This window comes from Passer montanus, unplaced genomic scaffold (assembly GCF_014805655.1).
Source record: "Passer montanus isolate IOZ18808 unplaced genomic scaffold, ASM1480565v1 scaffold100, whole genome shotgun sequence".
Taxonomy (NCBI): domain Eukaryota; kingdom Metazoa; phylum Chordata; class Aves; order Passeriformes; family Passeridae; genus Passer; species Passer montanus.
The window spans coordinates 400,135-467,977 of record NW_024356506.1 but is presented as its reverse complement, the minus strand read 5'-3'; the positions used below and the strand labels follow the sequence as shown (position 1 = coordinate 467,977).

Here is a 67,843-nt window from a genome sequence, read left to right as displayed (position 1 = left end):
TGTGTTCCTCAGCGTGGCTTTGACCTGACCAAGTAGGACCACCACCCCTGAAAATCTCATATCCAAAATCCCAGACCTTCTCCAGAGAGGACCCAGGAACAATACCACAGGAGCTGTAAATTCATTATTTTTCCAAGACTTTTTTCCCATAAACCTTCTGAAATTTCCATCTGGCTGAGACACACAGAGAGCTGGGGCTGTGCTGATCTGGATTAGATCTTCCTCCTACTCACTCCCATTTGTTTTATTCCCTGTGTAATTCCATGAACAACCTGTTCCCAGCCACCAGCCCTGCTATGAGTCAGCTCTCCATAAAAATAGAATAAACAATAAACATCTTGGAATTGTTTTTTGGGTTTTTTAATGGTAGACGTAGAGAGAATGTTTATATGAGACACTGGGAAAAAATTCTTCCCTGTGAGGACGGTGAGGCCCTGGCACGGGTTGTCCACATAAACTGGAATACTTGGAAGTGTCCAAGGCCAAGCTGGATGGGGCTTGGAGCAACCTGGGACAGTGGAAGGTGTCCCCACCCACAGAGGATGGAACAAGATGAGCTTTTCCAACCCAAACCATTCCATGATTCTGAGGAATAGGGATGGGACAAGATGCTTCCAAGGGCACTTCAAGTCTATAGGCCAATTGTTTTTGGGAGCTGTGACAGCAAGAAGGAAGACCAACCTCCAGCTCAGCTCTTAGTATATCCCTCTCTATTGATGTCCTAAATACCCCAGGATGGGGATTCCTGGATTTCCATGGTGCTGCATCCAGCCAGGAGAAACCTCTCTGTGAGGACCAGGACCCCAATTTTGATTGTCCAGTTGGGGTCAATCCTGGAGCCTTGGGAAGGGCTTGTTCCCACTGTGCCCATGTGGATTTCTCTCCTGTGACTCCATAGAATATCCTAAGATGGAAATGCATCTCAAGGATCATCCAAGTCCTGCCTACTCCAGGAAAATAAAGACTAATCCTATACAGAACAACAGGGGGAAATCCTGGATGGAGGCTTTTCCATGAATGTTAACTCCTGTTTTGAAGACAACTCATAGAATCATGGAATGGTTTATGTTGTTGAAGATCATCTCAATCCAGCGCCCTGCCATGGACAAGGTACCTTCCACTGTCCCAGGTTACTCAGATAATCATCCAGCCTGGCCTTGGACACTTCCAGGGATGGGCCAGCCACAGCTTCTCTGGGCAACCTGTGCCAGGGCCTCACCCCATCCAATCATTCCATACCTGCCCTTCTCCCCCATCCTACATTTTCTGTCCTCCAGACCTCCAGAATTTCCCTATTCTGTGTCCTTGAATCAGAGAGATGAAATCCTTCATCCTGCGCTGAATTATGGCTTGGTGCTGCTATTTATACAAATCTACAGCTGCTCCATACAAAGCTAAACAAAAGCAGAGCTAATTAGCCAGAACCACTTGGTCAATTAGGAAAATTGCTCTTCCCACTCAACCAAGATTTAAAAAAAAAAAAAAAAGCTGCAGACAGGTCGAGACAAACTCCATCTGAGCAAATCTAAGAAGCCTCAGTCCAGAGGTTTTACGAACTCAAGACCTGGTAGTAAAATCATGGAAGGGTTTGGGTTGGAAGGGGCTTTAAAGATCATCCAGTTTCACCTCCCTGCCATGGGCAGGGACACCTTCCACTATCCCAGGGTGCTCCAAGCCCTGCCCAGCCTGGACTTCAACACTTCCAGGGATCCAGGGTCAGCCACAGATTCTCTGGGAATTCCATTCCAGGGCCTCACCACCCTCACAAGGAAGAATTTCTTCTCAATATCTGAGCTATCCCTCCCCTCTGGCAGTGGGAAGCCATTCCCTGTGAGCTGTCACTCCATCCCTTTGTCCCAAGTCCCTCTCCAGCTCTCCTGGAGCCCTTCAGGCACTGGAAGGGGCTCCGAGGGCTCCCTGGAGCCTACTCTTCTCCAGGCTGGACATTCCTAGCTCTCCAGCCTGGCTCCAGAGCAGAGGGGCTCCAACCCTTGGAGCATCTCCAGCCTCCCCTGGACTTGTTCCAGCAGCTCCAGATCCTTCTGATCCCAGATCTGGACACAGTGCTCCAGGTGGGTCTCACCTGAGTGGGGCAGAGGAGTATCCACAGAAAATACCAAATTAAAGGGATAATGAGCAACCTTGTCTTGGACTCAAAGAGAAAGACCTGGCTTGAACAATTCTCTGTTCTATTTCTGGTATTTTATCTCCTGCTTTTGTCATTTTTGTGGTGTTATTTTTCCCAGCACACAGGAGGGCCCTGTGAGGATGACCCAGCACAGCCCCTTGGAGGAGCTCTGTCAAATGTGAGAACATAGAGGAAAATCAAACAAATAAAAGAAATAAAAAAATACATATGACTTTTTTTTTAATCACAAAAGGGAGTCAGGGGTTATGCAGCCTCAGTTCAGCCAGGCTTTTTCTGAAAGGGCCACACTCCAAAGCCTGCCCAAGCAGCTGGAGGAAAAATGGAATTTAATTATGGCTGTATCCACCCAGTGGAGGGTCCCACATGCAAAGGAAGAGAAGCCAAATTTTTTAAAAAGGGATTGTGCAGAGTTCCTGGGCTTGGAAGAGCAGCCAGACCTCCTGGGTCCAGTTTATCTCCCCTCACCATCCTAACTCCCAGCCCCAGCAGCAGCAGAATTTGCTTTGAGGACATTTGAGTTCATTCCATGCCTGCTTTTGTCAGAAATCCAGTATTGGACCCAGGGATGCTCAGGAGAGGGGTGGAGGTGGAGATTTAAGCCCTCCAGGTGTTCCCTCCAACTGAAGTGCTGCTTCCTGCACCAGGAATGAAATGTGCCAAAGTTCAGAATCTGTTTCTGCCTGGGGGACAGCCCAGACTGGAACAGGAGCCCCAATTAAGGCTGGTTGAGTTAATTGCCACCCCATTCTCCGCCACTTTGGCAAATCCAGCCTTCAGAAGTAGAAAATCCCAACAAAACCTTGAGAAAGAGGTGGAAGAGATTCCACAGAATGAGCTCACTCAACTCCAAGTGACCCTGGGAAGGGATTGGAGACTTCCTTGTTGTCCCATCCTGCCAGGAAAATCCGTCTGCCCTGTTTCCAAGAGGAGGGGCAGCCTGGAAACTCAGCATTTTTTGGGAACTAATCAGCTGCCTCCTGCAACACAGGGCAATCCCAGGGAACCTCTGGAAGTTCCTACAGTCTGGAGAGACATCACATCACTTGGAAAAGGCACTTTTTACACTAGGATGGGGGGGAATGGCTTCCCACTCCCACAGGGGAGGGTCTGAAGGGATATGGGGAAAGAATTCTTCCCTGTGAAGGTGGTGAGGCCTGGAATGGAATTCCCAGAGAAGCTGTGGCTGCCCCATCCCTGGAAATCCAGTGGGATGGGGCTTGAAGCAAGCCCCTTCATGGCAGGGGGATGGAATTCCATGATCTGGAAGGTCCTTTCCAACACAAACCAATCCATGATTCCATGATCCCTCTTCCTTCCAGGCTCACGGCAGCAGAAGGAATTTAGGAGCCTCCCTTAAGCTGGGAGAGCCTTTATCCCAAATCTTATTCCGGAGCCAAACCAATAAAATGATAATTGCAGCTTAATCCCAGCTTGGATTAAGAATATTAACAAAGTAATTTATTGGGATTTCTCCTGCCCTAGCCTGCAATGGCTCAGGAATAAAGTCTGGAGAAGCCAGTCTCAGGCCTTGGGACAACTCAGCTGAGCTTTTCCTGATTCTTTATTTTGTTTTGAGTAACCGAGGTGTCCACTGGCCAAAAACAGGGATAGGAAGAGCCAGGCTGGATGTTATCCACTCATCCCTAGTGGGAGACTCAGGATGTGCAGCCATCCTCACCCCACAGCCAGGGTCAGCTCTTTCAATGGGTAAAAACCTGAGATCCTGGAGTTTCATCCTTCCCTGGAAGCCTTTCCTCTGCCCTTTATTACCCAGTCCTTCAGTTTACCCCAGGGATCCGATTTCTCCCAGGTTCTTTTCCTTGCAGCCACTTCCCTTGGCATCAGCTCTTCCAAACACGTGGCCTGGGATAATGGCTCTGCAATTTGGGCTGATTTTCCATCCGTCTGAGCCTGACTGAGTGTGAAGGGACAGAAATCCAGGGAGCTCTTTCAGCACATGTTTTATTTATGCCAAACCACAGCCATGCTCTCTTGTCTCCCACTAAAAAAGGTTGGGAAAGGAAACGTCTCCATTCACTGAGCTCAGAGACAGCGTCTGAATCACAGCAGCCGCAGCCTCAAATGTCCTTCCCTTTCCTCTTAAACTGACAAAACAATCCCTTGAAAGTTTCTGTTCTGTATTTCTCTTTTTTTTTTTTCTCCTCATTTTTGCAATGTCAGACCTCATGAGGAGAAGGGCAGGGAGGAAAAACCCTCTGGAAATCCTTCACCTTTTTCTTCTTCAAAACCCCACCAGGGTTTCCCACCTTTTACGAGTCTGCCAGGCTGCAGGTGGGTGGTTTTCCCTTCATCCCATCACTCCAGGGACTGGATGCAAGGGAGAAGCAGCATCAGAGCAGCAACTGCTCCATCACCTCCCCTCCCCTCTCAGCACCAATTAAGATAAATCAGCCGAAATTCCACCTCTCCTCAAGTCTGAAGGCCCCATCATTAAGCAGATGAGAGAGCAGCCAAGCAGAGCTGATGAGTTCCCTTCTCCAAAGTGGCTGAGTCACCATTCCTGGAGGGATGTAAAAAAGGTGGAAATGTGGCACTTGGGGACATTGTCTTGTGGTGAACGCCGCAATTAACGGCTGCACTTGATGAACTTAAAGGGCTTTTCCAACCTAAACGATTCCATGATTTAGATCATCTGATGGGCCGGGGGAGGCGGGGGAGCCCTGCCAACCTGAAGCTGTGGAATGTGGCTCTGGAAAACAGGAGGTTTTTTCATACATGAGGACCAATAATCAGTTGGACACGGAGCAAGACTCTGACTCATCCCTCTGAGACGTGGGAAGATTCGTGATGTGCACAGCTCTGCCCAAAGGATTTATGTCCCTGAATCTCCAGGATGCTGATGCAGAAGCAACGAGCGCGGATGGATCCCACTGGAGCTTCCAGCTGCTCAAACAGCTTCTGTGGGAAGAGGAATTGCTTGTAGAGCCATCCTCAGATTGGGGGCACCAGAGCTGAAGCACTGAATCCAATTTTGGGATCATCAGCACAAGGATGTGGAACTGCTGAGGCAGATTCAGAGGAGGCCACGGAGATGCTCCAAGGGCTGGAGCCCCTCTGCTCTGGAGGGGAGAGCTGGGAATGTCCAGCCTGGAGAAGGGAAGGCTCCAGGGAAACCTCAGAGCCCCTTCCAGTGCCTGAAGGGGCTCCAGGAGAGCTGGAGAGGGACTTGGGATAAGGGATGGAGGGACAGGACACAGGGAATGGCTTCCCACTGCCAGAGGGCAGGGATAGATGGGATATTGAGGATAAATTCTTCCCTGTGAGGGTGATAAGGCCTTGGAATGGAATTCCCAGAGAATCTGTGGCTGCCCCTGGATCCCTGGAAATGTCCAAGGCCAGGTTGGACAGGGCTTGGAGCAACCTGGGATAGTGGAAGGTGTTCCTGCCCATGGTATGGAGTTGAATTCCATGATCTTTAAGGTCTCTTCCAACCCAAACCCTTCCATGATTCTTTAAGTTCCAAGACCCAGAATTTGGGGCTAAGTGATCCCATGGAACAGGACAGCCTGAGGGACATTAATTTGCTGCCTTTAACAGGGACAATTATGGAGCTGATGTCCAAGGATAATCTGGCTCTGGCTCTGCACAAAGGACAAGCAGCTGCTTCCAGGATGCATCAAGGGAAACTCCAACCAGACCCAGGGAAGGAAAAGCTTTGCCAGGGCAGTGATTCATTTCCAAAACAGTGACCCTGAGAGATGGTGGAGGAATCTCCCTGCACAGAAATACTGAAATTAAGTTTGAGAAAACACAGAACAACTCAGCCAGAGTCGACTCTCCTTTGAGGAGAAGGATGAACTCAAGCCCTCCAGAGATCCTCCCAACCCTGGATTTCTGGGAAGAGTCTGAGCAGGGGCAGAAGACACCAAAGCAAAACAAGAGGAACTTCTCACCACCTCTTCCCACTCCTAAATTTAGCTTCTCCAACAGCTCCTCTATCAACACTGCCCAGAGCCATCAGCATAGGACATCCCCAGGCTACTGAAAGGGTACAAACTTCCCAACCCTCACATGTTTTTTGGGGATTTTTTCATTTGTTTGGGGTTTTTTGTTGGGGTTTTTTTGTGTGTTTGTGGGGTTTTGTTGTTTATTAAAGCTGCATTATGTACCTATAACAGCCCTAAGCTCCAGTACCAGCCTGAGCAGTCAGCTTCATCCCTGATAGATTTTGGGCAAGGCCTCCTCCCACCCACACTGAAAAAGAAGGCTTTTATGAAAAGAAAATTAAGCAACCAGAAATCACACAGGAGGGTGTCATTTCTGGTTTTGTCACAAACCACAACTTCCCTTGTTAAATAAAAAGAGGAAGTCATCACAACAGAAAAATGCTAAACTTTTGACTTTGAATTTCAGCAAATGCTGTCACAACCTCAGTTCACCAAACAAACGCAGGTTTTCCTCTGCCTACAACATCATAGAAAGTTGGAAAATACTTTTAGGATTATCAAGTCCAACCACCATGTTCACCACTAAACCATATCCTCAAGTGCCATTTCCAGAGGGTTTTTTGAGCACTTCAAGGGATGGAGACTTCAGAAAAACATTGGAAAAAGAGAGCTGAAACCATGCCTGGAAGGGCCAAAGTGAGGAGGGGTCATCTGAGAACATCAGCATTGCTTGGAGCCACCAAATAACCACAAATTATTGGGGTGGGAGAGGGAATCCTCCTCTCTGGGATAGGAGCACAATCCTTCTCCACAGGGTTCTGAGCAGTAGGAAAAGCTCCTGGGCATTAGGCCATGGGAAAGGTCTATGGAATACTGCCAGAAACACTTGGAGGACTCCAGGAAAAACAGGGTGAGGAGGGACAGGACCATTTGGGACTGCAATAGCTCAGCCTTTCTGGAATTACTCCTTTATTTTATAGACTTCCAGAATGGTTTGGATTGAAAGGAACCTTAAAGCTCATGCCATGGGCAGGGACACCTATCCAAGGTTGCTCCAAGCCTCATCCAACCTGGCTTTGGACACTTCCAGGGATGGAACACCCAGAACCACACAAGGAATGAGTTGGAAAAAGCCTCCAGTCACAGATACTTGAAAAAAAAAAATCACTCTTGGTTTTAATGAAATGCATCATGGAACACCCAGAACCACACATGGAATGAGTTGCAAAAAGCCTCCAGTCACAGATACTTGAAAAAAAAAATCACTCTTGGTTTTAATGAAATGCACTCCAAGACCTCAATTTCCAACCAAAACAGCAACAATTTCAACATGAGAATGAGTGGAAATAAACACATGGGAAGCACCAGGAGCTTTGGAATACAGAGCCCTGGACACCAGCCCTGAGGTGCAAGAAGGTTTTGCTGCCAGTGTAACAGTTTGTTCACACCTGGGATTTGCTGGGATGTGGGAATTCTGCCAGGAATGTGCTGATACTGCCTTTTTTGGGGATGTGGAAAGCAGCCCATTAAGCAGCAAACACAACCAGTTTATGCTGTTGATCCCTGCCTGCTCCATTCCCAGCTGGAGTGGGAAGGATGATGCCAAAGGAGTCATCCCAACACAAGAACAACTCCAGGAATATTGGTCCCACTCCCCACCACTCATCCCCCAGAGCCTGGCCCAGCATTACCCTATTTCCTAGGAAATTTCCCATTTCCTAAACCTCTGTTTGGACAGAGCAATCCTGCTCTGGATACAGGAGCTGAACCAGAGCCAAGTGAAGAAAATAAAGAAATAAACACAGCCTCAAGTGAGATGTGTTCTCCCAGACAAAACTTTAACCACATGGGGGTGCTTAAAATGCACTTTGTCAATGGCCAAGGTGAATTTTAACCCCCTGCAATGTGAAACTGCTTTTAAATCCAACGTCTTCCCTTCTACCTTCTCCTGACATGACATAAATTGCCTCCCATGGTTTTTCCATTTAATATCCCTGCAATTGCACAACTTTCTCCCCTCCTGGAGGTGGAAGAGCACAAAGAGAAATTCTGTGAATTCTGTGAAATGTAAAACCTTGAGATTTTTTGCTTTGCCCCCAGTGCATCCCTAACCCAAATCTGGGTTAAATATTGCAGTTCCTGTTTCCCTGCTGTCATCACCCCATGTTTCCCCATCCATCCCACTCAGTCTGGAAAGGGCAGCACAGCTCCACTACACCAAGGAGACAGCATGAGACCTGATTTTGTTGATCAGCACAATTAAGGCTCTTTTTTAATCTCCTTCCAGGACTCCAGAGGAAGAAAAGATCCCAAGTACTTGGCAACTCTGAAGAGGAATTAAGAGTTCCCGAAGTCGGAAATCCCAATCAGCAACACCTGCTTCAACTGGAAATCCAGGTGCTTGCTTTTCCATACAAAAAAAAAAGGCACCAAACTCAGACAACCCTCAACCGCCAGCAGCAGCGAATTAAAAAAAAAATGCTTCCCAACAGCACCAAATGAGCAGGATTTGGGATTTCACATGGAGGGCACCGGCTCAGAATTCGAAGTCCTCTCCAGTCATGTCGATGGCCCAGGCAAACTTCTCCCTCTGGGTCTTGTTGTAGATCCTCTCGATGGGAATCCCGAATTTCTTGCACCTGTGCAGACCACAAGATCACAATTACCCAGCAGTTTTCCTCTCCACTGGATCCCTGGAAGTCTCCAAGGCCAGGCTGAATGGGGCTTGGAGCAACCTAGAACAGTGGAGGTGTCTGCCCATTGAACATCACAAATGTTAAGGTCCTTTCCAACCCAAAACATTCCATGATTTCACACCCAAGACATACCAAGCCACAGTAATCCTGGGATCCAGGTAATTCAGCTTGGATGTGCCCAGGGCTATTTGCTTGTTCTCCTCCTTGTCCATGGCCTGGATGTTCATCCTGGCCAACTGCTCCTCCAACCTCTTCAACAGCTTCTTCTTCTTCTCCATGTTGCTGAGGGCAGAGAGGGAACAACACAGAATGTCCCAAAGCCCAGAAATTCTCTGGAATGGCAGAGCCAAAGGCGCCATTCAGCACTAACCTACTTCTCAAGAGTTTGGATCTGGTGAGATGCTTTTTTAGTATTAAAAATTAACAATAAAAAAAAGAATTTCACCACCAAAGGTGGGCAAACAAAATCCAGCATCCTGGAATGGGAGGTTTAAATGGGATATTGGAAAAAAAAAAAATTATTGGGCAGGGAGTGAGACCCTGGAATGGATTTCCCAGAGAAGCTGCAGCTGCTCCATCCTTGGAAGTGTCCAAACCAGGTTGGACACAGAGCTTGGAACAACCTGGGAGAGTGGGAGGTGTCCCTGAAGGGAACCATCCACAAGATCTTAACCATCTTCCAAACTTCCATGGGACAAGAAGGACCCAATCCCAAACATGGGCATTTCTGTTCTGATGGGATGTTGGGAGACATCAGCCCCATCCATGGGCCCTCTGGATGCCTCTGCAAGAGAGGATTCCAAGGAAAAGCCACTCACCCTTCTGCTTTGGCATCTTTTGTGTCCTTAAACTCATCTTCAGCTTTTTTCACTTCTTCCTGGGCTTCCTCCACTTGTTTCTTCTTGGCGTCAATCTGTGAAGGTGAAAAAATCAGACAACAATTTCTACCTCCCTGAAGGTTTCAGCTTCCTCCCTCTTTTCCTTCACACACCATTCCTCAATTCCTTACCAACCCTACTTCCCAATTTGTCCCTGCAGCATTTTCTGGGCTCAAGCATCTTCTAAAATATTATCCCAGCCCAGATGTCACAAACACCTGGAGCTCCTAAATCTGTCCATCTTCTGCACCTGCCTTGTGTAGAGGGACTTGTGACAGCACCAGAAGTGCTCAGAGAAGTCCCAGCCTTCAGGGGGTGTGAGCAAAAACTGACGACAATTAGAAGTGGTAACTTAAAGTATTTTCAAGCTGCTCCTCCTGCAAAAAGACAGGAAAAACACTTTTCCTGATCTCAATCCTACTGGGCCAGAGCTACCATCACAAAAGGCCTCCAGCTTCGTTTGAAGAGAGAGTGATGAAAAATGCCCCAAACCCATAAAAACTCACCCAAATTCTGTGCCAAGTTGCTTTCCCCAGCATCTGAGGTCACCACATCCCTCTCCACCCCTGGGTTGCAATCCACTACTCCCAGGACATTCCCTGATGTTCTTGACCAAGCGGATTCCTTCAGGCATCACCCCCGCCCAAAAATAAAATTCAGAGGCCGAATTAGGTCTGGGATCTCTCAGCTGGTCTGTCTCACCTTTTCCTGGAGGACTTGCATGGACCTGGCAAAGGTTTTTGGAATAGACCTCTGATGGTTGCAGAGGATGGCCACGGCCCTGTTGGCTCGGTTGTAGGACAGGAGCTTTCCTGCAACGTTGTCTTCAGCTGGAAAGAAATTAAAAGATCGCTCTGACTCCATTCCAGGAGTTGGGAAAAGCAGGGAATACAGCAGAAGCAAAGGCATACAGGTTGTTGTTGCATTCTCTCTCCAGGGAGAGCAATAATGGTTGTGGGAATTGGGGAAGGACAATTGAGCATCACAAATTGGTGCTGTGACTCATCCCTCACGTATCCAAGGAGGCAGAAATAGTGCAGCCAACCAGCAACACAAGGAAAAGAGGGAAAAACATTCCCATCCTGGCCATCAGTTAGTCAGAGTACCCCTGAGTTCACCACTTTCCACTCATCAACATCCCCGACTTGCTGCTCACCCTCATATGTCTCTCCCACCCCTCTGTGGAGCATCGCCTACCCAGGTGGGACATGGGCATTTTTTTAGGGATCCCAAGGCAATGGATGGACATTCCTGAGCCTTTTGGTCCCACCATAAGCCCTGGCACTCACGGTTGGTGAGGGCCTTGAGCTGCTCTTGCAGGGTGATGGAAGCATTGTAGGTCCTGAAGACTTTGGCTGTCAAACCATCCATGAGGTCCTGGAGGTGTTTGTTCAGGAAGGTCGTCTGGAGGAGGGAAAAACAGGGGAAAATGTAGGGAAATTCACATTAGGAATTCTACTGGTAGGACAAGGAGGAACGGCTTCAAACTGACAAAGGGTTTGATGGGATATTGGGAAGGAATTCTTCCCTGTGAGGCTGGTGAGCTCTGGAATGGAATTCCCACAGAAGCTGTGGCTGCTCCATCCTTGCAATTGTTCAAGGCCAGGTTGGATGGAGCTTGGAGCAACCTGGGATAGTGGAAGGTGTCCCTGCCCATGGCAGGGATTTGGAACTTGACAGTCTTTAGGGTCCCTTCCTACCCAAACCATTCCATGATTCCACAAAGTAATAGGACAAGCAGAAGCTGGGACATATCTCTTTTTCGACCATCTTCTGCTTAAGCAACCAAAATTAGGCATTAACAAAAAGTTAAGTACTGCAGTTTGTAGAGCTACTTGTGGGGCCAGGTCATCAGCAACCCAAAACTGGCCTAAAATTCCACCTAAATCCACAAAAAAAATCTCTATAAGGCAATAATTTCTTCCCACCTATGTCCAAGAGGACACACTGGGGATGTGGTTTAGTGGTGGACCTGGCAGTGCTGGGTTAATGTTTGGATTTGATGATCTCAGAGATCTTTAACAAACAATCATTCCTGACCTCACATCCAATATCATGTCCCTGTTCTACAGAGAACATGGAGCTGCTCATCCATCCCATATCCCATCCCAAGGAAGATGAGGGAGGAAGTATTTCCAGGAGGGAAGGCAGCACATCCCTCCAGCAACCTCTCCCACTTGTGTAGAGCCCTAATGAGGTGCAAAAGCATGAAAAAGCTGAGGTCTGGTACCTCCAGTAATTCCCCAGAATGTGGGCAGACATTCCCAGCCTAAAAAAAGCCCAAATGGGGAGCTGGAGGAGGGAAGGAGCAGGAATTCAGCTCCTCAGCAGGGATACATGGAAGTGGAGATACTCCAGTGCAAAAAGAGGCTGGAAAACCTCACGGGGTGTTCAAACAGTGACACTGGTGTCCCCAGAGAGCAGAGAGGTAAAAAAAGTTGAAGGGATGCCCAGCAAAGGTGGCCAAGGGTGTCACGGTTTGGCTTCTCCTCCTTCAGGGCCACCAGTACTGTTTGAAAAGCTTCCAGGTGACAACTCACATTGAGGTGGTCAAAGAGGTCATCGCTGGGGTCCTTGTTCTTCATGAACAGCTGCAGGTTCTTGAACACCTGAAGAGGGGGAAAGGACAACCCTGGTCAGGGCCAAGGAATGAACTGCTCCCAGACATCTCCCTCATCTCTCCTCCTCCAGAAGGACTCTGATTCACCCTCGTGTTAGCTCATCCCACCAACCTTCTCAACTTCAAGATGCCACTGGGTGTTCCCCCCCATCTTTCCCATCTCCGACATTCCAGTTTCTCCACAAACACCATTAAATTATTTTTCCCATGGACAAAGGAAAATTATTTAATATAAATGGAGACATTCCAAGTCCTGATGCGCATCAGCCAACTGAGGATGCTCCAGCAAGAGGTGGAACTTCTCCCTCATGAAGCAGAACAACCTTGGAAGCCCTACCCCAAAATTTTTCCCGTTCTCCTGGGTTAAAGCACATCTTGGTAACAGGTTTTGGATGGAAATTTGGGACTGATAAACACTGAGGGAACAGACAACCAAGCACTTCCTCTACTCCTGCCCCACTCACTGGCTTCTCCACGGACACTTTGTTGTAGTAACGGATGGAGTCTTTCCCGAGGAAGTCGAATTCCACCACGTGCTCCTGCCCATCCAGCTGGGGGTGCAGCTGGATGTGCTCCACGCGCAGGGAGCAGCAGCCGACCGTGTCCGCAGTCTCCCCTTCCTCCTTCTCATTCCCAGCTCGCAGGGCCAGCTGGAAAGAAAATAAGGAGTCATCCATCCCGTGCCATTCCACCTCAATTCCCCTTTGCCAGGTTGTTAAAGTGGATCGGGACTAGAGGAGATGGATCCTCTCCATCTATAGATTCATAGAATGATTTGGAAGGGATCTTCAGGATCATCAAATTCCAACCCCCTGCTATGGGCGGGGACACCTTCCACTAGGGAAAATTTTCATTTTCCACACCTCTGGAAATATTTAAATCCAGGCTGGATGGGGCTTGGAGCCACCTGGCCAAGTGGAAGGTGTCCCTTTCCAAGGCAGGGTGTTCAAATGAGATGATCTTGAAGGTCCCAGCACACCAAACCATTCCAGGATTCATAATAATCATCCCCAGATTCCTCATGCGGAGCCACCCTGGATGGCAGACCCAGCAAACACCAAAAACTACACGGTGGGGTGGATCAGGGAAGTGAATTCCCAACTTCCACGTGGATGGAGGACCTGGGGTGAGGCTGTGGATACCTTATCAATGAAGTAGAGGGCCACTGCTCTTTGCCGCTTCTTTATCTCCTTGGATTTCCAGTCCTTCCTGTACTGAGCCCGGATTGTGTGGACAACATCCTTTAGGCGCCGAGCTACCTCATATTTCTGCCAATCCTTCTCCCCCTGGAATGGGAAACAAGGATATTTTCCATTCCGTGCCCCATCTTTATACCACCCATACCAGTCAAGTCCTGCTGTAGAAACACCTCCAGCATCTAAATCCTGCTCAAACCCCACTGTTTTCTTGGGAAAAACTCATGAAGGGAATAAACTGGAAAAGAAACAGCTCATCCAAGGTTTCTGTGCCCTCTGCTGGCCGTGCTGGATCTGGATCCTGGCCAAATCAGAGTGTTCTTCACCAGTCAGAGCACGGCAAGGACCAAGTGGTCAAACCACGGCCAAAGGTGGCTCCTTGGGCACCAAAGTCCACCAAAATGTGGACTGACACAGCATTTGCTCAGTTGTGTCCACCTGGGCAGCATTCCCACTTTCCCTGAGCCCTCGGAAACAGCCTTAAATCCCCTTTCTCTTCCCACAGAGTTCAATCCCATCTCTTCCTACCCTCCACTTCCTGGTATAAATTAACCCAACTCTGGTCCCTGTGGATCTTCTTAGCCCCTGTGGATCCTTTCAGCCCCCATGTGGCTCCCAACAGCCTTCCCTGGACACACATGAGCAACGTGGCACCAGGATCACTCTGCCAGGAGCAACCCATTCCTTGGAATAAGTTTGATGCTTCACAATCATCTGCCCCTTCCCTCATTTTATTTATCCACTTTTAAGAGAAGGGCAAGAAAGAAACAAAAATAATTTTTTTGATACTCCACATCCTGGCTTTCCCAGATTTTTTTTTCACCTGACCAACGGCATTATTCCCACCTTCAGCTTGGAGCTGGGATTCAGCATGATGTACTTCAAGGTGTTCTGGATGTTCTCTGTCCACGAGGCCAGCCAGGTGACCGTGTTGTCAAAGCGCACCTCCTTCCACTTGTGACCTTCTGGGGGCTCGGGAATCTTGGAATCCCTGTGGGAAGAGCGGGATTAGAGCCCTCAGACCATGAAGAATGAAGTTTCCAGTGAGCCAAAGATTGAGAAAACACGGAATCCACCTAGAATTACTCCACAACATGGAATCACTGAAGTTGGAAAACTCCTCCAAGACCGAGTCCAATCATGAACCGGTGCTGCCAGGAGTGCCAAACCATGTCCCCAAGTGCCATATCTACACAGTTTTCACACCCCTGCAAGGCTGGTGACTCCACCACTGCCCTCGACAGCCCCTTCCAGTCCTTGACAATCCTTTATGTGGAGAAGTTTTCCCTAATATCCAACCTAAACCTCCTCTCCCACAACTTGAGGACATTTCCTCTTCTTCTATCTTTTTCTCTTTTTTTTTTTTTTTCCTGGAAGAAGAAACCAAGCCCTATGTGGCTCCACCCTCCTGTCAGGGAGTTTTAAAAGGTCCCCCCCAGCCTCCTTTTCTCCAGGCTGAGCCCCTCCAGCTCTCTCAGCTGCTCCTGGTGCTCCAGACCCTTCCAAAAATCAGGTATTTATAACTTGGATGCTGGGAACAACAGGAAAACTTGCTAGACTGGTAGGGAATTACATGAATCAAGGTCTTCAAATGGGGGGCGAAGACCACTCCAGCTCACTTAACTCAGATGGAAAAACACTCTCAGGATGTGGAAAACAGGGATTTTAGAAGATGGAAAGATCCCAGCTCTGGGCAGAGGAAGCACCCAGTTCCCCCCAGTCCCAAGGGAAGCCCCAGGAGCTCAGCACTTCCAAGGACAACCCACTTGCTGCAGTTGATGATGACATCTTCTGGCATGATCCTCTTCTTCAGCATCCCCATTTTGGGGTGCTCCCCACGGCCACGGAAGAGCCCTGGAGGTTCAGTTTTGAAGTTGCCAATCTTCTCCCGGTGCCCATCCAGGATGCAGTATCCATATTCCTCCTGGATCTTATCCGCCTCCTCCTTCAGCTTCTGAAACCAGGATACCACCAAAAAAAAAAAAAAAAAATCAGAATGGTTTGGATTGGAAAGGATCTTTAACATTCCAACCAAGAATTCAAAGTGCCATCATTCCCTTGGCAAAGTCTACAATCCTCTGGACAGGGAAGGACTCCAAAACATGATCCAAGGATGACTGGCACCCTGCAAAGCCATGGAATGTGCAGATCTGCTGATAAAATTCACGAAGAGGGGGGCGATGGCCATGGAGAGAGAGCTGGATTAAAGAAGTCCAAGCTCAGGGCACAACACCAGGAAGACAACAACAAAGAGACAAAATTCCCAAAACCTGTCATAGGAACCAGTCCTCACCTGCTTCTCCTCCTTGGGAAGCGCTTTCCGGGCCTCATTTTTGTCCACAAAATATTTGTGGATCTCCCCGAAGTCACATTTGTCCAGGTCCTTGATTATCTCTTGCTCCTCTGAGGTCATTTCCTGGGAAAGAGATGAGAGGGGCTGGGAAAAGCCAGGAGGCAAAACTAATTCCACATGGAGCTGCTGATTGTACCTGTCCTTAGAAAAGGGAATAGAGACCCATTCTTTGAAAAAACAACAGTTTTGGGATGGAAGAACCTAGTATGGAAAAAAAGTCTCCAAACACAACCGCAGGGACAGCACCAAATCAATCTGGGAGGTGTAAACATTACTGAGAAAGAGTTTGGGGTTGTTTTGGGATCAGAGGTCATTCCTTTATTCCTTTGGTGTCCCAAAATGGGTTTGGAGCCGTTTGCAAGATTGTTTGCAAGATCCCATCACTAAAATTCAGAGGGAGCACAGAAAGCAAATCCCAGCCTAAACCCACAAAAAAACCCACGGAAATAAATCAGGATTTAGACCTGATAATTATAAATAAGGAACAAATTCCCCCATTCCCTCCATCCCACACCAAAGCCTGGGGCTGATGGGTTTGATGGATATTAAGGAGCCCTCCCAGGGAAGGTACCTTCCTCCAGTCATGGAAGAAGTTGTTCTGGAAGGTTTCCTTGGTGGTATACTCATGATCCAACATTTTGGCATAAAATGTGGCAATTTCCTCCGTGGCCAGGCTCAGCTTCAATGGTTTTCCTGGGAAAAAAGAGGCAGGAACACCTTCCTCTAGACCAGGCTGCTCCAAGCCCTGTCCAACCTGGAAGACTTCCAGGGATGGGGCAGCCATGGCTTTTCTGGGCAGAATCTTGGATTATTTCTTAGATTTTCTAAGGATCTTGAATAATTTCTTGGAGGCAAAGCCACCATCGCCTCCCGAGCTCTTTGGCTGGAGAAATAAAACAAAACCAAGGAATATCTTGGTTCATCCTAGGAATTACTTGGAAATTATTTTTTTTTTAAGGAAAAAGTCCTCTGGAGATGTCCAAAGAATGGTTGAATCCTACTTGAACCACTGGTTTTTGGGATTTTTTGACTGAAGGAAATGGAGCCCTGGAGCAGCCCCTTGACAACCCCCAAATCAGCTCATCCATGGGCCCTTCCTACTTGGGGTTGTTGCCTGTCCACACTTTTCCATCCAGGAATGGTGACATTTTTTAGGAAAAAAAGTCAACATCAAAGATCCCAAATTCCAAAGCCGCCAGCCCAGATCCACAACACCTCAAAGATCACAGAGAAGCTCCAAACCCTGTTCAAGGCTCCTCCTCATGGAGCCAAAATCCCTGGCAGCCCCATGGATGTCCCACTGGTGCTGACAGGCACTTCCTTTTCCCAAAGTGGCATTTTTCCTACTGCAAAAAAAAGTATGGGAAGGCCCGGGGAATTGAGGAACACCAAGGGAATGTGATCCCTTTCCATCTCCAGCATCCCTTGGCTGACCCCCAATGTCCTTATTTCCCCCTCCCTTTGGTCCATCAGAAATGAGTTCAGGGATGAACTGAGAGCAGGGAATGGCAGGAAACCCAGTGGGAATGTCAGGAAAACACGGAGGCAGCAAAGGCCTGGATCTGTCCTGCCAGTGGCACCCTGAGTTGCTCTAAGGTGATGTGAGGTGGCCCTTGGGACATCAGAAACTTGGAGAAGCCCAGCCAAACCCTTGGATGTGTCAGTCCCTGAGGCCATGGATCAGTAAAATCCCATTTTTCCAGCTCGTGGGAAAACATGGATGAGCTGACAAAGCCCAAACCCAACATGCAGCTTAATGATTAAAAACAGCAATTAGTTTTAGCTCCCCAAAAACCCCCGTAACTCCAACCATGTGCAAGATCCTCCAGCTTGAACCCATGGCTTTTCCAATGGGATATTCATCTTCCCTAAGGAGAGGACACCACCCCAAGCCCCAGGTCCCATCACAGCTGTACCGTCGTAATAAAACTGCACATCCTTGGGCAGGGGCTCGTAGGGGGGCACAAAGTAGGGCCCTCGGTGCTCCAGCTGCATCCACTTGACTCCATCTTCCTTCTTCTCCTCTTCCCACCTGGAACAGACACACAGGAGTCCATGAGAATATCCCAAATCTGGCATCTGGCACCTTCTTCCAAGGTCAAACTGGGAGAATGCTTGGAGCAGTGACAGCTGGTGCAAACTCCAGGTGAAATCCCATCTTCTCTGCTGCTGCCTCAGTTTCCCTGCTCTTTAAAACAAGGAAAACTGGAATGGAATCCATGAAATTGAGGTGTGGTGACATGGAGGAACTCAGTGGGAGGGTAAAGTGATCTTAAAAGCCACCTCATTCCAACCCCTTTCCATGTGCAGGCACACCTTCCACTAATCCAGTTTGCTCCAAACCCCACCCAATCCAAGGAATGCTTCCAGGGATGGGGCAGCCAGGGCTTCCCTGTGGAACCTATGCCTCATAAATATTTATAACTTTGATTTTAACGTGAATAAGATCTTAAGGAACCTTTCCCCCTGCCAAAGTAAATGGGATTTTAAAGCCACTACAAGTTTTGACTGTGAGGATTTAAAAAACAGCAACAAAAATTACGGTAAAATTAAATTTAAAAAAAAAAAGTCAAAAAATCCAACCGGAAAAGCAGGAGCAGGACTCTAAATAGAGGGGTAAAACCAGGGGTTAGGGTCAGAGGAAAAGCACTGGTGCCAGCAGGGAACAGACAGGGATCTGTGTCCCACAGCCAGGCTGGCACTGGCCCCTTAATCCCAGCATCTCCAGGAAAAGAAAAACCAAGGATTTCTGGAAAAACAGCAAGGTTCTACACAGAGAAAGAAAAATTCCTGTTTCTCACTCAGCAGTGCCCCAGAAGTTATTTGTGATTTTTTTTTTCCTCCCCATGGGAAGCAGAGTGGAATAAATCCATGGTATTCAAAGGTGCATTTTGCCATAAAAACAGAGGAAACCAAACAGTCGAGGAAAATCAACAAACTCCAGGAATTTGGGCTGAAAGCATCGGAGAAAGGCAGCATCAGGATCATTTTGTGATAATCTCTCTTCCCAAAATTCTGAGATCCCAAATCCCTGCAGAGCATCCCCAACACTCACCTTGCACGGCCCCCACAAGCCCATGGAGGGTGACACTTGGACACTTGGGAATGTCCTCATGGGAAATGTAGTTGTGGATAATTTTCTGGGATTGAATTCCCAGATACCGGCTGGGATCCAGTCATTTCAAACAAGGCATAAATTAGGAAAAAAAAAATTATAAAATCCCACTTTTCACATCACCCTGGATCCTTCAAGAGCCACCTCAAAGCTCCAGGTATCCAGGGATATCCCTGTCTGGGATAACAGCTCCTCCCAGATCAGGGTTTGCACAGGCTCCGAAAAAGCATCCCAAAAATTCTCCCGCTGTCCCAGATCTTGGCGAGATCTGGGAGAGAGTGACACCAAGTGGCTGAAGTCACACTTCCAAAAAATAATCCAGCATCCAGCAGCCACATTCCACATCCTTTCCTATAAAATACCTGCCTGGATCATCCCAAATCTGCTGGAGAAGGAAGTGGGGAAGAAATTCAGACCCGCTACACCTCCCTGATAGAGGTGCTGCTGTCTTGGACTTTTATTATTATTATTATTGTTGTTATTATTATTGTTATTATTATTGTTATTTCCTTCCAGTAATTATGAGCTTCTCCCTTCCCAGTATGGGCACCAGGAAAATCATTGGAGGAGAAATAAATATTACAAATAAATTTTGAAGTAAAAATAATTATGATACAAATCCTGCTGTGCATTCAGGACCTTCTCTGATCTCTCACCCATTTCCAAGAGTGGCGAGTTCAAGGCTCAAGGGAATACAGGAAAATAGCCAAAACATAAGAATTTTCACTGTTTTGCCCCACAAAATAAAATTAAAATCCCAGACCCAGGGTTAAACCTGCCAAAGGCATGCTGGAATTTACCATTTCCATTTGTTTTCTGCCTCTTTTTCTTCCTTCTGTTTCTTAGTCTTTCTTTTGTTCTTTTCTTCCTCTTTCTTTTCTTCTCCTTCCTTAGATTTCCTTTTCCCAGTCTTCCCTGGGGTTTCTTCCTCTTCAATCTTTTTCTCCATCTCTTTTGTTTCCCCCTCAGGCTTTTTCTTCTTTTTCCTCTTTTTCTCTTTCCCTAGAATATCTCCCTTTCCTTCATCCTTGTCCTCCTTCACCTGCTGCCCCATCCCTGCACTCCTAGTCTCTCCCAATCCTTCCTCCCCTTTCTTATCCACCTCTTCCTCCTCCTTTACTCCTTTTCCATCTCCACTTCCCTTTCCCTCCTTTTCCTCCTCCTCCTCACCTCCCACTCCTTTCTCTCTCTCCTCATCTTTCTCCATCTCCTGCTCCTTTTCCAGCAATTTTTCCTTCTTCATTTTCCTCTTCCCCACCTTTTCCACCCCCTTCACTTTCCCCCTGCTGTGCTTCTTTGCTTTCCCCTTCTCCCGCTTTTTTTTCCCATCATCCCATCCCTGGCTGCTGTTGCTTCTCTGTCTTTTGGCTCTTCCCTGTCCCCCTTCCCAATTCCTGCCTTCATCTCCCTCTTCTTCCTCAATTCCATTCATCAAATCCTCAAATTTATCCTTCCTCCCTCTCTTTCTCTTCAGTCTCATTTCTTGCTTATTTTCCTCCTGTTTCTTCCCTCCTTTTCTCTTTTTTTCCTGCTTGTTTTCCTCATGTTTTTTCCCTCTTTTTCTCTCCAATCCCTTTTCCTGCTTATTTTCCTCCTGTTTCTTCCCCCTTTTTCTTTCTGGGGCTTGGGAATCCTCTTCCTGCTGTGGGAGAGGGGGATCCAGCTCCTTCTCCTCACTCTCCCTGACAGCTGTGAGCTCCACATCCCACTCCAAAGGATCTCCAGAGGGGGATGCAATCCCACCAGCAATACTTTCACTTGGGACCTGTGGGAAGCAGGAATAAAGGGAAGAGATGTTGGGAAAGGAGAGAGTTTATCCCAAATCCCAAGTGAATGGTGGAGGACGCAGGATCAGGTCCAGGGGGTGATGTTCCCCCCCAGTTTTCCTACCCCAATTCCACTCTGGGTGTCCAAGAGTTCCTCTCCCACTGCAGCAGAGAAGTTATCCCTAATCCCAAGTGAATGGTGGAGGACACAGGATCAGGTCCAGGGGGTGACGTTCCCCCCAGTTTTCCTACCCCAATTCCACTCTGGGTGTCCAAGAGTTCCTCTCCCACTGCAGGTCCTGTTCTCTGGGATTTGTCCTGGGACCTACAACGACATCACAGCCAATCCTCACCACCAGCATTCCCCTATTCCATCCCAAATTAGGGAATTGCTCCCTCATTTCCCTCCAACCACGACAGCACCATGGATGGAGATATCCCAAGGCAGCAGGGAATGACCCCAAGCTGGATTTTATGGGATGAGGAAGCTCAAAGGAGCAGAACCACAAGGTCTCCAGACAAAATAGGGGAGATCCTAAGGAAATATTCCCAGAGAAACCTCAGGCGGAAAGGTTTGGCAGTACCAATAGCACAAAGAAAGGGATCAGGCCAATCATGGGCACACTGGAAAAGGAGACAGATGGGACACAATTCCTGGGACAGTGGAGATGATTCCAGTGGGGAATGGGCAGGGACGGAGCCTCATCAATACAACAGGACAAGGAGTGTCCAGATCCATGATCTCCACCATCCATATGGGTGAGGAATCCAGGAGTCCTTCCCTGCTCAGCAGAAGAGCTCAGGTGAATTTTTGGGGATTCTGTGGGATTTGCAACCCTCATAAAGCACCAACCTGCCCCTATAATTTCTCCCAAGGCTTCTTAGAGCTAGGCAGGGAGTTGCGAGTCTTCAAGGCGTTCATATTCCAAAAAAATCAAATAAAATAAGAATGAGCAAACAGCAGCAGAGCCTAAACCAAGCTTTTGGCTCCTAGGCTGAGCCTAAAGCTCCAAAGAGTGGATTTAGGTGAGGTATTAGGAAAAAATTCCTCACTGAAAGAGTGGTCAAGCACCAGAAGAAGCTGTCCAGGTGGGATCACCATCCATTGAAGTATTCCAAAACCCTGTGGATGTGGTGCTTTGGGACATAGTTTAATAGTGATCTTGGATATTTTTCCCAACCCTCAGAATTCCATGAGTTTAATGTTGAGGTAATGGTGTCCCTTTCCCACAGGGAAACCTGGGGCCTTCCCTTATGGGTCATTGCCACCTCCCAGACAAATCCTCTGGTCCATCCTAGCTAAGCCTGCAGCTAAGCTCAAGCCACAGATTTTTCCCTGCTTCAGATCCATTCCCTGCTTTTTTCAGCTCCTGGATCCTGCAGCAGGATCCCTTAGGAAGTACAGCCAGTGGCTCTGATCCTTCCCAAAAAAAGAGTTGGAAATCCAGTTTTCTCCTCCCAAGCAGGACAATGATCACTCTTCCTGGACTTCCAAATAGAGAAAAGTCACAATTCCTGTTTTTAGCCAAAATACGCCAAAATTTATGCAACAGAAAGCGTGAATTTTGGCCCCTTTCCATAAATTAATCTAGGCAGATAATTACCAGGCTGTGGGGCATCAAAGCAAGGAAAACCTTCGAGCTGGCTTGGGATGGAAACAAGTTCAGAAAAAAAAAAAAAAAAAAAAAAAAAAAAAAAAAAAAAAAAACCAACCAAAAACCAGAAGCCAGATTCTTTTTCCTCACTGTTACACAATCCCACTAAACTCGTTAGGGAAAATCATCCTGCAAAACATGCTCAGCACCTCCAATCCCATTGGCAGGGAGCAGATCCATGAGTCAGAAGGCAAAATTCCAGCACCTTTCGGGATCAGCTCCTTCCTCCAAAGGTTTTATTAGAGGCCTCTCACTGGGAATTTTTAAGAGGCAGAGAGGATTAACCAGCTTTAGGAACTCTGCTTCCTATCTCTGCCAAGATCTAGAGGGAAAGAACAGCCAGGATTTGGGAGGGTGGTTGTTCCTACCAGGACTTTCCCCAAATTTATGTAGGAATGTGCACCTGAGCAATCACACCCTGCTGACCGGGGAGGGTGGATGGGGCTGGAACTTCCCTCTCTACCCTCAGATCCCAGGACTGAGCCTCAAATTCCACTTGGGATTGGTTTTGGAAAGCTTTGAAGTCATTGAAAACACCGGGATGTGGAGAAGCTGCTCTGGGAAGGCACCAGCAATCCAGGAGGGAAAACCAGGATTGCACAGCTCCACAGAGAAGAGAAGAAAAAGGACAAAATTCCAGTTTTGCCTGGAAGAAAATCCAAAGAAAATCCAAAAAATGACCCAACTCACCTGGAAGAGCCTTCCAGCCCCACTGCTGGCCCTTCAGAGGAGGTTGCTTTGGTTTCCTCCTAGAAAATATCAGGGATTTGGGAAAGGTTCCTTGGCACAGGTACCCCAAAGCAGCATCACCCCCAAACCAGCACTTTTCCCTCCCTCAGTCCCCTTGGCTAGAATCCAGGAACCCAAAATACCAGGTTTTCCCAAGTTTTGAGGTTTTATGGCATTAGGAAATCCCTGGTTTCCTTCCAACAGCACAATAAAGGAATTTTACAGATAAAGACAGGAAAACTCCCAGCCCTCCTCAACCACCTGCTCATTGGAAGCACTGCTGGGAGAGCAGTGCAGGGAACAGAAGGGATGGGAGGGCTCCAAAATAAAGATGGATCAAATTCCAGGTGCCTGGAAGATGAAGTCACCCTTGCAGCAGATGGCAAGAGGGAAAGAGAGGTGGGGAGCAAAGCCACAGGGTGGGAAATACAATAAGGATGAGCAGAAAGCAAGGAAAAAGAAAAAAAAAAATACAAAAAATGGGGATAGGAGCTAAAAGGAAATGAGCTCAGAGGGGACACAAATAGATCCTTAAAACCTGACTCCTGGAGGCCACTAAAAGTCCTAAAGAAAGGAAAAAAAATATAAAATATATAGAAAATAGGGATAGCAGCTTAAAGAAAATGAGCTCAGAGGAGACACAAAGGGATCCCTAAAATCTGACCCATGGAGGCCACCAGAAATCCTGAAGAAAAAAGAACACAAAAAAACCAAACTTCAAAATATAGGGAAAATGGGGACCTATAAGAAAATTTTCAAAAGCTAAAACAGCTCAGAGGGGACACAGAGCCCTAAAACGTGACCCATGAAGGCCACTAGAAATCTTGGAGAACAGAAAAAAACCCATCAAAATATAGGGAGAGTGGGGACCTAAAAGAAAATGAGCTCAGAGGGGATACAGAGCCCTAAAATGTGACCCATGGAGGCCACCAAATCCTGGAGAATGGAAAAAAAAAGTCAAAATATAAATGGGGACCTAAAAGAAACCGAGCTTGTAGAGGACACAGAACCCTAAATTCTGTCCCTTGGAGGCCACCAGAAGTTCCATCCTGCTGTTTTTACACTTGTTTTCCAAGCTGGAACCATCTTTTCCTGCTCCTGACAACACAAGGCATCCCAAAACTCATCCCAACCTCATCCAGGGCTTGCCAAGCACTGAGATTCTCACTCTAAATCCCGACTTCCCCAAGTTTCTCTTCCCAAGGCTTTCAAGGGAAGCCAAAACCACACAGGGATTTCTCCTGAAAGCTGCTGGGTGAACTCATTAAGGGGAAAATAAAACCCTGAGTTAATTACAGGTTGGTTAGGTCCACATAAACTTTCATTCCCTGGGAACACGCCTGCTCTTGGATTCACAATCCTTCAGAAAGCCTGCTGGGAAATTCAGGAAGAGCCATGACCTTCCACAGTCATTCCTGCCTGCAAATGCCTGGTGGTTGTATTGGGAATGCCAGGAAGACCCAGGACTACAGGCACCCTTGGGAGGTTTCAAGGCTGCTCCTTGAATTTGATCCATCCAGGAGAGTTTGGGGACATTTGGGATCCTGTTTCTGAGAGGGATGGAAAGAAGGAAAAAGGAAAAGCATCTCCGCTGGGTTTACACACCAAGAAGACAAATTAACACAAGAAAAGCAAAATATAGAGGGGATTTGCTGGGATTTGTGCTCCCCAGCACCAGGAAAGGATCATGGAATGGTTTGGGATGGAAAGAATCTTAAGGATCATCTAATTTCACCACCGCCTTCCACAATCCCAGGTTGCTCTGAGCCACATCCAACCTGGCCTTGGACACTTCCAGGGGGGCACGATCAAGGAAAGCACTGAAAACCAAATTCCTGAGGAAGAGATTCCCAATCCCAACCTCCTGCTTAGGAAGTGAGTCACCCACATCCTGGTGCTCCCCACTGGTGCCACCAAAATGTCATGTATTCAACCCCAAAAGCTGGAGATTTACTCCTTAATTTAATTCCAGATGCTCAAAAGCTCCTTCCAGGGGCTTGCACCAAACTACAAGACAGAACCCTCCCAATTCCCTTGGGAACAAACCACAGGAATGCTCCCCAATCCTCCAGCACAGCGACCACCACGTACCGACCCCGGTGCAGCTCCCTCCTCGGCTTGGATCCCATTCCAGAGGCTCGAGCCAAGGCCTTTCCCATCTGCAGCCTCCTGCTTCAGGGAGCTTCTTGGCCAGAAATGGGAGAGAAGGGACACACACATATTTTAGGATCATGGAATGGTTTGGGTTGGAAGGAATCATGTTGTTCCAAGCTGCTTCCATGGGCAGGGACACCTTCCGCTATTCCAGGCTTTTCCACGCTCCACCCAACTGGGCCTTGGACATTCTAGGGATGGGTCAGACACAGCTGCTTTGGGAAACACCTTCCAGGGGCTCACCACCCTCCCAGGGAAGAATTCCTTCCTAATATCCAGTCTAAACCTTCCATCCTTCAGCTTAAGGTGATTCCCCTTTTCCCGTCACTTCATTCCCTTTATTTTTCCCTACTAAAAATTCCTTTGGATAATCAAAGCAATGCAAGGAAAGGAGAGCTGGACGTGGCATTCCCATGCACAACTCTGGGATAACCCAGATGGAAAAGCCCAGCCCTGCAGATCCCATCTCCATCCCAATCCCACCGACCTGGTGATGATGTTCTCCTGCAGCGGCTTTTCCTTGGCTTTTGATGGTTTCTTCTTCTTCTTCCCTTTTACCACGGAAGGCTTCACACCAGGACAGAGCAGGATCAGGGAAAAGGAAGTTTGTGCCACGGGTTTGATTCCCACTGAATTTCTGGGATAATTACAAGGGCCACCCCAAAGCACAGAGGGGGGTGTGGTACCTTCACTGTGCATTCCAGCTCCTTCTGCACCGGGAACACCTTTGGCTTGTCCTGCTCCCTTTCCAACTCATTCTTTCGCTTCCTGGGATAAGGAAGAATTGATCCCAATGAAACCATCCCCTTGGTGGTAACCACAAACCATGGCATGATGCCATACTTCCTAATCCTTATGCCCAGCAACACCAAATATTGCTTCCCAAAAGGAATTCTGGAGGAATTTCTCTTCTTGAGTGTGAAATTCCCAGGAAAACCAGTGGGGTAACAAAGCTGGAGCCCCACAAAATTACCATGCCGTGCTCCACGGTACCTACCTGCTGCTGCTCTTCACCTCACTGGCCTCTGACACCCCCATGGCTCCGTCATCCACAATTTCCTGGGAGTGCTAAGGCAGAGAATCCAAGGATGGTCACTGGAATGAGATGGAAACAGCACACGGTTGGTGCCACCCCAGTTCTGCTCTCCAAGGAAACCCCAACAGCTCAGTCCCAAAGTTTGGAGCCCACAGGGTCAAGCTCAGCTTTAGACCCATGTTGAAAAAACTTAAGCTCAGCCCCTGAACTTCTGTTGGAGGTGGCAAAATAAATGGCAATAAAAGGAAAAAAAGGAAATTCCCTAAATTAGTTTAGGAATTCACAGTTTCCACCACCACAATTAATAATAATTAAGCACAGCAGAGAAATGGGGTAAATTCAGATAATGAGTCCCCACCACCACCTCTCCCCTCTCCTCTTCTCATGGAGCAGCCAGACTCTCCCAAATCCCTGTTTTCCCTAGAAACTCAAGAGGATGCAAGGAATACAGGTCATATTCCTGGTCCCCACCCATGAAAAACGTCCATGTTGAGGGAAAAAAAACCCCTAGAATTTCTCAAGGAGGTAAGTGAAAACCAGTCTGAAACATCCTGAAAATTTTTCTGAGAGTAGAAAACACTTGGAAAAACTCCATATTTTACCAGGCTTTGCTGTGCCAGGAGCACTTGGAGCTGCAGTTGGGATGAAGGTCAGTTGGTACAGGAGAACATTCCCAATCCCAGCCAGCCTAGAGAACACTCACTCCTCACCCACCTGCTTCCCTAAGGGAAGTCCCCCCCTCTCCCAGGAAACTCCTTTAATGTCTCCCTCAGCCTGATTGGAGGCTCCCAGCCCAAGATGCACCCTGGGAAATGAAGTTTTAGCCCAAAAAACTGAATTTTGATGTCCCTCAACCAGCAGCTCCTCAGCAAGGAGACTTGGGAAGCAGGGAAATACTTTGGACCACTCAGGTGGGAAATGGGGGTAAAAAATATGGATTTAAAAATAATCAGGAGAAACCTACTTGGCAGAAGACACTTCCTCTTCAATTACATAATTAAATTACTCCCCAAATCCATCTTTTCTCAGCTGATTCTCATTCACCAGAGCTCCATGGTTAGATGTAAAAGGGTCTGGGCACAAAGCCCAGATCCCACTGGATCCTACAGCCCATAACCCTCATCCTGAAGCCCATCCCACTCCTCTCCAGCTCTTTTCACAGGATGAGCCCATTGCTTCCAATCTGCCCTTGAGGTCATCAAGAACCTCATCCCAGCTGAGCTTCCCAATGTCCTCATCCATCCCAAACCAGGTGTGAGCAGCACACCTGGGAGTTAGATGGGGAATAGGGATAATGGGAAAAAGCTTTCCCCAAATTAGGGGAGAAAAGAAGGATCCAGGGAGAGCTCAGAGCCCCTTTCCAGAGCCTAAAGGGGCTCCAGGAGAGCTGGAGAGGGACTTGGGACAAGGGATGGAGGGAAACAGGACACAGGGAATGGCTTTAAACAGGAAGAGGGTCAAATTAGATGGGATATTGGGAAGGAAATCTTGGCTGTGAGGGTGGTGAGGCCGTGGAATGGAATTTCCAGAGAAGTTGTGGCTGCCCCATCCCTGGAAGTGTCCAAGGCCTTGGATCAACCTGTTCTAGCGCAAGGTCTCCCTGCCCTCTTTACTGGATGACCTTTTGAGCCCATTCCAACCCAAACCATCCCCACAATTCCAGGAAAACTCAGGGATTTGGGTCAATAAAGGGCACTGCTCCATGTGGAATCCCCAGCCAGGACGGGGGACCCCAAATTCCCTTGGGAAGGCCCCGCCCAGTTCGCCGCCGGGAGTGGAAACCCCCGGAGGAAGGGCTGGAATGTGGGAAAGCCTCTTTGATCCCTGTTGCGCCATCCCGGGGAAAAAAACACATCCAAGCCACCTTTCTGGCTGGATGAGTGGAGGTTGTCCAGGGATGGGAGCCAGCCCCAGGGAAGGGAGCAGGGAAGGACAACTGCAGGCCGGGGCTTGTTCACCCTTGTCCGCCTCCTTCCAAGGACTTGGAGCTTGGGTTTGAATTTCTCCCATTTTTCCCTGGATTCCGTAAGATTTTCTCATCTTTCTCCATGTCCACCATGGGAAAAGATGGGTTTTGCAGGGATTTGAGCTGGGAAAAACTTGTCTTAGCCTGGAGCAGCTCCAGTTTGCTCCTCAATCCCACCTAAGAACAAGGTGGATAAATCCATTTAAAATTAAGCTGAGCTTTTTGTGTATTTTTATGGATTTTCCCCTTCGTGGATGCTCTTTGCAATGGAAAATTGAACTGGAATTGGAATGGGAGCTCCACCCGGAGCTGTGCTCGGGAAAATTGGAGCACAAAGCGGGTTTGGCTCATCCTTGGGGAACACCAGAGTGGAATGGGATTTGGTGACACCACAGCAGCTCTTGAGGGATGTATCCATGAAATATTCCAGATTAATCATTAATTCCACTTTTCTACTACAGCTGTTCCTTTTGGATTGGAAAATCCTGGAGGGAGAGAAGCCCTTCACTGGAATCACACAGCCCTTGAAGCCCTGATGAGAAAAAATAACTGGGAAAGGTGGAACTGGCTTAATAAATGCAATTATAAAACAAATTCACACCCTGTAAAATATTTTGTGTATCCTGGGCTAACATTTTCCACCCAATAAGCAGCCGGATCCTCACAGAATTCCCTGTGTCCCATGGATATGAATGGGGTTTATCACTCACTAATTTCATTGCGGCTTACGTAAAGACTCTTGTGGTCGGTGACAAAGGCTCAGAGCAGGAATACGGGGCAGGATTTGCCTGCAAAAAGGAATAAAGCGGATTTTATTTTATTTCTTCATTAATTTTTCGTTACATTTCATATTAAAGTATGGTTTATACAGGCAACAGGGCAAGGGCACAGCAGCCCAGATGTTGAGGAGAGGAGGGGGGGAGCCGGGGGGTGGAGGGGCAGAATGAGGGGGGGACCGCCCAGATGTGGCCAGGGGCGAGAGGGAGGGCAGGAGTTGCCCAGATGTGGCTGGGATGGGGGCGGGGTCTCCTGGTGGTAGGTGGGGTCACCCAGATGTGGCCGGGGCAGGAACATACAAGCACCCAGATGTGAGGCAGGGAGCGGGGACGGGCCCAGACGGGGCTGGAATGGGGGCACGTGGCCTGGCTGGAGTCGGGGGCCGTCCAGATGTGCCCGGGCCGGGGTCGGAGCCCCCCAGATGTGCAGCGGGAGGGGCGGCCCGAGTCCCGCCGCGCCTGTGGGCGGAGCCTGGAGCCCCGCCTTCCGTGACGTCACCCGCGTTCTAATTCCCACCGTTGCCACGGGCAACGGCCCCTCCGCTCCTCCCCCTCCACCTCCCTCTCCCAATTCTATTGGGCAGAACCGCTGTCCATCGACGCCGCGCGGCGCTCTCATTGGTTGCCTGGCGGTTAAGTCCCGCCCCTCCGCCCTGCTTATGCCCCCGCGCTCGGCGGAGCCGCCGCGGTCGCGGCGGGGCCTGAGGGGGCACCGGGGGTGAGCGGGGCCACGGCTGGAGGGTCCCGGGGCACCCCGGGGTTGGGATCCGGGCGAGGAAGGGCCGTGGAGTTGTAGCTCGGCGGGGTTTGGCTCTGGAAGGAGGTTTGGGGGGGTCCCCTTGGCTGGAGCATCTTTGTGAGGGGGGTTTTGGGGGCGTTTGCGCTGTGAGGGGAGGGGGGTTTAACCCCTCGCCCCGTCTGGGGTCGCTCTTCGAGGCGGGTTTGAGCTCCGTGTGTTTTGGGTAGTTCACAAAAGGGGTTTTGGGAGGGTTTAAACTTCCCCCCCTCCATTTAGGATAGCTCTAAAAGGGAGTTTGGGGGGTTCGCCCCCATTTTGGGGTAACCCTGTAAAGGGGTTTTCAGAGGGTTTGGCTCCCTCCCTACTCTGGGTGTCTCTGTTTAAAACCCCCCCCATTCCATTTGGAGTAACTTTTATAGGGATTTAAATACCCCCCCCCCCTATTTAGGGGAGTCCGAGGGGTTTAAACACCCCCCCCCTCTTTAGGGGAGTCTGAGGGGTTTAAACACCCTCTTTATTTTGTCCAGAGTAGCTCTTCCAAGCGGGTTTTGGGGGGTTTAAACATCCCCCATTTAGGGTCTGGTGGGATTTAACATCCCCCCTCCTGGGGTAGCTTTGCGAAAGGGATTTTTGTCCCCTCTTTTCCCTAAATTATTTCTGCTGGGAGGGAAGCCATGGGCTCACATCTGGCCAGATGCTGAGTGCAGGGGGGCTTTGCAACAGAGCTGAGCCGGGCTTAGCAGGGGTTTAAGCCCCCCACTTAGGACAGGCTTGGGATCTGGACCCCGGTGGGACTCAAGGAGGGGTGGCCGAGCCCCCAGACCCCCCCGTGAGCTCAAGCCCAGCTCCAGCCCCCCATTCCCAGCCTGTGGATGTCGCATCCCTGGAGATGATGCCCCCCGAGGAGGAGAGCCCGGATGGGGACAGGGACGGTGGCCTTGTCCTCCTGCACGGCCCGAAGAGCGGCAGCACGCGGAAGGTGAGGCTGGCCCCATATCCCTGTCCCATCCCTAGGGATGTGGCTGTGCCCGTGGATGGGGGCGCAGGGATATCCAACCCTGCCAGGGGGTGGAAACGTTGTTGCTGCCCCATAAACGGCTCCCTCCCAGCTCCTCATCCCTAAAACTCTGCTCCTGAATCCACCCCTAAAACTCTGCTCCTGAATCCCACCTTTTCTGCTGCCTCCGTTCCCCAAGCTTCCCAGCCCCTGCTTTTCACCTCATTCCCTGAGATTTTGGTTTTTTTCCCTCCTTCTTGCCAGTGGGAAGCTGCTCCAGCCAGGTGCTCCCAGGGAAAGCTGGGATGTGTGGGAGAGATGGGGCTGATTGCTCTTCTGGTGTTGTTTAATTAATAACAATTGGGGTGGAATCAGTGGGAATTGTCCTCAGGCTGCCACCAGGCCCTCGTTTCTTGGAGTTACAGAAGTTTTAGGGAGCAAGAAAACGTGGAAAACATTCATTTTTGGGTCTGTTTAAGCGTTTTTCCCATTAGTTTTGCCCCCTGAGACCCAACAGGATAAACCAGCAGCGAGAGCACTCCATAATCTGAGCTCTCCTTGCAAAAAGTCCCAAATCTAAAACACCCCTAAAAAAAAAAAAAATCCCAAATAACCAAAAAAGCCAAACTTAGCTAAGCTCTGGAAGGGATTTTTATTTTTTTTTTTTCCCCTTGGATCAATCTGATCTGGAGTCACTTGAGCTTGGGCTGCAGCTCAAGAGGTTGCAACCTTAAACCAGGTCGGGGTTTAACTTGGGGCCTTGTCTAAAGAGCAGGTGCTGCTCGTCAAGAAAACGTGGAAAACATTCATTTTTGGGTCTGTTTAAGCGTTTTTCCCATTAGTTTTGCCCCCTGAGACCCAACAGGATAAACCAGCAGCGAGAGCACTCCATAATCTGAGCTCTCCTTGCAAAAAGTCCCAAACCTAAAACACCCCTAAAAAAAAAAAAAAATCCCAAATAACCAAAAAAGCCAAACTTAGCTAAGCTCTGGAAGGGATTTTTATTTTTTTTTTTTCCCCTTGGATCAATCTGAACTGGAGTCACTTGAGCTTGGGCTGCAGCTCAAGAGGTTGCAACCTTAAACCAGGTCGGGGTTTAACTTGGGGCCTTGTCTAAAGAGCAGGTGCTGCTCGTGAGGGAAGATTAACAGGAGGGATTTGGGACTTTTTTCCCAATTTGTTCTCTTTGGGTCTGCAGCACAAAGCAAAACATGGAAAATATTGCCAGGCTTTGGAGGGAGAACTGGGCAGGGCATCAGCAGGCTCTGTCACAATATGATTATTTTTTAATTAAAGCAGCAGAACACCTGATCAGCTCTATCACTTTCTTTTTGTTATTGGTGTTTAAAAGAAATTGTCAGTACAACCTTTTCCTGCTGTTTTTATCGCCCTGACAACATCAGGATCCATACTTTCTGCCTTGCAGAGGATCCTGAATGCTGCTGAAAAAGTGATTTTTTTAATCCCTTTTTTTGCCAAGTTTTCTGTCCTAGGAGTGAAGACTTAATCCACCTGTTTCCTGCTGGCACCTTGCCCTGACTCTGTGCTTCCCCCACCTCCTCAGAGCACTTTCACCCTCCTAAAATTCAATTTTTAACTGCAGTTTGTGCTGTTTAAAAACCCCCGATCCCCCAGATTTTTATTCCCACCCCTGGGTTTATTTTTTCCTTCCTCTTGCTGACTGCATGAGCCACCAGTGAGGCCACTTGGGAAATTTAAAACCTTAATCCTCTCCTCATTTGTTCAAAGGCCCTGTGATGTAACCATATTCTCAATAAAAGGTTTTAGAGGTTTTAGCTGCTCCTGTCTCCCACAGAAACCCAGCTCAGAGCCAGGGTGCTCCATGAGATTAATTCCATGACAGGGAATTTCCTATCTAAATAGACTTTTCAGGGAGTAAAAACCCACTTGTTGTCACTTCCTGCTTGTGTTATAACACTCATATTAATTTCTTAAATGCTTCTGGCTGGAAAAAAAGGAAGGAAATTCTGGATAACCCTGGGAAAAAAAAAATAGTATTTCCAAGCCTGTTTTTGTGTGTGGAGTGCTTCCCTGGCTTTTGTTTTCCTCTCTGTCCCACAGGACAATGTGGCTAAAGCAGGGTCACTTGGCCACTTCTGTGCTGGCCTGACTCAAAAACTTGTGGATTCCAAAGAGGAATAAAAATTCCAGCTGACAGCTGTGCCACTGTGGAAACACTTTAAAGACCAGTGTGGTTCTGGAATTAAAACAGGTGCTCAGATTTATCCTGTTCCAGCCTGGAATCATTTGTGCACTTGGGAATTTCCTGCTTGGAGGAAAAACTCTTTGTCAGGAAGTGCTGGTGCTGCTGAGAGGGCATGGAAATAAATCCCTGATTTGTTTATTTTTTTGGAGTGGGAGATGATGTTGGTGTTTAGTGGGAGAAATTTGTGGGGTTGAGATTGGAGCTAGAGACCACGGGCCCAGTGGATGGGGTTGGGATCATGGATCGTGGTCCAGCATTGGGCTCCAACAGCAGAAGGACCTGGAGCTGCTGGAGCAGATTCAGAGGAAGCCATGGAGATGCTCCAAGGGCTAGAGCCCTTCTGCTCTGGAGCCAGGGAGAGCTGGGAATGTCCAGCCTGGAGAAGGGAAGGCTCCTGGGAGACCTCAGAGCCCCTTCCAGTGCCTGAAGGGGCTCCAGGAGAGCTGGAGAGAGACTTGGGACAAGAGATGGAGGGACAGGACACAGGGAATGGCTTTAAACTGGAACAGGCTGAGATTAGATGGGATATTGGGAAGGAATTCTTGACTGTGAGCATGGTGAGGGGTTGAAATGGAATTCCCGGAGGAGCTGTGGCTGCTCCATCCCTGGAAGTGTCCAAGGCCAGGTTGGATGGGGCTTGGAGAAGCCTGGGATAGTTGCAGGTGTCCCTGCCCATGGCAGAGGAGTGGAATTCCATGATTTTGAAGGTCTCTTGCAACCTAATCCTTTCCATCCCTTCAATATCCCTCTTCCTGGCACAAAAGGGTCTCAGTGTGTTTGCCCACGGCAGCGATCCAGACTGGCTGGAGTCCTGCTCTCCTTCATTCCCTGTCCTTGGAAAAGGGAAGGTGTCTCCCTGGAGGTGGGGCTGGCTGTGGAGCTGAGCTTAGCACCAGCTGATGACTCCTCTTCCCACATTATGGATGTCTCGAGTCTCCACTCAAATTAAACTTCCTCAGTTTCTCTCTGGGCATTCCCCAGCTTCCCTAATTGGGAGGAATCCTGGTGGTGACTCCTTTGTGGCCAAAACTGGTCTTGGACATGGCCCAGCTTGGTCCAGTCTTGGGCAGCTGAGCTGTGGAGCAGTTTCTGGGATCCAGGCTCGCCCAGTATCTCCAGGAGCTTTTCCTGCAATTCCTGCTGGGGATATAACTCCGTTACCAGCCCCTTCCTCATTTCCCTGGAGAGATCCATGCCTGGATTTTACCAGCACGTTCCTGATCTGTGCCAGTTCTTCGGGTCCTGGGTCTTCATCTCCATTTCTCTCTTCCTTGAAATTTTAACAGCACTTCCCACATTTCACTTAGTATCCTTCAGTTTCACTTCTCCTCTGTTGCTTCCAGCTACAAAGGAGCAGAAGCAATCCTTTTTGTCATGGAATTACCCTTTGGAATTACTGGCTTCCATATCTTCCTCCAGGTGATTCAGGTTGTCCCTCGTGCCTTGTCTTTGTCACTGAGGTCACAAATCACTCTCAGGGTGTGGCTGTCACCCAAGGCATCGTCTCCTGGGGGTGGGAAGTTCAAAGTCCACCCTGAGTAAACATTCCCAAAGGACTCCTAATTGCCACCCTGGATGGGCCCTCTGGAACTGGGAGAGGTGTCTGGAAGTGACAAACACCCGTGAGTCATTCCAAACATTCCCTGCAGAGATAAGGCTGGAGAATCCTTGCTCTCCCTCAAAAGGGGAGCTTGATTCCCTCTGGAAAGGGTCTTATGGAATCTTTTTTTTTCCCTTATGTGGAGAGCCTGGTTGAGGATTTTTGGTTCCATTGTCACTTCCGTGTGAGGGTGGAACGCAGATGGACTTCCCCTAATTTTTCTGGGCCTAAAGAGCTTTATTCCAATAAAACCATTAGATGTGGGTTGGAATGGGCTCATTGGGATCACAGAGTCCAGTTCCTGACCCTAATCCTGCTTTGTCATAGGTGATAAACATCAGGGCTGGCCACACCTCACTCATTTTTATGGATTTCTCATCCATCATTCCCTGTGTTCAAGCAAGAGCTGCTGTTCCGTGGCTCCTCCAGAATTTATGGAAGAGTTCTGTGCTCATTCTTCCTTTAAAACCTTTAAACCAGGAAGGAAAAGTCTGATTATCTCCAGAGCTGCTTCTTAAACCCCCAAATTCCCTTTTCCATGTGTCCCCAGGTCATCTCCAAAGCCTGGATGAAAGAGCCTCTTTTTATTTTGACCTTACAGGGGTGACCTTGAGCAAAGAATTCAGTGAGGAAAATCCCTTTTGGAACCCAACAGTGGGATTTTGGTGGGATTTTTTTTCCCCCTTTATGTAAGTCATGTTTAAATCCCTGGAAACTCATTCTGTGGTTTTTAGTTTTCAGTTGGAACTCTTGACAGGAAAAGCTTTGGGATCCTTTGAACTGTTGGAAGGTGGAATGCTCTTCTCCTGACTCCTTATTTTCCTCATTTATATTTGGATTTAAATATGGCCTTTTATGCTTTCCAAATTTCCTTCTTGCTCCAAGATTTGTGGAATTACAACATTCCTGTGACGCTCCAGGAGCTCCTGCAGAAGGGGCTTGGTTTTTCCTCATGGAATGATGACTCTGTTGATCCATGCAAGCCAGGGATGATTTTTTGGGATCAAGGCAGAGCCTTTTGGGGGAAGATGTGCAGCAATCTCATATTCCTCATAAATATTGAGGAAAACAAAATGTGTGGAGATCACGAGAAATCCTTAAATCCCTGACTTAACCTCACAAGGCTTTGGGTTTATGTCAGGGGCTTCTGGTTTTCCAGCACTTTTTTGCTGCTGGCTTAGGAGCCTGGATAGGGATTGAGAACTTATCCCATTAAATCTGATGGAGAAGCCTGGAAAAAAACCCTCAGCTCTGCGAACAGCTTTAGTGCTTCCCAGCAGGAGAAGTCAAATCAATTTGCTAAATCCTTTCATGGCTCCTCCAGGGAAGAGGTTTTAACCCTCTTGGAATATCTTGTGGAGCCATCCCAGTGTCTTCTGCATCCCACTCCTTTCTTTCCTTCATTACCAGCTCTTTCCCTCCAGACAACAATCTTTATTTTGGGTTTGGATAGTGCTTCTGCTTGTGCCTTTTCCATCTTCCCACCTGCACTTCCCACGCCTCTTCCCTGTGTCTCCAGGTGGTTTTCTTTCCTTTTCCCCACAGGAATTCCCTTAAAATCCTCTGGCTGCTTCTAAATAAATCTTTGACAGAGGTGGAAGGGACTCCAGGGATGCTGGAATTTGCAGGAAGAGATGGAGTCAGAGAAGAGAAACTTCCCACTTGTTGGGTTTGCATGGATTTCTGTGGCTCTGGAAGCACAGAGAGGGAACCTGGAACTGTCTCATTTGCATATATTTGCATATATTTTTCTCTGGGTCTGTCAAGCTCTCAGAGATCTCATTTTGAAATTTGAAATTAAACCTTGAAATTTTAATGAGCACCTTCTCTTCACATCTTGGTTTGATTTCCTGATCCTTTCCCCTTTTTCCTCTGATTCCTAGATTTTTTTCTCCCTAGGGAAGCCTAGGATGGGTGGATTCCCCCCAGGACAAATCCAGAAGTGACAATTCTGGATCAAATTTTCCTCTGTTTGCTCCTGAGTGTTTCAGACCCAATATTTATGCAGCTGTTGAGGTGTTTTCCTCAAATCCCACTGCTTTTCCAGAATAATTGGGATCTTATGCTTCCAGCTTGTTCCTTTCATCAAATTCATGGATCACTGTAAAGCATTAATCCCACAAATTTATGGACCAGCTGGAGTCACTCTGATTCCTCAGTCTCCAAGAGACCAATTAGGAGCTCCTATCTTTCCCTTAAATGAAAATCCCACTGTTAATCCCAGACCCTTTTCCAAAGGAAGCAGTACTCAGTGGACTTCAAATATGAGGAATTAATTTTAAGGAAGCTGAAGTCCATGGAAATGCAAAATTTTCCATTTCCTCTTTTCCAGGTCCCACTGGAGAGGTGATCAAGCATTCCATGGAAATATGCAATGTTTTTTGTTGGAAGGGGCATTAAAGATCGTCTCATTCCATGGACAAGGACACCTCTCACTATCCCAGGTTGCTCCAAGCCCATCCAGCCTGGCTTGGAACACTTCCAGGGGCATCCACAAGTTCTCTGGGAAACCTGTGCCAGGGCAGGGGTTGGAATGAGATGATCCTTAAGATCTCTTTCAACCCAAACCATTCCATGATTTTGGGATCTTCCCATGGTTTGCAGGCTCAGACCTTTCCATGCTCTTAAACTTCCCAGCTTTGTGCCTTCCCAACCAGGGATTTTTTTTTTATCCAGGGATCTTCCAGAGGCTCATTCCATGCCTCTGAATCTTCAATGGGAATCATCCCCACTCGGGCACAGCTTTTATGACCCTGGATTTAGGGATGCCCCATTCCCTGAGGCATCCCATAATAACCCTGTGAGCCAGAGGGAAATTAGGTGGCTGCTATTTCCTGAAGTCGGGAATTCAGCGTGTTTTCCCCGTCTGCAGAAATTCCGAGCCGGAGCCGCGGAAAGGATGGAATCAATTTAGTGTCATGTGCCCCTCATTCCTGCATCCCTGTGAACTCCTGACTCCCTGTGCTCCATATCCCGGAGATGGCCTTGGGATCACATTTCTTCCCGAGCTTTGGGGTCACATTGAGCTCATCTCCAGCCCCCCTGGGTCTTGGCTCATGTCCAGAGCCTGGGAAGGGGATGTGTGGAATTCCTATTCAGGGCTGAGTTTGGAAAGAGCTCAGGGAAAGAAATCCCTGTTGGCAACACATGGGATTGGGGAATAAAATGGGTATTCCAGGGACAGGAAAAGGTCTGGGGGGTGAGAAACTCAATGTGGCCTGGCCACATGTGCTCACATCCTAGAAATTCCCAGTGTCCTGGGCTCATCCCACAATATGGCAGCAGGAAAAGGGGGAATTCTGCCCCTCTGCCCTACTCAGGTGAGATCCCACCTGGAATTCTGCATCCAGCTCTGCAGAGGGATATGGAGCTGCTGGAGCAATTCCAGAGATGCTCCAAGGGCTGGAGGCCCTCTGCTCTGGATCCAGGCTGGGAGAGATGGGAATGTCCAGCCTGGAGAAGGGGAAGATCCAGAGAGACCTCAGAGCCCCTTCCAGAGCCTGAAGGGGCTCCAGGAGAGCTGGAGAGGGACTTGGGACAAGGGATGGAGGGACAGGACACAGGGAATGGCTTCAAACTGGAATAGAGTGAGATTAGATGGGATGTTCAAAGGAATTCGCCCTTGTGAGGCTGGTGAGGCTATGGAATGGAATTTCCAGAGAAGCTGTGGCTGCCCCATCCCTGAAAGTGTCCATGGCCAGGTTGGAGCAACCTGGGATAAAGGAAGTTGTCCCTGCCCATGGCAAGGGGTGGAATTCCATGATTTTGAAACTCTCTCCCAACCTGAAGCATTCCGTGACTCTGGGCTCTGAAAGTGCACAGTTTATGAAGCTGATGGATCTTTTGAATCCCAAAACGTGGATTTGGGATGAGAACCTGCCCTTGTCTCTCAGCAGGGCTGTGACCCCTTTGCCCAGACCCAGCGCAGCAAACTCCAGCACCGCCGGGCCCGGATCAACCAACAGATCAACAAGGAAATGAGGATGAGAGCGGGAGCAGAAAACCTCTTCCGGTGAGTCCTGATCCCCTGGGCATCCCCCTGGTCCTGGAATTTGGTTGGAGGCAGGAATAGAGTCTTGGTATCCAAGATTCAGCTGGTGGAAGATTGTTGAAAATCAGGATGGGAGCAGAGTGGGATAATGGGAATAAATTTGTGGCTGAGGTTGGGCTTGGAATGCAGAGGCCTGGTCTGAAAACCCAGAGAGTGGATCCAAGGGATATGAAGCTGTTGGAGTCTAGATGTTCCAAGGGTTGGAACTGCTCTGGAACCAGGATGGGTACTGGGAATGTCCAGCCTGGAGAAGAGAAGGCTCCAGGGAAACCTCAGAGCCCCTTCCAGGGCCTGAAGAGGCTCCAGGAGAGCTGGAGAGGGACTTGGGACAAGGGATGGAGTGACAGGACACAGGGGATGGCTTCCCACTGCCAGAGGGCAGGGATAGATGGGATATTGGGAAGGAATTCCTGGCCGTGAGGGTGGTGAGGGGCTGAAATGGAATTCCCAGAGAAGCTGTACCTGCCTGATCCCTGGAAGTGTCCAAGGCCAGGTTGGACGGGGCTTGGAGCAGCCTGGGATAGGGAAAAGTCCCTGTCCATGGCAGGGGGTGAACTGAAGGTTTCTGAAGATCCCCCCCAAACCATTCAATGAAATCCAGCTTTAGAATCTTAAATAGGTCAGAAAATCCCATCAGGATAGAGTCCAACCCTTCCCCCCACCACTGCCAAGGCCACCACTTGTCCCCAGGGACAACTTTTAGCATCTTTTGTGTTTATTTCCTTTTTCCTTAATATTTGGAGTACATTCCAGGCTGGGCAGGTTGTAAATATCAAAAATTCCATAAATCTGCCTTAAAATACAATTTTTTTTGGGAATATTTTACTAACTTGTTGATTGTTTTTATCCCAAATAAAATAAAACAAAATTAACCTTCCACTGTGGAACTGGAATGATTTAATTGATTTTATCAATGGAGTGTTCCTGTTGCAACTGGAAGAAGGGAATAATGGTTGATCCATTTAAAAAATGGTGTTTTCCTGGAGGATGAGATCCTACTGCTCCATCCATGCTGCTGTGCCTTATTTAATTAAGGAGAAAAAGCCACGGAATCCCAACTTCTGCCTCTTCTGTGTTACATTACAACAACAACAAAAAAAAAAACCCCAAAAAATAAACAACCAAACCAACAACCGAGGGAAATGTGCTGGCTCAGCAGAAATCAGCCTGGTTTAGGTTGGAATTGGAGCTGTGGGAAGTGGGAGTGAGGAAAAACGGGATGCAAAACATGTCTTAATTATCAGGGAAATGCACTGAGGGGGCTCTTTTTTTGCTGGCTCAGCACTCTGGGTGTCCTTTGGAGCAGCCGCTTTCCCTCCCTTCCTCCCTCCCACAAATCCAGCTGAGTAATAAAGTTGATTTCTCGGCATTCCGGTGCTCCAAGCTTATGAAACTTCGGAAATCTAGCGGGGGGAGAGAAAAAGGAATGATCAAGCTTGAAATTAAAGGAGGAGGGAGGGGGATTATGTTGCAAGTCTAAAGGTTATTGCTTCAAAATTAAAGATTTGTGGTGCATGGATAAAATTCCTTTGGATCTTTAGCCTGGTGCTGATGGAAAAAACTGTGGATTGTCCAGCCTGGAGCAGTTTGGAGCTGAATTTGCTGGGATTTTGCCTTTGAATTTAAAAACAAGCTAGCCCAGTGCTTGGTGAAAATAATCCTGTTCAGCTTTTCCATGTTTTTTCTTGGAAAAGTTGGCAGGAATGGGGTGCTGGAAAAAAAAATCCATGTGATATTTGCTCAGTGGATTTGTTTGCTGGGTAAATAAATGGGAAGAGCCAGAGGAAACCTTTTCCTTCCTGTTCAAACACTGGGATGGAGTGGAGGAATAGGGGAGATAAAAATGTCCAGGTTTTTGGAACAAAAGAAAAATAAATCACAAAATAAATCCCAGAAATTCCCAGTGTCTTGGGCTCATGCCACAGCTTGGGGAGCAGGAAAAGGGGAATTCTGTCCATCTGCCCTACTCAGGTGAGATCCCACCTGGAATTCTGCATCCAGCTCTGGGGACCAACTGCAGAGGGATGTGGAGCTGCTGGAGCAGATCCAGAGGAAGCCACGGAGATGCTCCAAGGACTGGAGCCAGGCTGGGAGAGCTGGGAATGTCCAGCCTGGAGAAGGGAAGGATCCAGGGAAACCTCAGAGCCCCTTCCAGTGCCTGAAGGGGCTCCAGGAGAGCTGGAGAGGGACTTGGGACAAGGGATGGAGGAACAGGACACAGGGAATGGCTTTAAACTGGAATAGGGTGAGATTAGATGGGATATTGAGATGGAAATCTTAGCTGTGAGGGTGGTGAGGCCCTGGAATGGAATTCCTGGGGAAGCTGTGGCTGCCCCATTCCTGGAAGTGTCCAAGGCCAGGGCTTGGAGCAGCCTGGGATAATGGAAGGTGTCCCTGCCCATGGCAGAGGAGTGGAATTCCGTGATTTTGAAAGTCTCTTCCAACCCAAACCATTCCAGGATTATTTGCTGTGTGTGGTACTTGCAAGTACCTCAGGAAAACCTTTTTCCTGTTAACAGATTCCTGGCAAAATCATGGAGCAGATCCTCCTGGAAGCTGTGCTATGACACCTGGAAAATAATCAGGAGCCTGCTGAAAGCCAAAATATTGTTGGCAGCAGGGAGCAAGGAGGGAAAACTTAATCCATATGGGATGAAAATCAGACTGACAGTGTCCTGGAGGTGTTGGGATGTGTGGGGGATAAATAGGAATTAAGTCTTGGTTTATAGGGATTAAATACTGGTTTATATGGAAACACAGGGTGATGGTGCCTGGGGAATTGCAGGAATGCTGAAGGATTTTTCATTGGAAGCAGCCATGGGGAGCTTTGGATGTGCTGTGGTTTGGTTTTTTAGAATAAAAAAAACTCCTTGGTCTTGGAAAATCCTGGCAAAGGAGAGGCAGGAGGAGACTCTGAACCACCAGATTTTCAGAGGAAAACCCTGGAGCTCCTTCTGCTGCCCTGAACCAGGGCAGGACCCAGAAGGATTTAATCCATAAAACAATCCATGTCAAAGGCAATACTCTGGAAAAGCTGGAGGGAAGCAGTTTCCTGGTGTAGCAGAGCTTGTCCATGTGTTGTTTTCCCTGGATCCCAGCATGGTTCAGCAGCCAGAGCCCCTTTCAGCTCTGGGTTATCTCTCCCTGTTTTCCTTTGGAGGAGATAAGCAGGGAATAATCAGCCTGGGAGCTTGTCCTGCTGGGAACAGCTGGAATCAATCCCTGGTGTTTACAGCTCCTGCTGAGAATGGGAAGGGAGGGCAGGAGCTCACAAATCCTTTCTTTTCCACAAGGATTCTTTGCACCCAAAAATGAGTTTTTCCTCCTCAAATCCCACCATTTATTTGGGATGGGGGAGCACCTGAACTGGTCAGAGCCCAAGGTGAGGCTGCACTGGAGGTGAAGTGGGAATGGGCAAGGGGAAGGTGGCTCTGGAGCAGGAATTCCTGGATGCTGCACTGCAATGAGTTTTCCATGGGCTCAGCCTCTACCTGGTTCAGACTTCCCTAATCCTGAAAGGCTGCAAGAGCTAGGAATGTCCATCCTGGAGAAGAGAAGACTCCATGGACACCTCAAAGCTCCTTGCAGTGCCTAAAGGGGCCCCAAGAGAGCTGGAGAGGGATTTTGGAAAAGGGATGGAGGGACAGGACCCAGGGAATGGCTTCCCACTGCCAGAGGGCAGGGATAGATGGGATTTTGGGAAGAAATCCTTCCCTGTGAGGGTGGTGAAGCGCTGAAATGGAATTCCCAGAGAAGCTGTTTCTGCCTGATCCCTGCAAGTGTCCAAGGCCAGGTTGGATGGGGCTTGGAACAACCTGGGATTCCAACCATGGCAGGAGGTGGAATGGGATGACCCTCAGAGGTCCCATCCAAACCTTTCCAGCATCACCTGGAGAACCAGAGGCACAGTCTTTTGGGAAGGTTGGGCTCGATGTGGATTGCACCACTGGGTAACAAAGTCTGGAGTGGAAAAAATAAATTAATGGATAAAAAGAGGGAAATTTGATCCATTGGTTTCTTGCAGGGCCACCAGCAACCACAAGGTGAAGGAAACGGTGGCTCTGGAGCTGAGCTACGTCAACTCCAACCTTCAGCTCCTGAAGGAAGAGCTGGAAGAGCTCAACAGCAGCGTGGACGTGTACCAGAACGACAGGTGGGTCTGGGAAGAGCAGCCTGTTCCCTTGGCATTTCATTTTTTCCCACTGTTATGGAATTTTTCTGGGAGCAAGGCTGCTCTTGCCTTGTTTGTCCTGCTCTGTTCCTATGGCCAAGGGTTGGGAACCTTCAGAGGTTCCCTTCAACCCAAACCTTTCCATGGTCAGGGACAACAAGTTGGTGGCTGGAGGATTTGGGCATGGGCCAGAATTCCTGGAAGATTTTCATCCTGGGAATGTCAGTGGTTCCCTTCTAGAGCTTCAAGGAGAGAAAAATCAGCTTTTCCTAGGGGATACTGGGATGTTTTGGGATAGATGGAGCATCCTTTGGACACTGATGTCCCAAAGCAGGAGGAATAGGGAAGAAAGAACCATCTTCCCTTGTACTGACCCCCTTTCCTGACAATCCCACCAGAGCTCTTCCCAACAGGACACTTTGGTGATGGGAATCACCATTCCTGGAAGTGCCCAAGGAATGACTGGATGTGGTGCTCAGTGCTCTGGGCTGGGTGGGATCAGTCACAGGTTGGACTCGATGATCTTGGAGGTCTTTTCCAGCCTAAGCAATTCTGGGATGCTGGGATTCTTTTCCTCCTTTTCCCTTCCTGAGGTGGACAGTGTTGGATGGCAGCGTGAGGTGTTGTGTGGGTGACATGGCTGAGAGATGGGATGGGATATGATCCAGAGGGACCTGGATAAGCTCCAGGTAAACCTCATTAGGTTCAACAAAGCCAAGTGCAACATCCCGCACCTGGGATGGGGCAATTCCAAGCACAAATCCAGGCTGAGGGGGGTGAAGGGATAGAGAGCAGCCCTGAGGAAAGGATTTGGGAGTGCTGGTGAGTGAAAAGCTGGGAATGCCTCATCCACGTGTGCTCCCATCCCAGAAATCCCCCCTGTCCCAGGCTCATCCCACAGCGTAGGCAGCAGGAAAATGGGGATTCTGCCCCTCTGCCCTGCTCAGGTAAGATCCCACCTGGAATTTTGGAGCCAGGCTGGGAGACCTGGGAATGTCCAGCCTGGAGAAGAGAAGGATCCAGGGAGACCTCAGAGCCCCTTCCAGAGCCTGAAGGGGCTGCAGGAGAGCTGGAGAGGGACTTAGGATAAGGGATGGAGGGACAGGACACAGGGAATGGCTTCCCTGTGCCTGCCTGATAGATAGGATTTTGGGAAGAAATCCTTCCCTGTGAGGTTGGTGAGTCCCTGGAATGGAATTCCCACAGAAGCTGTGCCTGCCTGATCCCTGAAGTGTCCAAGGCCAGGTTGGATGGGGTTTGGAGCAACCTGGGATGGTGGAAAGTGTCCCTGTCCATGGCAGGGATGAAAATGGATGATCTTGAAAGCCCCTTCCAACCCAAACCATTCCATGATTCCACGTTTCTGTGTCCATCCACGTGCTTTTCCAGGCACATTCCCTATCAGGGATGCTCAGTTTTCCCAATTTGCTACTTGCTTGCACTGGTTTGAAAAGAAATCAGAAGCAGCAACAACAACCCCAAACCATGGCCAGGCCAAACAAAAACCCCTTTGTTTATTCCAGACGTTGGATTCCAGTGGAATTCTCGTTAGGGAATGAGCAGTAATGGCTTTCTGCACTAATTATAGCTCCTGGAGCTGTTTGTTCCAAGGAAAATGTGGGTGCAAATTCCCTGCCTTGCTCTCCTGGTTTTCATTACTTCCTTTGCCTGTTTTCTTCCCCAGTTAATGATTGATTAATGAGTTACCAGCAATTTGGGGGGATAATGAGAGGGGGTTGTTGTGGTGGGGGCTTGATCCTGCCTTGCCCACCAAACATCTAGGATTCCTCTGAAAAGCAGGAGCTGGAAAAATTGGGTGGGTTTTATTTTGCACCTACCTTCTTATGCTGCCATTCCCAAATCTTTTTGGGAAGAGCATTTTTCCAAGTGGAGTCTGTTAATAAGAGCAGCACCAGCCCAGGGCAAGGAGCTGCTTCCTTTTAATCTCCAACCCACAGGATCTGTCCAAGATTTTTAATCCAGCCACCAAACAGGTTCTTGTCTTCTTCCAGTGAATCCATCAGTGTTCCCATGATCCCTCTGGGACTCAAGGAGACCAAGGAGCTGGATTTGCTGGTACCACTCAAGGTGAGCTTTGGGGTTTCATTGATTGATGCTGAACCAGCTGAAATTCATTTTCCAATTTGGAAAAGCTGCCAAAAAATAAATTAATGGAGAGGAACTGCACTTTAAATGTGGGAAAGTGGGAGATGAAGGTCTGGAGATGTTGGAGAGCAGGAAAGGGAGGAGATTATTACTTAGTGGAGGTTTTCTTGTGGACAGAAGTGGCAAATTCTTACGCAAAACTGCCAGAAATCTCCCTTTAAATAATAAAAAACAGGATTTTCTTCTGTTTCCCAATCCAGGATTTCATCAGTGAGCACTATGGAGAGGAGGGTGTACTGTTTGAAAAGGAAATCAAGGAATTCATGGAGCTGCGACAGGTGGGTGTCCCTTGGCTTCCAACGTTTGTCCGGGATTACTCCTTGGAGATGCCACATTTCCTCTGGGGGGGTCCCCTCATCCTTTCTCCAAATTCCATATTTATCCTTGTATTTCAGGGTGCAGTATTCCCATGCTGGACCACCTTGGACTTGTTTATAGGTTCCAAAATATTACAGATTATTCAGGAATTGTTCATTTTTCCCTATCCTCAATGCTGACCTACAAATGAGCAGCAATAAAAATTGTAGTACAATCATTTTTTATGAATATTAATTCACCCCTGGCAAGGCTGAACAACTTCTCTCTCTCCAGGTAGGCCTTGGAGAAGGAGGGAATTTAAAACAGTCTGGGAAAGGAGGGGAAAAAAATCCTGTTTATTCCCTAGGATTTATAAAATCAGAATTTCCATGAGTTTTTCCAGCACAACTCCCAGGCTGCTGCTTCCACATTTGGGTGTCCCAGCACCCAAACTTTTCCCACGATTGAAACTCAGAATCATGGGATGCTTTGGGTTGGAAAGGCTCTTAAAGATAATCCAATTCCATCCCCCTGCCATGGGCATGGACACCTTTCACTATCCCAGGCTGCTCCAAGCCCTGTCCAACCTGGCCTTGGACGCTTTCGGGGATGGAGTAGCCACAGCTTCTCTGGGAATTCCATTCCAGCACCTCACCACCCTCACAGGGAAGAATTCCTTCCCAGTATCCCATCTATCCCTGCTCTGTGGCAGGGAATCCATTCCCTGTGTCCCTCTGTCCTTCTTTTCCCATCCCTGTCTCCTCTCCCATTCCCGCAGGCCATGCGCACTCCGAGCCGCAATGAGGCCGGATTGGAGCTCCTGATGGAATATTACAACCAGCTCTACTTCCTTGAAAGCCGGTTCTTCCCTCCCAGCAAAACCCTGGGCATCTTCTTCCACTGGTGGGTGCAGCTTTCCCTCTCCCACCTGGGTGGGGAGGGAGTCAGGATCCAAATTTCCGTGATGGAATCTCTGCCAGGACTGGTGGACACCTGGATCTGGATTTGCTGTTGCCCTTGGTGGGTTAATTTGGGGAGGGAGAGGGAAACACAAGTCCCATGGGATGTACCATGATGGGAATGGTGCCTGCAAACCCATCTGAGCACTGAAAACCCTTCAGGTTCCTCCTGCATCCATGGGAATCATGGAGTGGTTTAGGTTGGAATGGGCCTTCAAGAACATCCACTTCCAACCCTTTCCATGAGTGAGGACACTTTCTGTGGACCATGACAGAGACTCTTTGGGAACCATGGGGATGGGCAGCTGTTGGCTCTTCCCTTCTCCAGGTACGACTCCCTGACGGGGGTCCCATCCCACCAGAGGGCTCTGGCCTTCGAGAAGGGAAGCGTCCTCTTCAACCTCGGAGCGCTACACACCCAGATCGGAGCGCGGCAGGACCGCGCCTCCCTGCCCGGCCTCAACCAGGCCATCGATGCCTTCCAGAAGGCAGCTGGTAAGTGCCTTCCCCTCTTCCTCCTCTTCCCAGGAAGCTTTTCACAAAGGTAGGAATGATCCACAGAAGAACAGGAAGGGGTGGGAGCAGTCATAGGAAGAGGTGCTCCCAAGGGATCGCAAATGGAGCGCGAGGTGGCTCCACGTTGGTTGTGTGGGTTGGGAAGAGGAGTTGGGATGGTCCAACAGCCAAAAAGGATGTCCCCCAAAAGGAAGGGCTTCAAAAGGATGTCCCAGCTGTGGAGAGGAGAGATGCTGATGCATCTCCCCATAGAAAAAACAGAGCCTGGAACTGGGATCACCCAGGGCTTTGGAGAAGGAATTGGGCACAAGGATGGTTTAGATGGCAAGGGTTGGACCTCAGATCTTCTTACCCACCACTGATGGCGAGATGTTTGATGTTCCTGGAGGGAAACCTGCCTGATCCCAAAGTTTGATTCTCTTCCTCACAAGCCTGGTAACTTCCAGGGGCCTTCTCTCTCCTCCAGGTGCCTTTAACTACTTGAAGGAAAACTTCTCCAACGCTCCCAGCCTGGACATGAGCGCGGCCTCCCTGACCATGCTGGTGAGGCTGATGGTGGCCCAGGTCCAGGAGTGTGTCTTTGAGAAGATGACCTTGCTGCGTGCCCAGAACGACTTCCTGGCCCGCCTACAGCTGGCTCAGGAAGCAGCAAGGGTGAGGATTTTGGGAAGGAGAAGATTTGGGGGGATTTTGTGGTCAGCAGAACCTTTCCAGGTTCCACAACCTGAGGGACGTCCTGCATCCCGTCTCTTCTCCCTTCCCTCTTCCCAGGTGGAAGATGTTTACTCCCTGGTGCACCAGACCATGAGCCAGCCCCATGTCAAGGATTACGTTCCCTTCTCCTGGACCACCATGGTCCAAGTCAAGTCGGAGCATTTCAAAGCCCTCTCCCATTATTTCGCTGCCATCGCCCTCTGCGACTGCCCCGGTGAGTGTCCAGTCTGGAGGGAGCTTCCTGCTCATCCAAGTACTAATTCCACATGATTCCTGGGTTTTGGGGAGGGATTCCCAAAAACAAAAGAGGTTATGGATGTCACACCTGAAGTTTTTGGAATGCTCTGAGCTGTGGATCTTCTTTGTGTAGTCAGCAATTCATCCCCAAGGCAGATTTTCCCATACTTCTGGTTTCCACAGGGAAAAGTCCTAAGAAGGGGAGGAAAATGCTGCTGCAGGGACGTCACCTGCTGTCCCCTTTGGGGCTGGGTGGGGAAAGAAGGGTCACCTTGTGTTCGACCAGCCAAGGGCTTCAAAAATCAAAAATAAATCCAAAAATAGCTTGGATTTAACTTCCAGCCTCATGGATGGTTGTCCTGGGAATCTCAGGGTGGGGGCAGCGAGGTACACCTGGTTCCATGGAGTCACTTGGAGCATGACTTCAAGATGTGACCCTTGATCTCCATCTCTGCCACCACCGACACCCTGGGAGCAATTTTGGGATGGAGCAGAGGATCCGGAGGCGGGCAGCAGATGTGTCTGGTGACCTTTGGTGTCACCTGGTGGGTGGCTGAGAAACTTTTTGAGGGCTGGCTGCCAAAACCAGTGCTGAGACCAGTGGCTGCCAGACTGTCCTCACACCCTCCCCCGCTCCAGAGCCTGCCCAAAATCTTCCTTGTGCCATGTGGGCGTTGCAGAAGCTGGATTGAGCAAGGAGATGGGAGATAATGTGGAGCTGGAAAGGCTTAAAGATCCAGACAGGAGAGGATGATGGTGGAGATTGGATTCCATGGGGTACCAAGGGGCAGGGCAAACCTTCCCCCTAAAATTTTCGGTGTGGGAAGGAGAAAACTGCAGGAGAGGCCTAATTTGGGAATTTTTTTGCCTGCTGTTGGGATCTCATGTTCCTGTTCCCATTTCTCCCTTGTCAGAATAACAAATCTTTTGCTTCCATAACCAGCTGGGAATAAATTCCTTACGCTGCAGTTTAATCCCTCAGGGATGCTGACATGGCAGGAGCTGGCACAGGGAGAGCCAGCCCTGGAGCTGCCAGTTCCCAATCCTCTGCATCCCTATGCCCACCAGGCTTTGAGATCCTCTGTTTGGAGCAACAAAACTCCCAGGAATATTCTGGGTTGTTCCTTATCCCACTCTGTGTCCAGGAGAAAGAGGCTGCCGTGCAGCCCTGAGTGAGCCAAAGAGGATTAGGAACAATTTGGGCTAAAAAAAGGGTTTAAAGAGTGAGATTTTCAAGTGTGGGGTTTGGAGAGCCTGGGAGAGCTGTATCCATCTCTGTTTTTCCATGGAATGACTCCCTTGGTTGCACTGTGAGCTAGAGAAAAGGCTTCAGGGAGACCTTAAAGCCCCTTCCAGTGTTTCAAGGAGCTCCTGGAGAATTGAGAGGGATTTTGGACAAATTGCACTGTGAGCTAGAGAAAAGGCTCCAGGCAGACCTTAAAGCCCCCTTCCAGTGTTTCAAGGAGCTCCTGGAGAATTGAGAGGAATTTTGGACAAGGGATGGAGTGCCAGGACACAGGGAATGGCTTCCCACTGCCAGAGGGCAGGGATAGATGGGATATTGGGAAGGAATTCTTCCCTGTGAGGGTGGTGAGGGCCTGGACTGGAATTCGCAGAGAAGCTGTGTCTGCCCATCCCTGGAATTATCCTGGCCCAGGATGGCAGGGGCTTGCAGCCAAGTAGAAGTGTCCCTCCTCGTGTAAAAGAGTTGGAATTGGATCATCTTGAAGGTCCCATCCAACTCAAACCATTCCATGACTCCCTGATTTTGTTGTCTCATTTGTCTCCCTGTCAGTGACCTCCAGGTGGGGAAGTCCCAGGGTTCTCCATTCCCAGTCCTGCTTCCACACTGGAGCAAAGGGAGGCAGGAAATAGGAAAAAAAAACTGTGCTCAGGACAAATCCTGCCCTTAACTTCAGATCCTGGTGCATCCCTGACTGGGATCATCCCTGGGCCCATCCCTGATTCCTTGCAGGCTGTGGTTGGATGACAGGAAGGTGCTGCCAGGGCCACCTGCATGTGGATGTGGCTTCCTTGTCCCCACTGTCACAGGGGCTGGGTGGCCCTGACCTCTCCCTAATCCCATCCCCATCCATTTCCTTCCCACAGCTCCCTCGGATGCTGAGCTGCTGGAGCAGGAGAAAGCTTTCCTGCAGTTCCATGTCACCATGCCAGAGGGGCCTTCACTTCGTGTCCTGCTGCAGGATCCTGAGGAGAGGAGGAAGCTGGGTGAGCACAAATTTCTGGATCCCATCACAGTTCCCACAAGTAATGAGGTTTTAGGGGGATCTCTCCATGCAAAGAGGAATTTGTCAGGAGATTTCTTCTCCTGGGAAGCAGGAAAGCATCACAGTCCCCTTAAGGGATCAACTCGTGGTGCTTGTCCCAACCTGTCCAGCTCTGGCAGGAAAAATTCCAGGTCTTCCAAGCCAGGTAACATCACCCAACATTACAGAAAAATCCATAGGGACACGGAGATCCTGGAAGCTCCTTGGTTTGGGCTGACTTGGCTGCAAAACAAGACACAGCAGATGCTCAGGGGGTGGCTTTTTCAGCTGCAGCGAATTCTTGGGAGACAAGAACTTCTTCCCATGCGGGATTTCAGCTCCAGGGAAAGAACAGACGCTGCTTATTCAGCTGAAGTCGTGTTTCGGCAGCCCCTCCTCAACAGGGCTGCACCAAGAGCAAACTCAGCACTCGGAATTTGGGGTGTTGCCTCCCCCAGGAGCTCTTTTCCCTCCTTGCACACGTGTGGAAGGAGGCAGATCCCACCAGGAATGAGTTTGGCCTCAGCAAAATCCTTCAGGATGCTCAGCCAGGTTTCACTGGAAACCTCCAAATAAACCCCAAAATCCAAATGTTTTATGGTGACAGCACCCCAACACCCTCAGATGTGGTTTGCATCAGCTTTTCCAGCTCTGCCTGATTTTACTGGGGAAAATGGGCTCTGTTCAACATTCCTGGTAAAAAATAGATGTGCAGACACCAAGCTCAGCTTGGATTTGGAAGGGGAAAGGAAGGGGAAAACTTGGAGAGGTTGTGGATCTCCATCCCTGGAGGTGCCCAAGATCAGGTCACACAGGGCTTGGAGCAACCTGAGATAGTGGAAGTGTGCTTCCCTATGGAAAGGGGTTGGAATGAGATGAGCTTTAAGTTATTTTCCAACCCAAACCATTCCATGATTCTATTATTATTATTATTATTATTATTATTATTATTATTATTATTACCCATATTTTCACAATTTATAGATTTGTTAAAAATGCTCAGTACGGGGAGTCTCCTCTCTGTTTTCCATCCAGCCCCAAAACATTCCCTCGCTATTTAAGTTCCTCTGGCTGTGGATTCTGGGAGTGTGGAGCAGACCTCATCTCTCTGGATTCTGTTGCCACCGTGTGTCCTGAACGTGAAATGCCACAGGCACACGTGTTTCCATGAGACACACGGAGAGCTTTTCTGGGAGTTTAGCCTTGGATACGGCTGCCTTGGTTGCAGTTTCCCACAGAGGAGCTGCTTTGCGTTGATATCCGTGGGTCACTGGAATTTCAGCTCCTTTTTCCCAACCACTTCCATTTCCCGAGGGTGGGAACACCTTGAAGGCAAGTGGAGAGGGGCAAAGAGCAGAGGATGGAGAGCAGGACCTGCAGGACAAGGAAAAGGCTTAGCCTAGAAAACAGGGATGTGTTGCATCTTCCCAAGGAGGACGGGGCTGGGTTGTTCTGCATGTTCCCATTCCCAAGGGATCCGAGGCGATGGAGGGAAGTTAATTTGCTCAGGAGATTGAGGTTAAGCGTGAGGAGGGACGTCGGGGGTGGTTTTTCAGGAACATCTGCCAGCTCTGCCATCAGGGGAGCGAAGTAGGTCACCCTTCAAGGTCCCTTCCCAGCCCTCCATCGGCTGGGACCGACCCCATTTAGGGCTGGGAACGTGACTGGGCTGTCCCTGAGTCACAGCAGGGTGGTGGCACCGCTCCTGAAATCCGTGGGCAGCCAAGCGGGAACGGCGCCGGAGCTGCCGCTCCGTCGGGCTCAGCTCCCTCTGCTCCCTCGCAGGCAAAGCTCACCTCAAAAAAGCCATCATGAAGCACGAGGAGGCCATGAGGATCCACGGGTTGTGCAAGATCCTAAGGAAGATGGATATCCTGCAGGAGGTCCTGTCCTTTGCCCACAAACGCTCCCTGAGCAAATATTCCGAGATCGACCACGAGGAGGATTTCTTTGAGACGGGAGAGGCTCCGGACATCCATCGTGAGTGGGGGATTTTTGGGATTGTGGCTGGGGAGGGGATTTAGGGGTGGGCAGACTCCATGGGGAATTCTGCTCTGGGGGGGTGTTGGCCTGGATATCTCTGAGTTCCAATCCAAACTATTCCAGGATTTTAGGTCCTGGTTCTTATGGGGTCTCACTGTTCCTCTTTGGGATGGCAGCAGCTGCCCCAACTGCCTGAGGTCACCCCCTGTCTGTGCTTTTCTCTCCCTCCCATCAGCCAAAACGCACCAGAAACCCGAAATCAAATCCCCCAACTTCTCCCAGGTGAAGGTGACCGACCTCTTCCACAGGCTGGTACGTACAGCTCCGGGAATGGGAATATCCCGAGGGAGCAGCCGTCTCCTCCTCCTCCCCTGCATGCTCTGCTTGCCTGGATTCCTTCCTCCTGCAGCCTCTTCTCCCTCTCTCCAGCAGTTTTGCAAGGAGGAGGGCTTGGATCTGTCTGTGACACCTAAATGGGTCACAAGGCTCCTCTGGTGACAGGGGAGCAGGCACCGGAATTTTGGGTGGGCTTGTCCCAAGAGACCCTTGGGAAGAAGGGTTTTGGTGGCAGGAGGCAGCAGGAAGATCCCACTGGAGCTTTATCCATGCCCTCTTTGGGTTTTTAGGGTGCTGGGGAGCAGGACTGGGATTCAGGACAGTGGTGGGATCTGTGGTGGGGTCATCCCCTGAGTACTCCAGGGAGAGCTTGTGCATCTCAGCTCCAGGGCAGGCAGGAATATCCCGCTCCTGTGGGATTGGAAAAGTGGGAAAAAGAGGAGAAAATGGGAAAGAATTGGGGAAAAATGACCCTGAACTGGTGACCTCTCCCACCACCCTGCTCCTGGACCAACCCCTTGTGGCATCCCCCAGATCCAGGCAGCCTCAGCCCCCATCATTTTTTCTTGGATAATGGGACTGTTTTCCTTGCAAAAGACAGGATTTCTTCCTCTGCCCCCTCCCCATCCCTGGAATGGGTTTTTTTTTTACAAGGCTGCACAGTTCCAGGGAGCTGAAAAGGTGCTCTCCATGTTTCTGCCTCATCCCAGGGCCCCCTCTCCGTGTTCTCAGCCAAGAACAAGTGGTATCCAGCTCGGAGAGTGCACCTGATGAGAGGAGAGAACGGCTTTGGATTCACCCTGCGAGGAGACTCTCCCGTCCTCATTGCCGGGGTCATCCCGGGGGGCTGCGCTGCTGTGAGTATCCCCATTTCTTGCTATTCCCATGGGAATGCCAGAAGGGAGCTACCTGGAGGGATTCCAGGTGTTTTTAGGTCTCAAAACGGTTCAGGAGGAGACTCATCCCTGCTGGAGCTCAGGCTGGGGTTTGCAGGTGGGCGTCATGAAATGATTAATTTTTAGGAGATAGCTAAGGAGAAAACATGGAATTTTGCTCAGTTTTTAACTGCTGAAAGCCCATCCAGCTCCCTTGCCCCTCGTGTTGGGATGTGACAGTGGCTGGAACAAGATGGCACATCCAAAAAACAGGGGCAGCTTTGTTTTCCATCAGAAGATGCTGGAGAACCCTGGTGGGATGCCCTAAGGGTGTCCCCACTTCCCCAGGACCAACCCATCCATCCAAATCCCAGCATCTCTGGAACAACACTCTCCTTGGCAGCAGGATCACATCCCTCTTTGGAAAACTCAGATCTCCCCAAAGATTGGGATGTGGACTGGATATGGTCCATATCTGGAGCAGGGTTGTGTCTTCTTCTCAGCCTGGAGATAGGAAGGCTTCAGGGAGAGTTTGGTGCCCTTTCCAGTGCCTAAAGGGGTTCAGGAGAGCTGGAGAGGGACTTGGGACAAGGGATGGAGTACCAGGATGAAGGGGAATGGCTTCCCACTGCCAGAGAGCAGGGTTAGATGGGTATTAGGAAGAAATTCTTGGATGTGAGAGTGGTGAGGCCCTGGCAGAGGTTGGCCAGAGAAGCTGTGGCTGCCTCATCCCTGAAAGTCTCCAAGGAGCAACCTGGAATAGTGGAAAGTGTCCCTGGTGGGACTGGATGATCTTGAAGGTCCCTTCCAAACCATTCCAAGATTTTCTTGGACGTTTTCCCGCATTCCCTGCAGGAAGCCGGGCTGAAGGAGGGGGACTACATCATCTCAGTGAATGGCAAGGACTGCAAGTGGTCCAAGCATGCCGAGGTTGTCCAGCTGCTGAAGAGCACCGGGAAGGAGGGGGTGGACATCGGAGTCATCACCCTGCAGGGCTCGGAATGTCCCAAAGCCGTAAGTCACACCCCACAGGAAACCACAGAATTCCTTGGAGCTCTCTGGGTGCCGCCCTGGCTTCACTCCCCTCTCCACCTTTCCCAACCAGGTGGACAGGAAGGCAGCAGTGATGTCCTCGGGATCTGGGATGCTGAAGAGCAACAAGGAGAACAGCAGGAAGAGCCTGATGAACAGCAAGAGCGCCAGCACGCTGCTGGTGTGGAGCAAGAAGAGCAAGAGGAGCAAGAAGAGCACCTACAGCGGTGTCCCCTTCACCACCGTGGGGGACAATGAGGCCATGTACTGACCACGCTCCGTGCTGTCCCCTGAGCTCCAGGACTGGCTGCCCAGGAAGCTTCCCAAGCCTGGCTGGGCTGTGAGGACTCCCAGAGCCGGGAATGCGCCGCTGGTCGGATCCGCGCCGAGAGGTGAGCGAGGCACCTCCACCTCCCAGCTCCTGCACCCAAGGATCCCCTCAGTCTGGGGGAAACTCGGGTTTATTGTTAATTTTGGGATTTTTTCTTTTAATTTTGCTCTCAAGGGGGTCGGGGGGAGCTGTGCTAAAGCAGGGCCTGGTTTGTGTCTTCTGCTTGGCCAAAGCCAGCCCCAGCCATTAAAGCAAAAGTGTCACCTTCTGTAGCATCTCCTGGGCTTTCTCTGCGAGGTACAAGATGGAGCTGCTCTCCAAGAGCTGCTGGAGGAGCTGAATCCTTCAGCTGAATCCTTCCAGACTCCCTTTTTTTGGGAGAGGGGACAGCGCGGGCATCGATGACTTGTGGTGATCCCATCACAGGGTCCAACCCAGGCAGCATCTCCCAGGTGGGGCTATCCCAACAAAGTAGGGTGGTTTGACCATTTTTAGTGCTTTTTGGGGTGGTTTTTGTGGGGGAATGAACCCCCAACTTGACTCAGAAAATCCAGCCCAGCTGCCCAGATGGATTCTTCAGAAGAAAAGGGAAGGACTTAACGTGCAGTTGTTGTCTGGCTTTTATAATCAGGAGATGTGGATTGCCCTAAATATTCTGTGAGGAGATTAATAGCTAAGAGCCTTGGGGGGGTTTATTTTTCCTGGGAGGAGATTAAAATTCCAGGAAGATATCTCCTCTAGATTATTAAACTCCTAAATTTGTGCTACTGTTGGATCTTGCACATGTTGCTAATTCCCTAACACTGCTGTCAGCATTCCTGGGCTGGCCTGATGGATCCAGGCATCTTGGTAATTGTCCTGGAAACGCTGGGAGACTCCGAATCCACAAAACAGATTGGCAAAATTTCCTTCATCCTGTTTCTGCCTGGTGTGTTATTTTTTCTGAAGGCTGAGGATCTGTCTGGTCTTCAGTGCTTGGATGATCTTGGGAGGTAGAAAATTCCCTTGGGAGAGATGGGATTGTATTTTTGTACTTTTTAAGGGATTTTTAGGGGTGGTTTAAAGGGATCTTGTGGCCACAGTGTCCCCTGGGATTGTGACTTCTTCTAGTGGCTCCTTGTCCATTTTCCAAGCTCTTAACCCTGATTTTATTTAAGGAAAACTTCCAGGAAAAAAAAAAAAAACGGGTTGGAGCAACCTGGGGGGGTGGAAGTTGTCCCATGGACAGGATGGGCTTTAAGATCCCATCCAAGCCAACCCATCCTGGGACTTTATGAGCTCAAGGAGAGGTTTTTAGCTCTGCTGTTGGCCAAGAGGCCTCTCCATAGCCTGAGGCATCACCACACCGGATTCCGGATCCGCCTTCCAGCATGGGGCCATCTGTAGCAGCCAGGCTTCCCACGTCATCTTCCCGGCTGCTTGGCGTGGGAGCGGGAAGGAAAAGAGGGGGTGGGGTCAAAGAAAAGGCCACCTTGCCCTTAAAACATCCCGGCAGCATCTTCCCACCATCCTAAAAGCGTGGGATGCCGCCACGGATGTCTCCGAGTTGGAGAGGGATTTATTTAGGAGAAGCCGTCGCCTTCCGCCTGCATCACCCAATGCCAGCGTTGACAAAGGGGTTGTGTTTCCTAATTTCCCTAATTCCAGGGTTTTATGTCAGGCTTAGTTTGGGTTTTTGGTTGTTTTTTTTTTAATTTGTACATGGATTCTCACCTTTTATGGATTAAAAAGCACTGATTCAAATCCAGTTTGTAGCACTTTTGTTGGGAATTACGGCTGCACCATCCATGACGGGAAACAAGCCCCGGCTGATCCTCCTAAAAAGTCAATTTTGGGTCATTTTTACACAAATCTGGAGCTGTTGAGGTTGGGAGAGATCCTTTGGATCCAGGATGGGCTGCTCCAAGGAAAACCAAGGTCCCAAGCATCCAAATTAAATTTGGTGAGCCGTGGTCTCCATTTTCAGGGGGATGCAATGGGAGGTAGTGGCTTTGTCACACAAATTCATGGAAGTCACGTGGGAAGTGAAGGGTGAGGCTAGGGCTCAATCTCTTGGGGGCTTTTCCCCTGCTAAAAAAAAGGGGAATTGGTCAAGAAAGTAATTTCTGCTTCACACAGCAGGTTTTTAACTGCATTTTCATTCCATAAAGGGTTTCTGATCCCTTTTTTTGGGAAGAGTTCATAAATTAGAACTTAGGCTGGAAAGCAGCAAATCCTTGGCATGGGACCCCTTATTTTCACTTGGGATCTGGACACCACCTCCCCACCATCCTGGGAGGATGACCAAACCCATGGATTCGGGGCTGGATTATGGGAACATGCATCTCACAGGAGAAAGGTGGGTTTAAAACCCCTTAAATGGGACAAAAAACAAGGCCAGGACTTTCAAAATTCAATTTATTTATGGAATGTGGTGGGAGCTTTTTTCGTCCTGTCTAGCAAGCCAGGGTTAAAACAGCATCCAGCTTTTTTTGGGGGGACATAATTTTGGAATTTAAGGAGTTTCCCCTTCCATCAGCCCTCCTGTGCCAGGTTTTGGAAGCCACCCACAGTGAAGTCGTTCTGCTGCAGAAGATCCTTTTCCCACCCACGTTCAGTGGATGTGGGAAACTCGTGACTCGGGAGCTGGGATTGCCTCCCCCTCTGGTGATGTGTGCTCAGATGGGATCTGTGTTCCATCAGCAAGAGCCTGCTGCTCCTTCCCTCTTTCCTGAAATCCATGGAGCTGGAGCTGTCCATGCTTCTCTTCTCCAGCTTGACCAGGAAGCAGAGAGGTCCTGGAGGGTAAAACATGGTAAAAAACACCAAAAAATAGGGCAAAAATAACTTTACATTTACCAAGAAATTGAGGTCTATCCATGCAGAGAGGAGCTCCAGAGGAATCAGCAAACAAGGAATGTTTGGATATCCTGGACTGGGACCAGTTCATGCAGCTCTTATGACCAGAGAGGAGATGGAAAGAGGATTTTGGGGATTTTTTAAATCACTGGTGATTTCCAGGGCCTTTGAGTCAGAAAACAGCCTGGAAACCCCATCCTGGAAATCCCATCCTGGAGAGCCCAGCAAAACCACAGGGATTCACCCAAATTTCCTGATTTTTCTCCTCCTGGAGCTTCACCTTCCATAACAAAAATCTCCCAGCCCATGGACCAGCCCTTCCAGCCTGGTGGGAAGGGGATTTGATTCCCTCCTTCATTAATGACACAACACAAGAGGAGAAGGTCCCTGTGGTGTCCTGGTGCCTTCACATCCCACTGGCACCGTGACCAACAGGAGCTGTTACTGGCTCCAAATCCATGCTCCTGCTTTTCCCTGGGGATAACAGAGGGAAAAGAGCAAAAGAGGCTTGATGTGGGACACTGGAGCCAGGCCAGGTGCTCTCACTAAATCTTAATAAATTTGGAATTTTTTAGAGGGATCAGGGGCTGGAGCTGCCTCCAACTACTCCTGGTCCAGGAGCAGTGGGATGGGGCAGAGCAGGATTTCTCCTGCTCCAGGATTTCTCTGTGGGATCCCTTGTCCAGTGCCTGCTCCACCCCATGGGAAGGGACATCCTCAGGCCCACCCCTGCTTTCCCAAGCATCCGTATAGAATTCCAGCCTCCTCTCCGGCCTGAGCCCACTGGAGGGCAGCAGCACGCTGTGCAATGCACCCACTGCCCACGGCCCCCCCAAATCTGCCCAGCCGGGCACCCCCCACCCACGCTAGCACCCAAGGCTGGGCACGGGTGTCCCTGGGGTGCATCCCAAAAAAAAAAAAGGGCACAAATAGCGGGTTTAGTCCCTATATCCTGAAAAATCCTACTGGGAAAAGCGTGCAAGGAGTGAAAACAAACGTTTGCAGTGCAGCTACACCCTGAGCTCGTAGCAAACCCCATCCCACGAAGGGCTGGGATTTTCCTGGAAGCAGTGGGAGCACCATCCTGTTCCTAAAAGCTGGAGAGTTCATCCCTCATCCCCCTCTGGGGCTGCAGAGAGGGAATTGCTCCCCTGGGCTGATCCTAAAAGCTTTGCCAAGGTGCTGTCTGAGATTTCCAAGGTCAACTCTTGGCCCAAGGTCCCCTCCTGGCCCTGTTCCCCCAGCACCTCGGAGGTACAAAATCCCTTCCATGTCACCTCAGGTGGCAGCAAACACCGAGAAGTTCATCAGGCCACCAAGAGGGGGTTCATCAGGGGGCTGTGAAGCCACCAGAGCCACCAGGGCTGGGGAACTGGGACCTGCAGGGGTGACACCAGCGCGTTCAGGAGTGGCAATGGCACCTGGTGGAGCTGCACTAGAGGGCAGAGCTGGGACACGCTGGATCCTGTTCTGCACATCCCCTTGTCACCTTGAGCCACCCCAGTCCCAAATTGTCACATGTGGGACACAGGAGTAGCTCCACGTCCTCTGGCCACCCTTGGGTGTCATGTGGGAGAGGGTTCAGGTGCACCCAGGGGTGCTCAGCTCCAGAAGTTGCCCAGCTGGGATGAGAGGGGGACAGCAAGGACCTGACTGTCCCCAAGGCCCCTCATCCTCAGCTGCTTCCTACAGGGGACAAAAGCTGGGATGGGGATAACCCCTTATCCCATCCCATGTGTGATCCATGGGGAGTGCTTGACCACCACGTCATGCACGGGAACTTAGGGATAACCTAGGAATAACATCCCAGCCCATCTCCTCCCGTCCCATCCCATCCCACTCCATCCCGTCCCGTCCCGTCCCATCCCAATCATCATTCCCAAGGATGGGAACAGGTGTCTCCCATATGGAAGCAGGTTAGACCTGGCCCAGGTGGAGCTGGCCTGGCAGCAAGACAGGGATGGAGAAGGGAATCTCCTTGGATCCCTGTTTTCTGTAGGATATTGGTGGTTTCAGAGGGTCTGTGCTCTGCAGTCTAAAAGAGGAGGGAGGACGGTCATGGAAGGGGGAAATGAGGGATTGTGGTGGGAAGAAGGGAACTTGACCTGTCCCGTCCCATCCCACAGGATGGAGAAGGGAATCTCCTTGGATCCATGTTTTCTGTAGGATATTGGTGGTTTCGCAGGGTCTGTGCTCTGCAGTCTAAAAGAGGAGGGAGGACGGTCATGGAAGGGGGAAATGAGGGATTGTGGTGTGAAGAAGGGAATTTTAGGAACCTGGAGGTCAATGAGGACCCCACCATGGATTGGAAAAAGCCCAGATGGTGTCAGCTCGCTCTGCATGGCCAGATCACAGAATCATGGAATGGTTTGGGTTGGGATCCGTCTCATTCCAGCCCCTTCCATGGACAGGGACACTTTGCCCTATTCCAGAGCTTCATCCAACCCGGCCTCGAACACTTCCAGGGATGGAGATTCTACAATTTATTTGAGCAACCTGTGTGGCTGGGCCAGGCAGGGATTTGCCTTTGGATCCTGCTCAACTCCTGGAAACCAGGGAAAACCAAACCCTGCAGCAGCTGGAAAAGCTTCATTGCAACACCCGGCACTGCTTTGGGATGAAATTCCCACCTCTCCTCTTGCCTTTTTCTCCAGCTCCTGTCATGCCCTTAGACTCTCCCAGCAACCCCATCCTATTTTTTTTTTTCCCATCTCAGGAGCAATCCTCTTTTTCCCTGCAGTCACCCTTTCGCCAGGGTCTGGCCTATAATGGGAAGGACAGAACGGAGGCGTTCGGAAATGGCTCCTGAATCTTTAATAAAGCAAACATTGCTTGGGCCATAAACATGGGATGACAGCTCCAGAGGCTCCCAGGATTCCTTACTTAACTCTGCCATAATGGCTTTAATGGGCCGGCAGGGAGCTGAGGTGAAAGTCCTATTAAAAAATGGATTCCCGAATTTAATTGAGGCTCCATCTGTGGGGGAGGATGGAGGAGAGGTCACTCCACAAGAGAGCTTGGGAAAAAACAATACTCCCGAAGCAATTCCCAGCCCAACTGCTGGCCCTGGGAATATGGAACATTCAGTGGTGCTTCCATGGGATTGTGCCTTGCCTGAGAGGGGGCATCCCAGTTTGGATGCTCCCTTTGCAGGGAATGAGGATCCACAAAGCCCAGTGGGAAATGCTGGAAGTGCCTCCATCCATACTGGGAAGCACTGGCCTCACAGGAGGAATGAGGGACTGTCATCCCACCTGTCCCACCTGCATGTGGCCTTCCAGTGACCCTTCAGTGTCCAGCTTTTCCAATTGGATTCCTGGTCCCATCCTCATTAGCATCATCAATCCATTTGTTTCAACTCCATGAATATCCATTCATCCATCAATCCATTAATTCACCTCTATCAGTTATCTTTCCACCAATCCAGCTTCTTATTTATCCATATAGCCATTCATCTACCCATCCATCCATCCATCCATCCAACCATCCATCCATCCATCCATCCATCGTCCATCCATCCATCTCTCTTCCCATCAATCCATCCATCCATAGATCCACCACCTCCATCCATTTCTCCATCCATCCCGAGCTTTTCCCCACTCAGGGAAGATTTGCACACTGAGACCAGGGATAAGCACAGCATTCCAGCTGGGAGACATCCCAGCATCCCAGATCATCATGATCCATGGTTTAACACCCGGAGATGGGGTTATTTTTCCAAAAAAATCTGTTGGAAGATGGATGGATAAAGGGACAAACAGACAAGAAGCAGATGAGTGGACAGCAGAAACGAAAGAGGAAATATTTGGGATCAGGCTGGGAAATCAGTGGGAATCAGCCACTGATTAGTGAAGGAGTTGGGAACGGAGGAATCCACTCCTTCCTCCCCCCATCCCGCTCCTGGCGAGCCCCACCCTGAGTCAGCAGCTCTGCCGAGGTCACGCCACCCGCGCTATTAATTGGATTAATAAAGATGTTCGTCATGGAGGTAATTAGCTGCTAAGTGGGGATGACAAGGTTGTCAGGCTTTGTCCCTCCAAGGGACAATTTCCCGTTCCAGGCCCTCCCCTTTCCCAACACGCTCCGAGTCAATGGCATTAATTAAAAATCACGGAGTCCACAACCTTGTGCTGCCGAGCCCTGGGGTAATTCCCACCTCCGGAGCCCGGGGGACAGGTCAGGGTGGTGGCATTGTCACCTCCAGCCACCAGCTCAGCTGAGTATCCCAACTCTTTGAGGGAAAACCAAACTGCAACCCCCATAAAACGCAGGTATCCCTTTCTTCCAGACAAGGAAAAGCTCTTTGGAAAATGTTTTGTTAAAAGAAAATTCCCCGAGGAAAGATCTCAGCCTGATGATATCTCAGGGATGAGACATTCTCATTCTCCCCAGACTTTCCCTGCCCTTTCCCTGGAGTGAATCCCTGTCAGTCACCAGCTGTGGATTGTCTCTGCCTCTCCCAGGAGTCCTTTTTTAGTGGGAATGTCTGAGACACACGTCCAAAATCATTCCAAACCTGTTGCCTCATATGGCCAGAATGCCCCGGGACAATCCTGCACAGCTTGACGTAGCACAGCTGGATGCTGAGCTGGGCATGGATCCTGCTCAGGGATGGCTGGCACAGCTGGGTATGGCTCTGGCACAGCTGGATATGGCTCCAGCACAGCTGGATGCTGAGCTCTGCACAGCTGGATGATGGGGAGGCTGATCCCAAACTGCATGGGCTGGTGCCAACTCTCGTGTGGGATTGAGGAGCCTGGCACAGCTGGAAAGTGAATCCAGAACATCTGGATGTTGAGCCCTACATGGGAATCCAGAGCCAGCCACAGCTGGATACTGAATCCAGCCTGGCACATATGGATACTGCCCAGCCCTGCAGGAATTCAGGTGCAGCCTCAACACCTCTGCATCCTGTAAGTGCTGAATTTTTGGGATCAAAAAACAAATCCAGGCTTAACTGGGAGAATGGAGCTTTTCCCACGGTGTAGGATGAGAGGAAAACCAGGGAGTCACCACCTGGCAAAGCTCAAAAATTACCAGAATGTGGGACTGGGAGAGTTGGGAATTCAGTGCCTCTTCCTGCAGTGGGAACTGGTTGGGGTGGGAGTGACTCAAAGCTTGGAGAAAATAGGGAGGGTTTTATGGCATGCAAGGATTTGGGTGGGTTTTCCTTGGATTCAGATCAGCCCTGCCAGAAAATTTGGCTTTTCCCTTGCCTGGTTGGCTTGGATCCCCTAAATCCCTTGGACTTGCTCCATAGGAATGGGAAACTGAGGCACATGGGGGCAGCTTTGCTGCTGCCCCTTATCTTTTATCTTTCCTAATCACCAGGCTGAGAGATGGGAGTTGTTCCTTCAGCTTTTTATGGGATACAATCCCATCATTTAATCCTTGCTGAGCCCAAATCTGCCTCCCTGCCCTGGCTCTGTGTGCTGGAAAACATGGATATATTAAAGTGGATATTAAATTGCTGGAACAGCCATTAAAAATTGCCATCCATGTGGAATGCTGCTCGGATAATGATCCTACAGAGATTTGGATTTCTTAATTACCCATTTTGGGATGTGTTGACTTTATCCTGATTTTTTTAATATATATTTTTTTATCTTTCCTTTAAATCAGGCTGAGGCAAACGAATATTCCTGTGGTTCTGGTATTCCAAAATAGCCTTTTCCCTTCCCTATCCACAGGGAAACGTTGCAGGTATTGTGTCATCCTAATGGTGTTTTTCCAGCAAAACTCAGCAGAAAAGAATGGGAAAAGAACTGGGAAAGTGGGAAACTCATCCAGCTGGATTTCTATGCCGATATCAGGACAGGTAGAACAGATAATGTAAAGGGGTTTGATCCCTGAACCTGCCTGTTCCAAGAGGTTTGGGCTCTGTTTTCCATGTTTTTCTCCACAGAAATAAAGGAAAAGCATGAAGACATGGTTGGAGAAAAGAGGTCAGGCTCAGGAACACTGCTAGGCTTATTCCCAAAGGATGAAAGGTGAAAAGGAAAATAGGGAAGAACCACCAGTGTTGTCTCCCAAATTCCTCTGGGAACACCTGCAGTGGGTGGGGAGGTCACAGCGATAGCAAAAGGTCTGGAATGCCACTGTTCCCTATTTTTTTAAGCCAACAGCAGATTTGGAAAGCTCTGGAATGAGAAGGGCAGGAAGCTCCAAGGAAAATCACAGCCAGAGCGATAAATCCATGGAGTGGGGCTGATGACATAATAATGGTGCTATGATGTCATCCCAATCTTCCCATTGATTTTTCCTTCCTTTTTTCCCACTTTCCCTCTTGCTGAAGGGGCTTTTTCCATCCATTACCCTGCCCAAGCCCACACGGACTCTGCTCCTGTGGCTCGTTAGATCCAGACGTATCAATTGATCCCAGCACAGGGAGAGGATGGAAAAGAGGGATCTCTATGTGGATGCAGGATCCCGGGAGTCCCCTTTCCAGGGAGACCCTTCCTGAGGCACCAGGATGCTTCTGGGAGCTGGGAAGACCAGCTGAGCTCTTCAACTTCATCCAGAGGGAACAGGAGGGTCTTGGCTCAAGGCTGGGCTGGAATTTTGTGCAATTCCTGTTCAATGAGTTCAGGATAGTTTTGGGGAGGGCCTTTAAAGGTCATCCAGTCCAATTCCCTGCAATAATCAGGGATACCTTCACTAGATCTGGCTGTTCAGAGCCTCATCCTGCCCTTTCCATATTTTCCCTTGTAATGAAAGAATTTTCCCTTTTCCCCCTCCAAATCCAGGCCAGCATCCACATTGCACCGACCTGCAGAGATGCTCTCCCATGCCATGAGGAATCCACGCTGGAGCCCCAGCACCTTCCCCTCACCTTGCAAAGATTTTCCCTGTCCCAGCATCCCAGCTCCAGCAGGAAAAGTACCAGGCAAGCCGGCTCCTCTGGAGCAGACAGAATTCCGTCAGAAATGCAAGGACAAGCATTAATCCTGAGGCTCTGGCTCTGCCAAGGAGCAGGGAGCAGCTTCCCAGCAGGATCCCTTCTCCAGCCCCTCCATCCCTCTCCACCACCCCTTTTCCAGCCTCAGGAATGGAGGGAAAAGCAGGAACCCCCCTCTTATCCGGTTTTTTTGAGGAAGAAAAACCCATCCCACAACAGGGGTGTTGCCCAGAAGAGTTTCACGTCCAAAATCTGGGAATAAATACATGGATGTGAAGATGTTTCCTGGCAGGTTTGGAAGCACTGAAACCATGTCAAGCCCTGGGGAGCTTGAATCCCACCAGGATGTCCCAATTTCCTGGGAACAACTCCTCCTTTCCTTGCACCATTCCCATCCCCATTCCCAGGCTTTTCTGAGTCTTGGGGAAAGGCTGGGGATGCCAAGCTCAGCTGGGAAAGGGAAAAATGGGGAGCAAAGAGCAGCTGATGGATCGGCTGAGCTGCTGCCAGCAATTTCCTGCTGGGAAAATCCATCCATCAGCCTGGCACGAGGAGAGGAGCCACCAGCAGCTGGAGCCACCAGCTGTGGAGCACATCTGGCAACGGGGCAGGGGGGACATCCCTGTCCAAAAAAACCCCCGCCATTATTCTCATTTCCAGGAAAAAGCACCTGTTTGGGGAATGGAGCTGCAGTGACGGATTGCAGCTGGAGCAAGGATCCCAACCTCGGGATGGGAATTGGGGTGACAGTGGGATGAGATGGGATTTTTCACTCCGGATGCAATCCAGGGGTGAGGAGGGACAGGGATGTCACACACTGGGATCCACTGGTGGTGGCTCAAGGAATCCTGGATTGCCCTCAGGGTTTGGGAATGGCATTTCCAATGCAGCACCCAAGCTTTTTGAGTCTTGTCTGTCCCTATGGATCATGGAAACTCCACCCTGGGGCATCTCCTCATCCTGGCAGTGGTTTTCCAGCCCCTTTTTTCCCTGAAGCTCACCAGATCCTACTGAAGAATCCCAGAGAGCTCTGGGACTCCTCACCCCTTCTTTGTAGTTATTTGCATTTCCAATGCAGCACCCAGGGCTGAGTGAAGCCTTTTGAGTCTTGTCTGTCCCTATGGATCATGGAAACTCCACCCTGGGGCATCTCCTCATCCTGGCAGTGGTTTTCCAGCCCCTTTTTTCCCTGAAGCTCACCAGATCCTACTGAAGAATCCCAGAGAGCTCTGGGACTCCTCTTCTCACCCCTTCTTTGTAGTTATTTGCATTTCCCTCAGCTCCTGACACTGCAGCAGGATGCCATTTCCACATCTCCCTGGATAACCTCCGAGGGACACATTCAGAGCTGGATGGGCTTGGAATGAGCACTTTGGAATTCCCACCCAGGCAGCATTTGAGGAAAAACCCTCAAATTTCCTGTGTGTGCTCAGTCGTTTCCACGGATGAGATTTTCCTGCAGGAGTGGGGCTGGATCTGACTCCGAGCACACAAATTCCCTGGAAAAATGCTGTGTATGCAAATACATACAGATGGTCCCTGCAGCTGGCTGGTGCCTCATGGAACATTTTTAGGGATGCATGGATGCCCCACAGAGGGATGCAGGGGGTTACGGAACGTGCTCCTTTAAGAGGGAAAGGGGATTTTGTGTAGTTTGCACTTTGGAGCGTGGAATGTTAAAGCTGCAGTGGGAATTGCTCCCTGATATTGAACAGGTAAATAAAGCTTGGGAAAAGCCTCTGGAAATGGGCTGTGGATGAGGCAGAAATCCCGGGAGTGTCCTCAACCCCACTCCCAGCCCCACTGCTGGAGCCCTGAGCAGCTCCCGGCCCTCCTAACCCTTTCCTCATCCTTTGGAATCCTGGAAACATAAAATTCCTGAGCAAGACTCAGGTCAGGAGGGACAGCACCAGTGACATCCAGCTCAGAAAGCTGGGGATGATCAGGAATAATCCTGGGGATCTTCACACTCCCAAAAATTCCCTGTTTGCCTGTGGAGCTCTTTGTTTTGGGAGCAGCTTTGGAGAGAGAAAAACCAGGATTTTTGAGACTGAAGGGGAGGGAGAGGTCTGTGTCCTGCAGCAAATCCCAGAAGTCTGAAATCCTTTCTGCAACTGGGGCACAAGGTAGGGATGAATCCCGTAACTACAGAACCTCCAGCGGTAGGAGAAGGTCTCCTTTGAGTCTAGGAAGTTAATCCCACAATCCTGCCCTCTTCCCAAATCATTTCCACTCATCTCATCCCTCATCTGACCCCTCCCCGTGGAATATTTCCTTGTGCCCATCCCTGAAGGTCTCACTGGTGATAACCAGGAAGGATTTTTGTGGCCCGAGCAAATTTTCATGGATTTCACCCGGAAAAGTCTGGATGATGCTCCCCAACATGTCCATATGAGCACCACTGCTCCTGTTCCTACAATCCAAAAAAATCCACAGCTGGAAAAGTCCCAGCCACATTCCCTAGTCCTGTATTTATGGAGTGGCAATGAGCTCATGATCCCACACTTTCCCCACGATCCTGCCTGGATGTTAAACATTCCAACTCCACTGAGAGGTTATCACAGCCGATATTTTATCGGGATTTTCACCTCCCTTTGGGAATCCATTTGCGGAATTCTTGCTGGATTGTCCCCACACACCTGGTGGCCCTCAGTTGTAGAATTTGGGTGGATTCATGGTGGATTTCCTTCAGCAATATCCAATGAAAATATGTTTTGGGTTTTTTTTAAATGGGGGAAAAAAGGAAAAGACAAATGAAAATAAAAGTGAAAACTCTCCAGAACTTGAATAAGAAGGAGTTGGGAATTGTAATTTGTTATTTAAACAAAATTCCCAGAAAAAGTGGTGTTTGGATGGACTTTAAAAGTCCAAATTCCACAGATATTCCAATGATATTATGATTCCATAATATTATTTCTGTGTCTTTGCTTAAAAGGTTTCCTCTGGTGACTTGATAGGAAGTGTTTTCATTTAGGAAAAACTTGGGAATTGAGACCTTTTCATTTTATCATGGAAAACACAGAGAATTGCAGGAAAAATAAAGATGAATGAGAGAAAATTCCACCTGAGGTAAATCCAGAGATTTTTGTGCCCTTATTAATGGATTTTTAACAAATGCATGGGTGAAAATGGGACTGGCCTGATCCAGCCTGGAATTTGGTTGGCTCAAAATCCACAGCAATGATTCCTCAGGGCAGGAGGAATTTTTTTTCTGGATCCACTCTGGGTTTTTCCATCCTAAACCCAAGGGAAGCGATGTCCAGAGGAAAGTTTTCCCTCTGCTCATGTGATCCTGCTGCCAACTGACACCTGGAATCCCAATCAGCTCAGCAGAATGGACACAAAATCCCTGGAGTCGATGGCAGTGGTTTGGGATTGGAGACACCTTGGGGGGTGATGCCTCCACTTCTTCCCAAAAATGCAAGAGATCCATCCCAGAAACATCCTCATGAGTGATGGAAAAGCAAGCCATGGAAAACCTCAAGAAAGGTGGGGATCCTGTACAGGACAACTCCAATAATTCCACCATGAGGATATTTTCCAGACTTTTCCTGCCGTCTGGAAGCCTTGGAGATGTGACCATCCCCGTTGGGAATTCTGTACCAAGGAGGG

At 49.4% G+C, this 67,843-nt stretch overlaps 2 protein-coding genes across 4 annotated transcripts; one reads left to right on the top strand and one right to left on the bottom strand.

Moving 5' to 3' along the window:
* Positions 1-7,522: 7,522 nt before the first annotated feature.
* Positions 7,523-26,994, bottom strand: TOP1MT (DNA topoisomerase I mitochondrial). The gene is made up of 22 exons (XM_039714417.1): positions 26,858-26,994; positions 26,217-26,314; positions 25,906-25,987; positions 25,707-25,786; positions 25,157-25,250; positions 23,027-23,085; positions 20,934-21,006; positions 20,174-20,680; positions 19,716-20,077; positions 17,717-17,832; positions 16,372-16,493; positions 15,741-15,863; positions 15,214-15,401; positions 14,294-14,438; positions 13,394-13,537; positions 12,716-12,901; positions 12,172-12,240; positions 10,921-11,035; positions 10,334-10,461; positions 9,572-9,666; positions 8,886-9,035; positions 7,523-8,696 (listed from the first exon to the last, which is right to left on the bottom strand). Exons 2-22 carry the CDS (start codon positions 26,255-26,257, stop codon positions 8,594-8,596), a joined length of 2,982 nt encoding a protein of 993 aa, XP_039570351.1. The 5' UTR covers positions 26,258-26,314; positions 26,858-26,994; the 3' UTR covers positions 7,523-8,593.
* A 3,232-nt stretch (positions 26,995-30,226) lies between these two features.
* Positions 30,227-56,242, top strand: RHPN1 (rhophilin Rho GTPase binding protein 1). Of its 3 annotated transcripts, none has more exons than XM_039714528.1 (15): positions 30,227-30,715; positions 38,457-38,572; positions 42,636-42,764; positions 44,795-44,870; positions 45,149-45,226; positions 46,024-46,148; positions 46,533-46,699; positions 47,187-47,374; positions 47,492-47,648; positions 49,781-49,900; positions 51,724-51,918; positions 52,157-52,233; positions 52,968-53,114; positions 53,988-54,146; positions 54,238-56,242. In XM_039714528.1, exons 1-15 carry the CDS (start codon positions 30,626-30,628, stop codon positions 54,433-54,435), a joined length of 2,022 nt encoding a protein of 673 aa, XP_039570462.1. In that variant the 5' UTR covers positions 30,227-30,625; the 3' UTR covers positions 54,436-56,242. The 3 variants fall into 3 exon arrangements, with proteins under 3 accessions (XP_039570462.1, XP_039570453.1, XP_039570467.1); XM_039714519.1 differs by having other exon boundaries at positions 38,454-38,572; XM_039714533.1 differs by lacking the exons at positions 30,227-30,715; positions 38,457-38,572 and adding an exon at positions 41,860-41,993.
* Positions 56,243-67,843: the final 11,601 nt, after the last annotated feature.

Coding starts and splice junctions, on each gene's coding strand:
- TOP1MT (XM_039714417.1), bottom strand. CDS start 26,257: ATGGGGGTGTCAGAGGCCAGTGAGGTGAAGAGCAGCAGCAG. Junction 25,787..25,905: donor AGCTGGAATGCACAGTGAAG/GTACCACACCCC, acceptor CCTGGTGTGAAG/CCTTCCGTGGTAAAAGGGAA. Junction 15,864..16,371: donor TCTTCCATGACTGGAGGAAG/GTACCTTCCCTG, acceptor TCTCTTTCCCAG/GAAATGACCTCAGAGGAGCA.
- RHPN1 (XM_039714519.1), top strand. CDS start 30,626: ATGATGCCCCCCGAGGAGGAGAGCCCGGATGGGGACAGGGACGGTGGC. Junction 47,649..49,780: donor CGCCCTCTGCGACTGCCCCG/GTGAGTGTCCAG, acceptor TCCTTCCCACAG/CTCCCTCGGATGCTGAGCTG. Junction 54,147..54,237: donor GCTCGGAATGTCCCAAAGCC/GTAAGTCACACC, acceptor TTTCCCAACCAG/GTGGACAGGAAGGCAGCAGT.